General features: G+C 42.4%; 8 protein-coding genes and 1 pseudogene across 8 annotated transcripts in view; all 9 read right to left on the bottom strand.

The window, feature by feature from the left end:
* Nucleotides 1–1,484, bottom strand: part of LOC128302721 (proton-coupled amino acid transporter-like protein CG1139) — a 3,420-nt gene extending 1,936 nt beyond the window's left edge. The window contains exon 1 of the mRNA XM_053039582.1: nt 1,446–1,484. Within this exon, the coding sequence (XP_052895542.1) occupies nt 1,446–1,484 (39 nt within the window). The remainder of the gene's footprint in view (nt 1–1,445) is intronic.
* A 3,568-nt stretch (nt 1,485–5,052) lies between these two features.
* Nucleotides 5,053–8,473, bottom strand: LOC128302720 (proton-coupled amino acid transporter-like protein CG1139). Its single transcript, XM_053039580.1, has 7 exons — nt 8,435–8,473; nt 6,794–6,918; nt 6,153–6,315; nt 5,869–6,060; nt 5,618–5,802; nt 5,375–5,550; nt 5,053–5,306 (listed from the first exon to the last, which is right to left on the bottom strand). The coding sequence occupies exons 1-7, from the start codon at nt 8,471–8,473 to the stop codon at nt 5,053–5,055; spliced, it is 1,134 nt and encodes a 377-aa protein (XP_052895540.1).
* A 3,568-nt stretch (nt 8,474–12,041) lies between these two features.
* On the bottom strand, nt 12,042–15,461 carry LOC128302719 (proton-coupled amino acid transporter-like protein CG1139). The gene is made up of 7 exons (XM_053039579.1): nt 15,423–15,461; nt 13,783–13,907; nt 13,142–13,304; nt 12,858–13,049; nt 12,607–12,791; nt 12,364–12,539; nt 12,042–12,295 (listed from the first exon to the last, which is right to left on the bottom strand). Exons 1-7 carry the CDS (start codon nt 15,459–15,461, stop codon nt 12,042–12,044), a joined length of 1,134 nt encoding a protein of 377 aa, XP_052895539.1.
* A 3,568-nt stretch (nt 15,462–19,029) lies between these two features.
* On the bottom strand, nt 19,030–21,153 carry LOC128302718 (proton-coupled amino acid transporter-like protein CG1139). The gene is made up of 7 exons (XM_053039578.1): nt 21,013–21,153; nt 20,799–20,923; nt 20,158–20,320; nt 19,874–20,065; nt 19,623–19,807; nt 19,380–19,555; nt 19,030–19,283 (listed from the first exon to the last, which is right to left on the bottom strand). The coding sequence occupies exons 1-7, from the start codon at nt 21,151–21,153 to the stop codon at nt 19,030–19,032; spliced, it is 1,236 nt and encodes a 411-aa protein (XP_052895538.1).
* A 13,319-nt stretch (nt 21,154–34,472) lies between these two features.
* LOC128302716 (proton-coupled amino acid transporter-like protein CG1139) lies at nt 34,473–42,216 on the bottom strand. The gene is made up of 7 exons (XM_053039577.1): nt 42,004–42,216; nt 36,644–36,768; nt 36,003–36,165; nt 35,719–35,910; nt 35,468–35,652; nt 35,225–35,400; nt 34,473–35,156 (listed from the first exon to the last, which is right to left on the bottom strand). Exons 1-7 carry the CDS (start codon nt 42,214–42,216, stop codon nt 34,903–34,905), a joined length of 1,308 nt encoding a protein of 435 aa, XP_052895537.1. The 3' UTR covers nt 34,473–34,902.
* A 7,645-nt stretch (nt 42,217–49,861) lies between these two features.
* Nucleotides 49,862–52,700, bottom strand: LOC128302715 (proton-coupled amino acid transporter-like protein CG1139). Its single transcript, XM_053039576.1, has 7 exons — nt 52,560–52,700; nt 52,346–52,470; nt 51,705–51,867; nt 51,421–51,612; nt 51,170–51,354; nt 50,927–51,102; nt 49,862–50,858 (listed from the first exon to the last, which is right to left on the bottom strand). The coding sequence occupies exons 1-7, from the start codon at nt 52,698–52,700 to the stop codon at nt 50,605–50,607; spliced, it is 1,236 nt and encodes a 411-aa protein (XP_052895536.1). The 3' UTR covers nt 49,862–50,604.
* Nucleotides 52,701–57,104: 4,404 nt separating this feature from the next.
* LOC128303628 (uncharacterized protein K02A2.6-like) lies at nt 57,105–60,580 on the bottom strand. Its single transcript, XM_053040636.1, has one exon. It carries the CDS (start codon nt 60,507–60,509, stop codon nt 57,561–57,563), a length of 2,949 nt encoding a protein of 982 aa, XP_052896596.1. The 5' UTR covers nt 60,510–60,580; the 3' UTR covers nt 57,105–57,560.
* A 1,364-nt stretch (nt 60,581–61,944) lies between these two features.
* On the bottom strand, nt 61,945–64,747 carry LOC128302714 (proton-coupled amino acid transporter-like protein CG1139; annotated as a pseudogene).
* Nucleotides 64,748–69,459: 4,712 nt separating this feature from the next.
* LOC128303665 (uncharacterized protein K02A2.6-like) overlaps nt 69,460–70,474 on the bottom strand; it is a 3,169-nt gene continuing 2,154 nt past the window's right edge. Inside the window, exon 1 of the mRNA XM_053040705.1 lies at nt 69,460–70,474. This exon is cut by the window's right edge and continues 2,154 nt beyond it. Coding sequence (XP_052896665.1) covers nt 69,609–70,474 — 866 coding nt within the window. The 3' untranslated portion in view covers nt 69,460–69,608.

Here is a 70,474-nt window from a genome sequence, read left to right as displayed (position 1 = left end):
TGGTCGTTCGAGAACTGACTGACGGTGCTTGCTCGTTCATTCGGCGCGCTTCGGTCGGCTGCAAAAGGCAGGAGATGTCACGCACACTATTACTCAAGCTATCGCGGCGATTGTGGTTGTTAGAAAGCGGCTCGTAGTGTTGATAGCTTATATGGCACATTTTATAATACATCCACGGAGTCTTATCACTATTTTTCGGCAATACGGTAATGCAATAGAAAATAAGCAAAACATTGAGAACTGTCTACTACGATAATAGGTTTTGTTGGTATAAAATTTTAACCATTCTAGTGTTGATTTGAATTGATGCCCATTAGACATGTTCTCCGATTGCCTACACACAGCCGCAATCTTTTTTTTCAGAATGAAGTTTCAACCACATCTAATAAGTGAAATCACCGTTATTTAACGCTGAAAGACGTTTAAAAACTACAATAGTAATCGATATTTTTTTGAATTTTTTTCTTAAAAACAATTATTTGGAAATTATCACAAGTGGTTCAGCTAATAAATAATAAAAATAAATAAAATATTAAACATACGCACTTGTACACATACATTAAATTGCACGAAGGAAAAAATTGATTTTTTTTTATGTTATTGCTATTGGAAATTAATTTTTTTGCTTAAGAAGCGTTCGATTCGATTAATTAGGTCATGTTCAGAAGTCGAAATATTTTTAAGGATACACATGTAGTTTCAGTTTAGCTTTTTCATTATTTTCTTGGATCTTTCATTGCAAAACCCTATCCTTTTGGATACAGATTATAATTTTATCACAAGTTAAATCAAAATATAATCTGTTAAAATACACATTTTGGATTTTGAACAGATTGTCGTCTTCTTCATTTCGTTGATGGGCTGCAAAGAAGCGTGAAGGAATTTTTTTACGACGACTGAAACCTGTTAGGAAAGCAAATCCTGCACTATTTGACAGTTCTATTTGACAGTACTATTTGACAGGCAACATTGAAATATAAGCATTCAGAAATTTACAATCGAAGCAACCATACGTCGACTAGCTAATATAAACCTTTGACAACATCGAAATATAATCATTCCTATCAAAGCAACCATCTTACACCAGCTTACATGATGGAACGCTGTTTCTGCTGTTGTGAACGTTGCAACGCCTGTTTGAATTGGCTGTCAATCCAGTACTGCTGTCCAAAGTGTTGCAACAAAACCCAAAAGGAGGAACCTTTGGCAAAATTGGGGCCGGCACTAAATGGAAAAACATCTTTCTACGGTTTGGACACAATGGAAGCTTGTTTCCAATCGTGTCGATTGTGCCACATTTGCCGATTTCGTTGTATCGATTGCGCACACCAAATGAGCCAGAAGGAGGAGTCCACATCGACCAGCTCTTACAGCTATGTTCCTCGTCAGATTATATTTGCAACCGCTCCAACGACCAGACCTGTTACCCGTCGTCCGTGGCGTACCGGTCGTCCATCCCACGGTCCCAAACCCGCCTCCGTCATACTGGGTTCGACTAAAGAGAAAAGTACGAATGACATGAAACGGACGAATCTAAATGGAAATGACAACGACGAATCTACCAACCAGCCGACTTCCGATGGCAAAGATCGTGTCAGTGACAGTGCACCCGTTTCGCGGAAAAAAACGGTCGGCTTCCGTACAGATGATCCTGCAAAAGAACAACAACATGATCACAAGCAGAAAACAACGCTCCACCAACGGAAAGAAGCACAATCCAAAGCTCCCGGAGTACGTGGTGGAGTATCGAACCATGCGAAAGGTGACGCCACCTCCAGGGCAGCTACTGGACCGGGTTGGACAAATGTGACACAAAAAGGAGGACCATGGAAGAAGGCGGGTGCCGTTGGGCCGGAGACTACGAACACTGGACCGGGTTGGAAAAATGTGACACAAAAAGGAGGACCATGGAAGAAGGCAGGTGCCGGTGGGCCGGAGACTACGAACACTGGACCGGGTTGGAAAAATGTGACACAAAAAGGAGGACCATGGAAGAAGGCAGGTGCCGGTGGGCCGGAGACTACGAACACTGGACCGGGTTGGAAAAATGTGACACAAAAAGGAGGACCATGGAAGAAGGCGGGTGCCGTTGGGCCGGAGACTACGAACACTAGACCGGGTTGGAAAAATGTGACACAAAAAGGAGGACCATGGAAGAAGGCGGGTGCCGGTGGGCCGGAGACTACGAACACTGGACCGGGTTGGAAAAATGTGACACAAAAAGGAGGACCATGGAAGAAGGCAGGTGCCGTTGGGCCGGAGACTACGAACACTGGACCGGGTTGGAAAAATGTGACACAAAAAGGAGGACCATGGAAGAAGGCGGGTGCCGGTGGGCCGGTGGCTACGAACACTGGACCGGGTGGGAAAAATGTTACCCATAAAGGAGAACCCGGGAAGAAGGCGAGTGCCGGTGGGCCGGAGGCTACGAACACTAAAGTTCGCATATCGGTCACGAACGCTACAGGGTCTGGGCCTGCAGCGAAGGGAAGCAAACCTACTGGAAAGGGCAGCAAGAAGTAAATCACACCACAACAGTTAGTGTTTCGTTTCGAAGCCTCGATGCCGTCAGATGGCGATACTGTTCGGTTTGTTGCGTATTTCTCCAACATGTCCGGTTAATCGCAGCCATTCTTATACACCTCTATATTTCGTTATCTTGTATCGTACCTTTGGAACTAAAAATAGAAATTCGCGTATTCTCGGATAAAAAAATAAATATTTTACATCGAATTAGTGAAATGGCAAATATCACACATGTACTTTGTTACACCAGTCATGTAAATCTGAAATGTATTAATAAAGGATGAAATTAAAGATACTAAAAACAAACATGAATATGTTTTTTCATTAAATAACGTAATAGTTATTTTTCTGCATGGTTCTATTTTTAAGAAGCGTTTGTGCTACAGATTACAGCTACAGTTAAACAAACACGGCTTTAGATTCGGCACATTCAGCTGCCAGCAGTTTCAGCAGTAGTAAATGTGGAGGGGAAAGATAATTTCACGGATAGTGCATAATTTCGTAGTGGAAATTAACGTGAACCTCGTGACAATTCAACAGGGTACGGTGACACACATGTTTCCATTATGTCACCGCTTTGCACTCGTCAACAATTAAATGATGCAATAATGAGTTGGAGTGCACCCTTTAGTAATATGTTTTCATTTTCTTAAGAGAAGGTGAATTAGTATTGAAGTTGTCGAATAGTTGAAATTAATAAAAGTGTGTTTTAAAGCACGTCTGTTTCAACGAGAACATAAATCTTCACTGTACTATACCTATGATACTTAGCTAATTTGAACTGAAAATATTTGGTAATTATGCAAGTCAAGCGAAAACAGCTAAGGCTTTAATGAAGTTATAACATATTATCTTACCTAATTTTTTACATAAATTCCAATTTTAATGGTAATTTATTTACATTCTTAATATTTCTTTTTAAGTTTTGTTTTACATTCTGTTGTAACCTAACCTTAAAGTAACCTTTTTTATATTTATATTTACATTGCAAGTTGTTTTCTCTTCTTTTAGCTTCTTTTTATACTTTATGAGCTATTGTTTTGTTATTTGTGTAATGCTAAACTTTACAGTGATTTTTATTCTTTTGTTACATTGTTCCTCATCCGAAATGCTGTAGATTTTCTTTCTTGGTGAACTGAATTTACAAGTCCTATAATAAATTGTCTTTTACTACATCATAAAACACTAATCTAACCGTATTAATAGTCTGAACAACAATTTCGTCAAAAACAAGTGGCAAACATTTTCCGATGAAAAACTGAACAATTTACACTCTCGCTCACCAAGTTTCTTCGAAAGGAAGAGGAAAATTTTGCATATGGAAAGAGGAAAGTGGAAAGTTACTACTACACAAATTTTTTGCGACCGCCTACACCGCCTACCGTTTGATCCGCCGCTGACATAAACGGTCAAAATTGACCTACAAAGTGGAACTAGCACTAAAAGAACTCTTAAATTATCATCTGGTATCATTAAACCCGGATTTTGTTCAAATGCTCTAAAAATAAACAATAATTTGGAAAGCTTTCAGAATGTTTTAACACGTGAGGCGATAGCCTTTAGTCATTTCAACAGATGAAATTTAGGTGCGATAAAGCTAAAGGTCGAACGAAATATACCTCACGCTTTTGATTTAAAGCATACGTGTAAACTTGTTAAAATAGTGTATTTTTGCGTATCAAGTTGAATACGCTGTGATGTAATGGGTTAAGCTTCTTGGAGACCACCCGTAGCGGAATGTATGAAATGTATACGGTACTAACAGGCTTACTCCAACTACCAATAAATCAGCTAGGTTGTCTTATACGTTAAAAAAAAGTTTTATTAGGAGAGGTTGCCGGTCGGACTGCAATACATAAAGAGAACACATCGCTCCAGCATAGCTGTTTTCTTTAAAATACTAGTTTATTGCAACTTCACTTACGCTATGTACACAACTTTTCAATTTTCCGTTTGATCATTTCGCTTCGCTTAGCTAGTCTTACAAGATAGATATGTTCGTCCTGGTGGGCTTCATGCACATACACCACCGCTTCACAGTTGCGATCGTTGCGATCATAGGGAACATCGAATGAATGTGCAAGAACACCTTAAAATAAAAGCACATATGATAGAAATGATTGAACAGCTGACGGCAAATGGACCGGCAGACCGGTAAACCATCGCCTGTCACATCATGATCAGGAGATCAGGAGCAGCTCGGTAGTAGTTCGACAGCTACAGCTAACGCTTTGACTTCTCGACGCATTTAGCATAGGAATGGTTATGGCTCTAACAATTATCTTCTTTCTGTTCCAAATGTTCCACCCTGTCTCTTTCTCTGTCCCACACATTCACATAACACACCCCTCACAGTCCTGCCCTCAAAAGTGCACTTTCTCTCTGTCGCCAGGTGCGCTGTTTACGTGTCGAGTAATACTTATTTGTAATGATGGAGTGAAAAGATGGCGAATCAATACTTCATGTTGGTTGCGGATGTTGATTTTCGCTGCTTGTTTATTGCTAGCGCACACAGCCACACAATCCTCAATCGTCATGTCCGAGGGTGTGAATGATTTCGATCATGCTGGTCGAGGTACCGATCACCAGCCCCAGCATGGCTACCACGCCAATAACGCTGTTCTTCGCAACCATCCACACCTTTGCCATACCCTGCCGATGGTGCCCGTACGTGCAGGTTTGTATCAATGCAGGGAATGCAATGCCCAGGGCAGAAAGGCACAGTGCTCCGAACAGCGAAATGAAGAGTTCCAGATTGGGAATGGCCACTGCCAGCAAGACTGTAATGAGAGGAGAAGTGCATTAGATGAGCAAATCCGCGCTGGAATCCAAATAAACCTATACGTACATGTGATTAACACTAGCACCGTTCGTGCGATGTACTCATAAAAGGTGCTTCGTGGAGAATCACCCAAATTCTTCTTCAAGTAGTCGTTCCAGGTGATATCTATCGCTACGTAACACGCCAGCCCGTGGGTGATGTAGATGGCAAAGGCTAACATTCCCTTAACGCACTGGGCCAAGCTGAGGGAGGAGAAGAGCAAAGTAAATCATTTAATCATACGATCTCTGCTACAATGGCTGCTCAAACTGCTTACATTTTTCCTCAGGCAGATTCAACGTTATCGATCCCTTTATAGCTGAACCGTAGTTCAGATATCCGAAAAAGCCCATACCAATGTACAGTGTGACGATCAGGATCATTGCCTTGTTCAGCACACCAAAACTACCACCGAACTTATTCGGAGTTTTCATCTCATTCTCCAATGGCAGGATCTAAAAGCAATAAGACATGTGTAACCGCATTATCGAATATCGTAGCACAAACAACTGCTTACTCACCACACCGATTGCTTCCAAAGCGAATAGCACTGTGCCGAAGAAGAGCGCGAAACCGCTCATTGTGCCGACTTTGTCGCGATTCTCGAACGAGATGGGCTCGCGGAAGATGTAGTACAAGATGATGCCGAACGAGACGAGCGTGACAAAATTAGCTACCGTCGAGAATGGTGCCAATGATTTCAGATTCCTAACCTACACAATGGGAGATCCGGTAACAGTCAAACGACGAATTAGTACGTGGTTTAGTGCAACGGAAGAGGCAGCTCCTGCAAGTGGCTACAGACCCAGTTGATCAGGATGAGTGGCAGAAGAATGATCAGCATGTATAGCCGCACATCGGTATCGGTGTAGTAGTCAGCAATGGCCTTAATGTTAGACGACACAAACACAACGTACACGCAGCAAGTACCGAGCTGGTAGATGAGCAGAAACACGTTTACTCTATGACTGAAAAGGTAGATGAGGGAAGGAGAGCAAATTGTTAAATTAAGTAACGGACGTCTACTTCTATGAAATTACTTACATTATTACTTTAGATAAAGTGTTGTAGACAACGGTGAACGTATGATTCGTTTTTGTTTATGTCACCTGACGTAATGACGGTGACAGTTCGGTGACGGGTGACAGTGCCGTTACGGATCGCGTGTGCGCCATCGATTTTAGGGATTCACAGTCGAAACCCGCCAGCGAAAGGACGTGTAATTTTTTAACGCGCACCCAAGACAAGCCGCGCATCCCGAATTACACCTCTAGCGAAGCCGAACTACACCCGCGCCAAACCGAACCACAAAACCAAAACCGGTCTAAGAAAGTGCTCCGCGAAAGACGTTAAGTTTGAAGTAGGAAATAAAATTGGTTTAAGAAACTTGCAAAATTTGGTGTTAATAAACGCGTCCGCGGTGGTGAAAACGAAATTGAAAAGAACGTTGCGTTGCAACATAAAGGTTTAAGCGCTTCCGGTCCTTCCAGCAGTGCAGTCTGCGTAACGGCCGGATAGTTCAGGCTCGGCACTCGTTTCCGCTTGCACAGCTCGTGCTCTGCTTTAATATCCTTTCTCGGTCACCAACGTTTCGCTGTACAGCCGCAACAGAAAATGGTGACGTCGCTTGAAGCGGACGCCTGGTCGTTCGAGAACTGACTGACGGTGCTTGCTCGTTCATTCGGCGCGCTTCGGTCGGCTGCAAAAGGCAGGAGATGTCACGCACACTATTACTCAAGCTATCGCGGCGATTGTGGTTGTTAGAAAGCGGCTCGTAGTGTTGATAGCTTATATGGCACATTTTATAATACATCCACGGAGTCTTATCACTATTTTTCGGCAATACGGTAATGCAATAGAAAATAAGCAAAACATTGAGAACTGTCTACTACGATAATAGGTTTTGTTGGTATAAAATTTTAACCATTCTAGTGTTGATTTGAATTGATGCCCATTAGACATGTTCTCCGATTGCCTACACACAGCCGCAATCTTTTTTTTCAGAATGAAGTTTCAACCACATCTAATAAGTGAAATCACCGTTATTTAACGCTGAAAGACGTTTAAAAGCTACAATAGTAATCGATATTTTTATGAATTTTTTTCTTAAAAACTATTATTTGGAAATTATCACAAGTGGTTCAGCTAATAAATAATAAAAATAAATAAAATATTAAACATACGCACTTGTACACATACATTAAATTGCACGAAGGAAAAAATTGATTCTTTTTTTATTTTATTGCTATTGGAAATTAATTTTTTTGCTTAAGAAGCGTTCGATTCGATTAATTAGGTCATGTTCAGAAGTCGAAATATTTTTAAGGATACACATGTAGTTTCAGTTTAGCTTTTTCATTATTTTCTTGGATCTTTCATTGCAAAACCCTATCCTTTTGGATACAGATTATAATTTTATCACAAGTTAAATCAAAATATAATCTGTTAAAATACACATTTTGGATTTTGAACAGATTGTCGTCTTCTTCATTTCGTTGATGGGCTGCAAAGAAGCGTGAAGGAATTTTTTTACGACGACTGAAACCTGTTAGGAAAGCAAATCCTGCACTATTTGACAGTTCTATTTGACAGTACTATTTGACAGGCAACATTGAAATATAAGCATTCAGAAATTTACAATCGAAGCAACCATACGTCGACTAGCTAATATAAACCTTTGACAACATCGAAATATAATCATTCCTATCAAAGCAACCATCTTACACCAGCTTACATGATGGAACGCTGTTTCTGCTGTTGTGAACGTTGCAACGCCTGTTTGAATTGGCTGTCAATCCAGTACTGCTGTCCAAAGTGTTGCAACAAAACCCAAAAGGAGGAACCTTTGGCAAAATTGGGGCCGGCACTAAATGGAAAAACATCTTTCTACGGTTTGGACACAATGGAAGCTTGTTTCCAATCGTGTCGATTGTGCCACATTTGCCGATTTCGTTGTATCGATTGCGCACACCAAATGAGCCAGAAGGAGGAGTCCACATCGACCAGCTCTTACAGCTATGTTCCTCGTCAGATTATATTTGCAACCGCTCCAACGACCAGACCTGTTACCCGTCGTCCGTGGCGTACCGGTCGTCCATCCCACGGTCCCAAACCCGCCTCCGTCATACTGGGTTCGACTAAAGAGAAAAGTACGAATGACATGAAACGGACGAATCTAAATGGAAATGACAACGACGAATCTACCAACCAGCCGACTTCCGATGGCAAAGATCGTGTCAGTGACAGTGCACCCGTTTCGCGGAAAAAAACGGTCGGCTTCCGTACAGATGATCCTGCAAAAGAACAACAACATGATCACAAGCAGAAAACAACGCTCCACCAACGGAAAGAAGCACAATCCAAAGCTCCCGGAGTACGTGGTGGAGTATCGAACCATGCGAAAGGTGACGCCACCTCCAGGGCAGCTACTGGACCGGGTTGGACAAATGTGACACGAAAAGGAGGACCATGGAAGAAGGCGGGTGCCGGTGGGCCGGAGACTACGAACACTGGACCGGGTTGGAAAAATGTGACACAAAAAGGAGGACCATGGAAGAAGGCGGGTGCCGTTGGGCCGGAGACTACGAACACTAGACCGGGTTGGAAAAATGTGACACAAAAAGGAGGACCATGGAAGAAGGCAGGTGCCGGTGGGCCGGAGACTACGAACACTGGACCGGGTTGGAAAAATGTGACACAAAAAGGAGGACCATGGAAGAAGGCGGGTGCCGTTGGGCCGGAGACTACGAACACTAGACCGGGTTGGAAAAATGTGACACAAAAAGGAGGACCATGGAAGAAGGCGGGTGCCGGTGGGCCGGAGACTACGAACACTGGACCGGGTTGGAAAAATGTGACACAAAAAGGAGGACCATGGAAGAAGGCAGGTGCCGTTGGGCCGGAGACTACGAACACTGGACCGGGTTGGAAAAATGTGACACAAAAAGGAGGACCATGGAAGAAGGCGGGTGCCGGTGGGCCGGAGGCTACGAACACTGGACCGGGTTGGAAAAATGTTACCCATAAAGGAGAACCCGGGAAGAAGGCGAGTGCCGGTGGGCCGGAGGCTACGAACACTAAAGTTCGCATATCGGTCACGAACGCTACAGGGTCTGGGCCTGCAGCGAAGGGAAGCAAACCTACTGGAAAGGGCAGCAAGAAGTAAATCACACCACAACAGTTAGTGTTTCGTTTCGAAGCCTCGATGCCGTCAGATGGCGATACTGTTCGGTTTGTTGCGTATTTCTCCAACATGTCCGGTTAATCGCAGCCATTCTTATACACCTCTATATTTCGTTATCTTGTATCGTACCTTTGGAACTAAAAATAGAAATTCGCGTATTCTCGGATAAAAAAATAAATATTTTACATCGAATTAGTGAAATGGCAAATATCACACATGTACTTTGTTACACCAGTCATGTAAATCTGAAATGTATTAATAAAGGATGAAATTAAAGATACTAAAAACAAACATGAATATGTTTTTTCATTAAATAACGTAATAGTTATTTTTCTGCATGGTTCTATTTTTAAGAAGCGTTTGTGCTACAGATTACAGCTACAGTTAAACAAACACGGCTTTAGATTCGGCACATTCAGCTGCCAGCAGTTTCAGCAGTAGTAAATGTGGAGGGGAAAGATAATTTCACGGATAGTGCATAATTTCGTAGTGGAAATTAACGTGAACCTCGTGACAATTCAACAGGGTACGGTGACACACATGTTTCCATTATGTCACCGCTTTGCACTCGTCAACAATTAAATGATGCAATAATGAGTTGGAGTGCACCCTTTAGTAATATGTTTTCATTTTCTTAAGAGAAGGTGAATTAGTATTGAAGTTGTCGAATAGTTGAAATTAATAAAAGTGTGTTTTAAAGCACGTCTGTTTCAACGAGAACATAAATCTTCACTGTACTATACCTATGATACTTAGCTAATTTGAACTGAAAATATTTGGTAATTATGCAAGTCAAGCGAAAACAGCTAAGGCTTTAATGAAGTTATAACATATTATCTTACCTAATTTTTTACATAAATTCCAATTTTAATGGTAATTTATTTACATTCTTAATATTTCTTTTTAAGTTTTGTTTTACATTCTGTTGTAACCTAACCTTAAAGTAACCTTTTTTATATTTATATTTACATTGCAAGTTGTTTTCTCTTCTTTTAGCTTCTTTTTATACTTTATGAGCTATTGTTTTGTTATTTGTGTAATGCTAAACTTTACAGTGATTTTTATTCTTTTGTTACATTGTTCCTCATCCGAAATGCTGTAGATTTTCTTTCTTGGTGAACTGAATTTACAAGTCCTATAATAAATTGTCTTTTACTACATCATAAAACACTAATCTAACCGTATTAATAGTCTGAACAACAATTTCGTCAAAAACAAGTGGCAAACATTTTCCGATGAAAAACTGAACAATTTACACTCTCGCTCACCAAGTTTCTTCGAAAGGAAGAGGAAAATTTTGCATATGGAAAGAGGAAAGTGGAAAGTTACTACTACACAAATTTTTTGCGACCGCCTACACCGCCTACCGTTTGATCCGCCGCTGACATAAACGGTCAAAATTGACCTACAAAGTGGAACTAGCACTAAAAGAACTCTTAAATTATCATCTGGTATCATTAAACCCGGATTTTGTTCAAATGCTCTAAAAATAAACAATAATTTGGAAAGCTTTCAGAATGTTTTAACACGTGAGGCGATAGCCTTTAGTCATTTCAACAGATGAAATTTAGGTGCGATAAAGCTAAAGGTCGAACGAAATATACCTCACGCTTTTGATTTAAAGCATACGTGTAAACTTGTTAAAATAGTGTATTTTTGCGTATCAAGTTGAATACGCTGTGATGTAATGGGTTAAGCTTCTTGGAGACCACCCGTAGCGGAATGTATGAAATGTATACGGTACTAACAGGCTTACTCCAACTACCAATAAATCAGCTAGGTTGTCTTATACGTTAAAAAAAAGTTTTATTAGGAGAGGTTGCCGGTCGGACTGCAATACATAAAGAGAACACATCGCTCCAGCATAGCTGTTTTCTTTAAAATACTAGTTTATTGCAACTTCACTTACGCTATGTACACAACTTTTCAATTTTCCGTTTGATCATTTCGCTTCGCTTAGCTAGTCTTACAAGATAGATATGTTCGTCCTGGTGGGCTTCATGCACATACACCACCGCTTCACAGTTGCGATCGTTGCGATCATAGGGAACATCGAATGAATGTGCAAGAACACCTTAAAATAAAAGCACATATGATAGAAATGATTGAACAGCTGACGGCAAATGGACCGGCAGACCGGTAAACCATCGCCTGTCACATCATGATCAGGAGATCAGGAGCAGCTCGGTAGTAGTTCGACAGCTACAGCTAACGCTTTGACTTCTCGACGCATTTAGCATAGGAATGGTTATGGCTCTAACAATTATCTTCTTTCTGTTCCAAATGTTCCACCCTGTCTCTTTCTCTGTCCCACACATTCACATAACACACCCCTCACAGTCCTGCCCTCAAAAGTGCACTTTCTCTCTGTCGCCAGGTGCGCTGTTTACGTGTCGAGTAATACTTATTTGTAATGATGGAGTGAAAAGATGGCGAATCAATACTTCATGTTGGTTGCGGATGTTGATTTTCGCTGCTTGTTTATTGCTAGCGCACACAGCCACACAATCCTCAATCGTCATGTCCGAGGGTGTGAATGATTTCGATCATGCTGGTCGAGGTACCGATCACCAGCCCCAGCATGGCTACCACGCCAATAACGCTGTTCTTCGCAACCATCCACACCTTTGCCATACCCTGCCGATGGTGCCCGTACGTGCAGGTTTGTATCAATGCAGGGAATGCAATGCCCAGGGCAGAAAGGCACAGTGCTCCGAACAGCGAAATGAAGAGTTCCAGATTGGGAATGGCCACTGCCAGCAAGACTGTAATGAGAGGAGAAGTGCATTAGATGAGCAAATCCGCGCTGGAATCCAAATAAACCTATACGTACATGTGATTAACACTAGCACCGTTCGTGCGATGTACTCATAAAAGGTGCTTCGTGGAGAATCACCCAAATTCTTCTTCAAGTAGTCGTTCCAGGTGATATCTATCGCTACGTAACACGCCAGCCCGTGGGTGATGTAGATGGCAAAGGCTAACATTCCCTTAACGCACTGGGCCAAGCTGAGGGAGGAGAAGAGCAAAGTAAATCATTTAATCATACGATCTCTGCTACAATGGCTGCTCAAACTGCTTACATTTTTCCTCAGGCAGATTCAACGTTATCGATCCCTTTATAGCTGAACCGTAGTTCAGATATCCGAAAAAGCCCATACCAATGTACAGTGTGACGATCAGGATCATTGCCTTGTTCAGCACACCAAAACTACCACCGAACTTATTCGGAGTTTTCATCTCATTCTCCAATGGCAGGATCTAAAAGCAATAAGACATGTGTAACCGCATTATCGAATATCGTAGCACAAACAACTGCTTACTCACCACACCGATTGCTTCCAAAGCGAATAGCACTGTGCCGAAGAAGAGCGCGAAACCGCTCATTGTGCCGACTTTGTCGCGATTCTCGAACGAGATGGGCTCGCGGAAGATGTAGTACAAGATGATGCCGAACGAGACGAGCGTGACAAAATTAGCTACCGTCGAGAATGGTGCCAATGATTTCAGATTCCTAACCTACACAATGGGAGATCCGGTAACAGTCAAACGACGAATTAGTACGTGGTTTAGTGCAACGGAAGAGGCAGCTCCTGCAAGTGGCTACAGACCCAGTTGATCAGGATGAGTGGCAGAAGAATGATCAGCATGTATAGCCGCACATCGGTATCGGTGTAGTAGTCAGCAATGGCCTTAATGTTAGACGACACAAACACAACGTACACGCAGCAAGTACCGAGCTGGTAGATGAGCAGAAACACGTTTACTCTATGACTGAAAAGGTAGATGAGGGAAGGAGAGCAAATTGTTAAATTAAGTAACGGACGTCTACTTCTATGAAATTACTTACATTATTACTTTAGATAAAGTGTTGTAGACAACGGTGAACGTATGATTCGTTTTTGTTTATGTCACCTGACGTAATGACGGTGACAGTTCGGTGACGGGTGACAGTGCCGTTACGGATCGCGTGTGCGCCATCGATTTTAGGGATTCACAGTCGAAACCCGCCAGCGAAAGGACGTGTAATTTTTTAACGCGCACCCAAGACAAGCCGCGCATCCCGAATTACACCTCTAGCGAAGCCGAACTACACCCGCGCCAAACCGAACCACAAAACCAAAACCGGTCTAAGAAAGTGCTCCGCGAAAGACGTTAAGTTTGAAGTAGGAAATAAAATTGGTTTAAGAAACTTGCAAAATTTGGTGTTAATAAACGCGTCCGCGGTGGTGAAAACGAAATTGAAAAGAACGTTGCGTTGCAACATAAAGGTTTAAGCGCTTCCGGTCCTTCCAGCAGTGCAGTCTGCGTAACGGCCGGATAGTTCAGGCTCGGCACTCGTTTCCGCTTGCACAGCTCGTGCTCTGCTTTAATATCCTTTCTCGGTCACCAACGTTTCGCTGTACAGCCGCAACAGAAAATGGTGACGTCGCTTGAAGCGGACGCCTGGTCGTTCGAGAACTGACTGACGGTGCTTGCTCGTTCATTCGGCGCGCTTCGGTCGGCTGCAAAAGGCAGGAGATGTCACGCACACTATTACTCAAGCTATCGCGGCGATTGTGGTTGTTAGAAAGCGGCTCGTAGTGTTGATAGCTTATATGGCACATTTTATAATACATCCACGGAGTCTTATCACTATTTTTCGGCAATACGGTAATGCAATAGAAAATAAGCAAAACATTGAGAACTGTCTACTACGATAATAGGTTTTGTTGGTATAAAATTTTAACCATTCTAGTGTTGATTTGAATTGATGCCCATTAGACATGTTCTCCGATTGCCTACACACAGCCGCAATCTTTTTTTTCAGAATGAAGTTTCAACCACATCTAATAAGTGAAATCACCGTTATTTAACGCTGAAAGACGTTTAAAAACTACAATAGTAATCGATATTTTTTTGAATTTTTTTCTTAAAAACAATTATTTGGAAATTATCACAAGTGGTTCAGCTAATAAATAATAAAAATAAATAAAATATTAAACATACGCACTTGTACACATACATTAAATTGCACGAAGGAAAAAATTGATTTTTTTTTATGTTATTGCTATTGGAAATTAATTTTTTTGCTTAAGAAGCGTTCGATTCGATTAATTAGGTCATGTTCAGAAGTCGAAATATTTTTAAGGATACACATGTAGTTTCAGTTTAGCTTTTTCATTATTTTCTTGGATCTTTCATTGCAAAACCCTATCCTTTTGGATACAGATTATAATTTTATCACAAGTTAAATCAAAATATAATCTGTTAAAATACACATTTTGGATTTTGAACAGATTGTCGTCTTCTTCATTTCGTTGATGGGCTGCAAAGAAGCGTGAAGGAATTTTTTTACGACGACTGAAACCTGTTAGGAAAGCAAATCCTGCACTATTTGACAGTTCTATTTGACAGTACTATTTGACAGGCAACATTGAAATATAAGCATTCAGAAATTTACAATCGAAGCAACCATACGTCGACTAGCTAATATAAACCTTTGACAACATCGAAATATAATCATTCCTATCAAAGCAACCATTTTACACCAGCTTACATGATGGAACGCTGTTTCTGCTGTTGTGAACGTTGCAACGCCTGTTTGAATTGGCTGTCAATCCAGTACTGCTGTCCAAAGTGTTGCAACAAAACCCAAAAGGAGGAACCTTTGGCAAAATTGGGGCCGGCACTAAATGGAAAAACATCTTTCTACGGTTTGGACACAATGGAAGCTTGTTTCCAATCGTGTCGATTGTGCCACATTTGCCGATTTCGTTGTATCGATTGCGCACACCAAATGAGCCAGAAGGAGGAGTCCACATCGACCAGCTCTTACAGCTATGTTCCTCGTCAGATTATATTTGCAACCGCTCCAACGACCAGACCTGTTACCCGTCGTCCGTGGCGTACCGGTCGTCCATCCCACGGTCCCAAACCCGCCTCCGTCATACTGGGTTCGACTAAAGAGAAAAGTACGAATGACATGAAACGGACGAATCTAAATGGAAATGACAACGACGAATCTACCAACCAGCCGACTTCCGATGGCAAAGATCGTGTCAGTGACAGTGCACCCGTTTCGCGGAAAAAAACGGTCGGCTTCCGTACAGATGATCCTGCAAAAGAACAACAACATGATCACAAGCAGAAAACAACGCTCCACCAACGGAAAGAAGCACAATCCAAAGCTCCCGGAGTACGTGGTGGAGTATCGAACCATGCGAAAGGTGACGCCACCTCCAGGGCAGCTACTGGACCGGGTTGGACAAATGTGACACGAAAAGGAGGACCATGGAAGAAGGCGGGTGCCGGTGGGCCGGAGACTACGAACACTGGACCGGGTTGGAAAAATGTGACACAAAAAGGAGGACCATGGAAGAAGGCGGGTGCCGTTGGGCCGGAGACTACGAACACTAGACCGGGTTGGAAAAATGTGACACAAAAAGGAGGACCATGGAAGAAGGCAGGTGCCGGTGGGCCGGAGACTACGAACACTGGACCGGGTTGGAAAAATGTGACACAAAAAGGAGGACCATGGAAGAAGGCGGGTGCCGTTGGGCCGGAGACTACGAACACTAGACCGGGTTGGAAAAATGTGACACAAAAAGGAGGACCATGGAAGAAGGCGGGTGCCGGTGGGCCGGAGACTACGAACACTGGACCGGGTTGGAAAAATGTGACACAAAAAGGAGGACCATGGAAGAAGGCAGGTGCCGTTGGGCCGGAGACTACGAACACTGGACCGGGTTGGAAAAATGTGACACAAAAAGGAGGACCATGGAAGAAGGCGGGTGCCGGTGGGCCGGAGGCTACGAACACTGGACCGGGTTGGAAAAATGTTACCCATAAAGGAGAACCCGGGAAGAAGGCGAGTGCCGGTGGGCCGGAGGCTACGAACACTAAAGTTCGCATATCGGTCACGAACGCTACAGGGTCTGGGCCTGCAGCGAAGGGAAGCAAACCTACTGGAAAGGGCAGCAAGAAGTAAATCACACCACAACAGTTAGTGTTTCGTTTCGAAGCCTCGATGCCGTCAGATGGCGATACTGTTCGGTTTGTTGCGTATTTCTCCAACATGTCCGGTTAATCGCAGCCATTCTTATACACCTCTATATTTCGTTATCTTGTATCGTACCTTTGGAACTAAAAATAGAAATTCGCGTATTCTCGGATAAAAAAATAAATATTTTACATCGAATTAGTGAAATGGCAAATATCACACATGTACTTTGTTACACCAGTCATGTAAATCTGAAATGTATTAATAAAGGATGAAATTAAAGATACTAAAAACAAACATGAATATGTTTTTTCATTAAATAACGTAATAGTTATTTTTCTGCATGGTTCTATTTTTAAGAAGCGTTTGTGCTACAGATTACAGCTACAGTTAAACAAACACGGCTTTAGATTCGGCACATTCAGCTGCCAGCAGTTTCAGCAGTAGTAAATGTGGAGGGGAAAGATAATTTCACGGATAGTGCATAATTTCGTAGTGGAAATTAACGTGAACCTCGTGACAATTCAACAGGGTACGGTGACACACATGTTTCCATTATGTCACCGCTTTGCACTCGTCAACAATTAAATGATGCAATAATGAGTTGGAGTGCACCCTTTAGTAATATGTTTTCATTTTCTTAAGAGAAGGTGAATTAGTATTGAAGTTGTCGAATAGTTGAAATTAATAAAAGTGTGTTTTAAAGCACGTCTGTTTCAACGAGAACATAAATCTTCACTGTACTATACCTATGATACTTAGCTAATTTGAACTGAAAATATTTGGTAATTATGCAAGTCAAGCGAAAACAGCTAAGGCTTTAATGAAGTTATAACATATTATCTTACCTAATTTTTTACATAAATTCCAATTTTAATGGTAATTTATTTACATTCTTAATATTTCTTTTTAAGTTTTGTTTTACATTCTGTTGTAACCTAACCTTAAAGTAACCTTTTTTATATTTATATTTACATTGCAAGTTGTTTTCTCTTCTTTTAGCTTCTTTTTATACTTTATGAGCTATTGTTTTGTTATTTGTGTAATGCTAAACTTTACAGTGATTTTTATTCTTTTGTTACATTGTTCCTCATCCGAAATGCTGTAGATTTTCTTTCTTGGTGAACTGAATTTACAAGTCCTATAATAAATTGTCTTTTACTACATCATAAAACACTAATCTAACCGTATTAATAGTTTGAACAACAATTTCGTCAAAAACAAGTGGCAAACATTTTCCGATGAAAAACTGAACAATTTACACTCTCGCTCACCAAGTTTCTTCGAAAGGAAGAGGAAAATTTTGCATATGGAAAGAGGAAAGTGGAAAGTTACTACTACACAAATTTTTTGCGACCGCCTACACCGCCTACCGTTTGATCCGCCGCTGACATAAACGGTCAAAATTGACCTACAAAGTGGAACTAGCACTAAAAGAACTCTTAAATTATCATCTGGTATCATTAAACACGGATTTTGTTCAAATGCTCTAAAAATAAACAATAATTTGGAAAGCTTTCAGAATGTTTTAACACGTGAGGCGATAGCCTTTAGTCATTTCAACAGATGAAATTTAGGTGCGATAAAGCTAAAGGTCGAACGAAATATACCTCACGCTTTTGATTTAAAGCATACGTGTAAACTTGTTAAAATAGTGTATTTTTGCGTATCAAGTTGAATACGCTGTGATGTAATGGGTTAAGCTTCTTGGAGACCACCCGTAGCGGAATGTATGAAATGTATACGGTACTAACAGGCTTACTCCAACTACCAATAAATCAGCTAGGTTGTCTTATACGTTAAAAAAAAGTTTTATTAGGAGAGGTTGCCGGTCGGACTGCAATACATAAAGAGAACACATCGCTCCAGCATAGCTGTTTTCTTTAAAATACTAGTTTATTGCAACTTCACTTACGCTATGTACACAACTTTTCAATTTTCCGTTTGATCATTTCGCTTCGCTTAGCTAGTCTTACAAGATAGATATGTTCGTCCTGGTGGGCTTCATGCACATACACCACCGCTTCACAGTTGCGATCGTTGCGATCATAGGGAACATCGAATGAATGTGCAAGAACACCTTAAAATAAAAGCACATATGATAGAAATGATTGAACAGCTGACGGCAAATGGACCGGCAGACCGGTAAACCATCGCCTGTCACATCATGATCAGGAGATCAGGAGCAGCTCGGTAGTAGTTCGACAGCTACAGCTAACGCTTTGACTTCTCGACGCATTTAGCATAGGAATGGTTATGGCTCTAACAATTATCTTCTTTCTGTTCCAAATGTTCCACCCTGTCTCTTTCTCTGTCCCACACATTCACATAACACACCCCTCACAGTCCTGCCCTCAAAAGTGCACTTTCTCTCTGTCGCCAGGTGCGCTGTTTACGTGTCGAGTAATACTTATTTGTAATGATGGAGTGAAAAGATGGCGAATCAATACTTCATGTTGGTTGCGGATGTTGATTTTCGCTGCTTGTTTATTGCTAGCGCACACAGCCACACAATCCTCAATCGTCATGTCCGAGGGTGTGAATGATTTCGATCATGCTGGTCGAGGTACCGATCACCAGCCCCAGCATGGCTACCACGCCAATAACGCTGTTCTTCGCAACCATCCACACCTTTGCCATACCCTGCCGATGGTGCCCGTACGTGCAGGTTTGTATCAATGCAGGGAATGCAATGCCCAGGGCAGAAAGGCACAGTGCTCCGAACAGCGAAATGAAGAGTTCCAGATTGGGAATGGCCACTGCCAGCAAGACTGTAATGAGAGGAGAAGTGCATTAGAATCTGTAACTGACTGTAATGAGAGGAGAAGTGCATTAGTGCACTGGAATCCAAATAAACCTATACGTACATGTGATTAACACTAGCACCGTTCGTGCGATGTACTCATAAAAGGTGCTTCGTGGAGAATCACCCAAATTCTTCTTCAAGTAGTCGTTCCAGGTGATATCTATCGCTACGTAACACGCCAGCCCGTGGGTGATGTAGATGGCAAAGGCTAACATTCCCTTAACGCACTGGGCCAAGCTGAGGGAGGAAAAGAGCAAAGTAAATCATTTAATCATACGATCTCTGCTACAATGGCTGCTCAAACTGCTTACATTTTTCCTCAGGCAGATTCAACGTTATCGATCCCTTTATAGCTGAACCGTAGTTCAGATATCCGAAAAAGCCCATACCAATGTACAGTGTGACGATCAGGATCATTGCCTTGTTCAGCACACCAAAACTACCACCGAACTTTTTCGGAGTTTTCATCTCATTCTCCAATGGCAGGATCTAAAAGCAATAAGACATGTGTAACCGCATTATCGAATATCGTAGCACAAACAACTGCTTACTCACCACACCGATTGCTTCCAAAGCGAATAGCACTGTGCCGAAGAAGAGCGCGAAACCGCTCATTGTGCCGACTTTGTCGCGATTCTCGAACGAGATGGGCTCGCGGAAGATGTAGTACAAGATGATGCCGAACGAGACGAGCGTGACAAAATTAGCTACCGTCGAGAATGGTGCCAATGATTTCAGATTCCTAACCTACACAATGGGAGATCCGGTAACAGTCAAACGACGAATTAGTACGTGGTTTAGTGCAACGGAAGAGGCAGCTCCTGCAAGTGGCTACAGACCCAGTTGATCAGGATGAGTGGCAGAAGAATGATCAGCATGTATAGCCGCACATCGGTATCGGTGTAGTAGTCAGCAATGGCCTTAATGTTAGACGACACAAACACAACGTACACGCAGCAAGTACCGAGCTGGTAGATGAGCAGAAACACGTTTACTCTATGACTGAAAAGGTAGATGAGGGAAGGAGAGCAAATTGTTAAATTAAGTAACGGACGTCTACTTCTATGAAATTACTTACATTATTACTTTAGATAAAGTGTTGTAGACAACGGTGAACGTATGATTCGTTTTTGTTTATGTCACCTGACGTAATGACGGTGACAGTTCGGTGACGGGTGACAGTGCCGTTACGGATCGCGTGTGCGCCATCGATTTTAGGGATTCACAGTCGAAACCCGCCAGCGAAAGGACGTGTAATTTTTTAACGCGCACCCAAGACAAGCCGCGCATCCCGAATTACACCTCTAGCGAAGCCGAACTACACCCGCGCCAAACCGAACCACAAAACCAAAACCGGTCTAAGAAAGTGCTCCGCGAAAGACGTTAAGTTTGAAGTAGGAAATAAAATTGGTTTAAGAAACTTGCAAAATTTGGTGTTAATAAACGCGTCCGCGGTGGTGAAAACGAAATTGAAAAGAACGTTGCGTTGCAACATAAAGGTTTAAGCGCTTCCGGTCCTTCCAGCAGTGCAGTCTGCGTAACGGCCGGATAGTTCAGGCTCGGCACTCGTTTCCGCTTGCACAGCTCGTGCTCTGCTTTAATATCCTTTCTCGGTCACCAACGTTTCGCTGTACAGCCGCAACAGAAAATGGTGACGTCGCTTGAAGCGGACGCCTGGTCGTTCGAGAACTGACTGACGGTGCTTGCTCGTTCATTCGGCGCGCTTCGGTCGGCTGCAAAAGGCAGGAGATGTCACGCACACTATTACTCAAGCTATCGCGGCGATTGTGGTTGTTAGAAAGCGGCTCGTAGTGTTGATAGCTTATATGGCACATTTTATAATACATCCACGGAGTCTTATCACTATTTTTCGGCAATACGGTAATGCAATAGAAAATAAGCAAAACATTGAGAACTGTCTACTACGATAATAGGTTTTGTTGGTATAAAATTTTAACCATTCTAGTGTTGATTTGAATTGATGCCCATTAGACATGTTCTCCGATTGCCTACACACAGCCGCAATCTTTTTTTTCAGAATGAAGTTTCAACCACATCTAATAAGTGAAATCACCGTTATTTAACGCTGAAAGACGTTTAAAAACTACAATAGTAATCGATATTTTTATAAATTTTTTTCTTAAAAACTATTATTTGGAAATTATCACAAGTGGTTCAGCTAATAAATAATAAAAATAAATAAAATATTAAACATACGCACTTGTACACATACATTAAATTGCACGAAGGAAAAAATTGATTTTTTGTTATGTTATTGCTATTGGAAATTAATTTTTTTGCTTAAGAAGCGTTCGATTCGATTAATTAGGTCATGTTCAGAAGTCGAAATATTTTTAAGGATACACATGTAGTTTCTGTGGAAAGGGAACACTGTTCTCCTCGTTGTATTTGACAGATGGGGACCAAAATGACAACTGAGTAGGATTGTTGTCATTTCCGGTAGAACACATGCGGTACAAAACGGATAAAGGACAGTCGCTGTACTCAGAGAGTGAAAATATATTTTGGAAGTAAAACGCTGAAACTAACTTAGTTGTTATTTCAACAGGTTATGGGCCCAGCATCGTTGATACAAAGGATTTTCGCTATCTGAAAGATTCGACCAGTTGGAGTCGGATTCTGTTATTATTTGCGAGGCAAATAGTTTTTCATCGGTGCATCGTCTGCGAGACGGGAACGAAAACAAAATGGCCGATATGAAGTTCAACATAGAGAAGCTTAATGGAAATAATTGGCAAACATGGAATGTACGCATAGAAATGCTCCTAGCTCGTGATGACCTGTGGGATGTGGTAAATAACAAAATCCCCGTAGAAAAGGATCGCACCGACGCTTGGAAGACCTCCAATCGAAAGGCTAAAGCCACAATCATATTGCTGCTAGAGGACAGTCAATTATCATTAGTGAGAAACTCGAAGTTTGCTCACGATGTCTACATCGCCCTTAAAAACTATCACCAGAAAACGACAAGATCAGTTCGAGTATCGCTACTGAAGAAGCTGTGTGCGATGAATCTTACAGTGTCTGGAAACATAGAAGATCATATTCGTAGCTTCGACGATTTATTCGATCGCCTTGACGCCGCGGGTACTAAACTGGACAAAGACACGAAGATTTGTATGGTTTTACGCAGTTTGCCGGCTTCATACGACGGTCTAGTTACGGCGCTTGACGTTTGTTCGGACGACGACATATCGCTTGAAGTGGTTAAATCCAAACTCATTGATGAATACAACCGTCAACAAGAAAGAAAAGGTAACGGACACGTCAAAGTAGAGAAAGCAATGCGATCTGCAGAAGGTAAGCCGGATCATGGTACGACCGGAGGATTGCGTACTTGCCATTACTGTAAGAAACCTGGCCATTACAAGCAAAACTGCAGAAAATTTCTTGCCAACAACAAAAAGGAAGAATCGTCAAGTAATTCGGTAAAAGCTAAAGCTGCACATAGTGAATCACAAAGTGTTGCTTTTACTGTATTGAAAAAGGAAAAATCGCGTAGCTGGGTGATCGATAGTGGTGCTAGTGCACACATGACAAACGATCAGTCATTTTTCGAATCATTGGAAAAATTTGACAGTGGATTCATTACCATGGCAGACGGCAAAAAGACACAAATCCGAGGTGAAGGAAATGGTGTACTGTATGGTATTAACGGTTCTGCCAAAGTCATGAAGATCGAAATGAACGATGTCAAATTCGTACCAGGGCTCTCCACAAACCTGATATCGGTCGGGAAGTTGGCAACGAAAAGACTGAAGGTGTTTTTCGATAATGATGGGTGTAAAATCGTCAACACAGATGGTGTAGTGGTTGCTACCGGAACCCGTCACAGCGGGTTGTATTATCTGAACGTAGTCGAAACTTCGATGGCGGCATTGCATGGCCAGCATAAAGTGAATTGCCAGCACCAGTGGCACAGACGATTTGGACATCGAGATTGGGCTGCTGCTGAACGTGTGCTGAAGGAAGAAATGGCTACAGGTTTGAAGGTAACTGATTGTGGACTACGATTGGTGTGCGATTGTTGTATGGAAGCAAAGTCGGCTCGTTTGCCGTTTCCTCCTGTTATCCAACGAAAGTCGTCGCAGGTTCTTGACATCATTCATACTGATATTTGTGGACCCATGCAGAACACCACACCTAGTGGAAACAAGTATTTTATGGTCATTATAGACGATTTCACTCGGTTTACAACAACTTATCTGTTGAAACAGAAATCAGAAGCTGCGGAAAAGCTGAAGGACTATGTGCGGTGGGTAGAAAATCTTTTCGGTCGCAAGCCACGGGTGGTGCGATCCGATGGAGGGGGAGAATTCAACAATAATGAACTTCTAAAGTTTTACAAGAAGCAAGGAATACAACCGCAATTCACTACCCCTTACTCCCCTCAGCAGAACGGCGTTGCCGAACGTAAAAATCGGTCACTGACGGAAATGGCCACTTGTATGTTGGTCGATGCCGGAATGGAGAAACGATTCTGGGGAGAGGCAATTTTGACAGCCACATACCTTCAGAATAGACTACCGTCCAGACCCATTCCCAAAACCCCATATGAGCTATGGTGGGGAAGAAAGCCTGATCTTAATCATATTCGAGTGTTCGGAAGTAAAGCCTATGTCCACGTACCAGAAAACAAAAGGAAGAAGCTGGACAGCAAAGCTCGGAAACTGACGTTTGTTGGCTATGCGATTGATCAGAAAGCATACCGTTTTGTGGATGTTGAAACGGATCAGATAACAGTGAGCCGCGATGCCCGATTCATTGAATTAGACAACGAAACAGTATTGGTGGAAGTACAAGCTCAAGTAGAGCAGGAGAAAATTGAAAACGGAATCAAAGAAAATACAGAAGATATCGAGCTAATACCCTTCACAGAAAAGAAGGAAGAAAGTTATGACGATTCCGCAGAAGAATACTACGATGTAGAAAATAACGAAGAAGATACCATCATGAACATACGTCGCTCAGGAAGAACAAATCAGGGAACACTGCCTACACATCTAAAGGATTTTAGCCTTGATTATGCTGTTGAATACGCAGCGTGTGCAGTTGAAGGCCCGATAGATCATCGTGATGCTCTAAAGGACAACGCGTGGCGCGAAGCCATGTTGGAAGAGCTGGCGTCTCATCAACGCAATAAGACTTGGACACTGGTATCGTTACCGGAAGGACAAAAGGCTATCGGTTCAAAGTGGGTATTCAAAGAGAAACGTAATGAGGAAAATCAAGTCATGAAATACAAAGCAAGACTGGTAGCACAAGGCTACGCGCAGAGATCTGGAGTCGACGTAGATGAAGTGTTTTCACCTGTAACAAGTCAAACGACTTTTCGTATCTTTCTTACGGTTGCGGCAAAGAATAATATGCATGTTCGACATCTAGATGTTAAGACGGCGTACCTTTACGGCAATCTGGAAGAGGAAGTGTACATGCGGCAGCCGCCGGGTTTCATCGTTCAGGGAAGAGAACATTTAGTGTGTCGTCTTCAACGCAGCATCTATGGATTGCGTCAGTCCGCTCGTTGCTGGAATCGACGATTAGATGAAGCCTTTGTTAAAAACGGTTTCAAAAGTGGAGTAGCAGACCCATGTTTGTATGTCAGAGGTAGTGAAGACACGAAAGTTTTGCTGGTAGTATATGTCGACGACCTGTTGATTGCATCAACTAATGACTCCGAATTAGAGAAGATTTGTGAAAGTCTGAAGGTTGAATTCGAAATTACATCTCTAGGAAACGTGCGACATTTCCTCGGAGTGGAAGTAAAACGTGAAAATAACGTCTACCAGATAAGTCTGCGTAACTACATAGACAAGCTACTCAAGGTATTCGGTATGGAGCAATGTAAGACTGCCAAATCACCAATGGATACAGGTTACATCAAAGTAGTAGAGGCTGGTGAGCCATTCGAAGATCCAAGTAAATACCGAAGTTTGGTAGGCGGATTGCTGTATCTGGCCATCGTTGCTCGACCCGATATTGCAGCAAGTGCATCTATACTCAGAAGAAGATTCAGTGCACCTCGAGACAGTGACTGGACAGCGGCGAAGCGAGTACTTCGCTATTTGAAAGCAACTAAGAACTACAAACTACAACTCGGCGGAAAACAACAGCAAGGTTTGATTGGTTTTTCAGACGCCGATTGGGCTGGTGATGCAGAGAGTCGTCGATCGACATCTGGCATCCTGTTTAAGTTCGAAGGTGGTTGCGTTATGTGGGCCAGTCGTCGTCAAACTTGTATCAGTCTATCGTCAATGGAGGCTGAATATGTAGCCCTCAGCGAAGCTTGCCAGGAAGCGCTGTGGCTCAGAAAGCTTCTTAATGATTTGTACGAAAATCAGAATCAACCGACGACCATAATGGAGGACAACCAGGGATGTTTGGCTTTTATTCGTTCGGAACGGATAAGCCGTAAATCTAAGCACATAGAAACAAAGGAACGTTTTATACAGGACCTGTGCGCTCGTGGGGAAGTACAACTGAATTATTGCCCTACAGACCAGATGCAGGCAGACATCTTTACCAAGCCATTGGGTCCTTGCAAACACTCGGATTTTTGCAAATTATTAGGTCTCTATGTGGGTTAATCTAGAGTACAGGATTCACAGTGAGGGGGAGTGTGGAAAGGGAACACTGTTCTCCTCGTTGTATTTGACAGATGGGGACCAAAATGACAACTGAGTAGGATTGTTGTCATTTCCGGTAGAACACATGCGGTACAAAACGGATAAAGGACAGTCGCTGTACTCAGAGAGTGAAAATATATTTTGGAAGTAAAACGCTGAAACTAACTTAGTTGTTATTTCAACAGTTTCAGTTTAGCTTTTTCATTATTTTCTTGGATCTTTCATTGCAAAACCCTATCCTTTTGGATACAGATTATAATTTTATCACAAGTTAAATCAAAATATAATCTGTTAAAATACACATTTTGGACTTTGAACAGATTGTCGTCTTCTTCATTTCGTTGATGGGCTGCAAAGAAGCGTGAAGGAATTTTTTTACGACGACTGAAACCTGTTAGGAAAGCAAATCCTGCACTATTTGACAGTTCTATTTGACAGTACTATTTGACAGGCAACATTGAAATATAAGCATTCAGAAATTTACAATCGAAGCAACCATACGTCGACCAGCTAATATAAACCTTTGACAACATCGAAATATAATCATTTCTATCAAAGCAACCATCTTACACCAGCTTACATGATGGAACGCTGTTTCTGCTGTTGTGAACGTTGCAACGCCTGTTTGAATTGGCTGTCAATCCAGTACTGCTGTCCAAAGTGTTGCAACAAAACCCAAAAGGAGGAACCTTTGGCAAAATTGGGGCCGGCACTAAATGGAAAAACATCTTTCTACGGTTTGGACACAATGGAAGCTTGTTTCCAATCGTGTCGATTGTGCCACATTTGCCGATTTCGTTGTATCGATTGCGCACACCAAATGAGCCAGAAGGAGGAGTCCACATCGACCAGCTCTTACAGCTATGTTCCTCGTCAGATTATATTTGCAACCGCTCCAACGACCAGACCTGTTACCCGTCGTCCGTGGCGTACCGGTCGTCCATCCCACGGTCCCAAACCCGCCTCCGTCATACTGGGTTCGACTAAAGAGAAAAGTACGAATGACATGAAACGGACGAATCTAAATGGAAATGACAACGACGAATCTACCAACCAGCCGACTTCCGATGGCAAAGATCGTGTCAGTGACAGTGCACCCGTTTCGCGGAAAAAAACGGTCGGCTTCCGTACAGATGATCCTGCAAAAGAACAACAACATGATCACAAGCAGAAAACAACGCTCCACCAACGGAAAGAAGCACAATCCAAAGCTCCCGGTGTACGTGGTGGAGTATCGAACCATGCGAAAGGTGACGCCACCTCCAGGGCAGCTACTGGACCGGGTTGGACAAATGTGACACAAAAAGGAGGACCATGGAAGAAGGCGGGTGCCGTTGGGCCGGAGACTACGAACACTGGACCGGGTTGGAAAAATGTGACACAAAAAGGAGGACCATGGAAGAAGGCAGGTGCCGGTGGGCCGGAGACTACGAACACTGGACCGGGTTGGAAAAATGTGACACAAAAAGGAGGACCATGGAAGAAGGCGGGTGCCGTTGGGCCGGAGACTACGAACACTGGACCGGGTTGGAAAAATGTGACACAAAAAGGAGGACCATGGAAGAAGGCGGGTGCCGGTGGGCCGGAGACTACGAACACTGGACCGGGTTGGAAAAATGTGACACAAAAAGGAGGACCATGGAAGAAGGCAGGTGCCGTTGGGCCGGAGACTACGAACACTGGACCGGGTTGGAAAAATGTGACACAAAAAGGAGGACCATGGAAGAAGGCGGGTGCCGGTGGGCCGGTGGCTACGAACACTGGACCGGGTGGGAAAAATGTTACCCATAAAGGAGAACCCGGGAAGAAGGCGAGTGCCGGTGGGCCGGAGGCTACGAACACTAAAGTTCGCATATCGGTCACGAACGCTACAGGGTCTGGGCCTGCAGCGAAGGGAAGCAAACCTACTGGAAAGGGCAGCAAGAAGTAAATCACACCACAACAGTTAGTGTTTCGTTTCGAAGCCTCGATGCCGTCAGATGGCGATACTGTTCGGTTTGTTGCGTATTTCTCCAACATGTCCGGTTAATCGCAGCCATTCTTATACACCAAAAAAATAAATATTTTACATCGAATTAGTGAAATGGCAAATATCACACATGTACTTTGTTACACCAGTCATGTAAATCTGAAATGTATTAATAAAGGATGAAATTAAAGATACTAAAAACAAACATGAACATGTTTTTTCATTAAATAATGTAATAGTTATTTTTCTGCATGGTTCTATTTTTAAGAAGCGTTTGTGCTACAGATTACAGCTACAGTTAAACAAACACGGCTTTAGATTCGGCACATTCTGCTGCCAGCAGTTTCAGCAGTAGTAAATGTGGAGGGGAAAGATAATTTCACGGATAGTGCATAATTTCGTAGTGGAAATTAACGTGAACCTCGTGACAATTCAACAGGGTACGGTGACACACATGTTTCCATTATGTCACCGCTTTGCACTCGTCAACAATTAAATGATGCAATAATGAGTTGGAGTGCACCCTTTAGTAATATGTTTTCATTTTCTTAAGAGAAGGTGAATTAGTATTGAAGTTGTCGAATAGTTGAAATTAATAAAAGTGTGTTTTAAAGCACGTCTGTTTCAACGAGAACATAAATCTTCACTGTACTATACCTATGATACTTAGCTAATTTGAACTGAAAATATTTGGTAATTATGCAAGTCAAGCGAAAACAGCAAAGGCTTTAATAAAGTTATAACAAATTATCTTACCTATTTTTTTACATAAATTCCAATTTTAATGGTAATTTATTTACATTCTTAATATTTCTTTTTAAGTTTTGTTTTACATTCTGTTGTAACCTAACCTTAAAGTAACCTTTTTTATATTTATATTTACATTGCAAGTTGTTTTCTCTTCTTTTAGCTTCTTTTTATACTTTATGAGCTATTGTTTTGTTATTTGTGTAATGCTAAACTTTACAGTGATTTTTATTCTTTTGTTACATTGTTCCTCATCCGAAATGCTGTAGATTTTCTTTCTTGGTGAACTGAATTTACAAGTCCTATAATAAATTGTCTTTTACTACATCATAAAACACTAATCTAACCGTATTAATAGTCTGAACAACAATTTCGTCAAAAACAAGTGGCAAACATTTTCCGATGAAAAACTGAACAATTTACACTCTCGCTCACCAAGTTTCTTCGAAAGGAAGAGGAAAATTTTGCATATGGAAAGTGGAAAGTGGAAAGTTACTACTACACAAATTTTTTGCGACCGCCTACACCGCCTACCGTTTGATCCGCCGCTGATATAAACGGTCAAAATTGAACTACAAAGTGGAACTAGCACTAAAAGAACTCTTAAATTATCATCTGGTATCATTAAACACGGTTTTTGTTCAAATGCTCTAAAAATAAACAATAATTTGGAAAGCTTTCAGAATGTTTTAACACGTGAGGCGATAGCCTTTAGTCATTTCAACAGATGAAATTTAGGTGCGATAAAGCTAAAGGTGTTATGATATGCAATGTCATAGAACTGAAATGATGCAGCCTGACGAAATGTCAAATAAAAGGAAGGTGTGCGCAGCCAGTTAATTAGCGTTAAGCTAGTTTGTAAGTTAGTCTTGTACCATCGCTAGAAGAAGTAACACGCAAATAAAGTTCTCTACACAAAATACTTCTGTTAGTGGGTATTCCACCAGTAATCGAATATCACATTAGGTTATGGGCCCAGTACCCCCAGTATTATCAGAGTGTTGAGTACGTACAATCCAAGTGGCATAGTGCAAAAAATGGATCGTGAAAATGAACTGGTGCGTGTTCCTCTGTTGAACAACGTCAATTATTCGCAGTGGAAGTTTCGGATGCTAACTCTTTTAGAAGAGCACGAGTTACGTGGGTGCATTGAACTTGGTGCGGAAGACGATATTGACGAACCGGTGGAGGATGCAAACTCAACAGTGTCGAAGAAAACGAAATTGAAAGGGCGTGCGAAAAAGGATCGACGCTGCAAATCGTTGCTGGTTTCGAGAATCAGTGATGACCTGTTGGAGTACATCCAGGATAAGGAGACTCCCAGAGAAATCTGGACGACGTTGGAAAGTATTTTCGAACGGAAAAGTGTTGCGAACCGACTTCAAAAGCAAAAGCAATTGTTGTGGATGAACTATACTAGTGGTGACTTAAAAGGACATTTCCTTGCATTTGAGCGTTGTATGCGTGAATATAAAACCACCGGGGTTAAATTGGAAGAAATTGATGTAGTGGGTTATTTATTGCTAACGTTTGCAAATAACAAAAAGTATGCAACTGTAGTTACAGCAATAGAAACAATGTCTGCAGACAATTTAACCATGGAGTTTGTAAAATGCAGATTGCTAGACGAGGAAATTAAAATAAGCACTAGTGGAAGCGTGATATCGCGCGAATCAAAAATGGACGACGTTGCTTTTTCGGGAAATAGTGCAAAGAAGCAACAAAAGAATTTTAAGAAGAGAAACACAAAGTGGAAGTGTTTCGGTTGCCATCGTGAAGGGCATAAAATAACAGATTGTCCGGAAAAGGACAAACGAAGAATAGACAAAGGCAGTGCAAACATGTTAAGAAACAATGTGTGTTTTCTTGGAAAGAAGGATATTGAACATTGCAAATCGAGTTGGATTGTTGACTCAGGGTCATCCGAACATATGACAAACGATCGTTCGCTGTTCAAAAGGCTGCTTCCTATGAAAAGGCCTATGGTCATTTCTGTAGCTAAGGAAGGCGAGTCGATTATTGCGAAAGAGTTTGGTGATGTGACATTGTTGTTCATTTCGGAAAACGAGGGGTCGACTTCAATCACGCTGAAAGACGTTCTATATATTCCTGAAGCGCGTGTCAATCTATTGTCTGTTAGAAAAATCGAGAAGGCTGGATTCCGAGTTTTGTTTGCAAATGGTGCTGTAACAATAGAAAATGATTCGGAAATTATTGCAAAAGGTAAACTTCTTAGTAAACTGTATGAACTGAAGTTTGATCGTGAGATTTGTAATAATGCGGGTTTTTACTCGTGTGGACGAGTGCCCAACGAATTGATGTTGTGGCATCGACGTTACGGGCATCTAAGTGCGAAAAACTTGAAGGTTTTGATTAGCAAAAATATAGTTGATGGGATGAACATCAGTGTTAAGAACCCAGAATGTGAAACTATTTGCGAATCGTGTCACGCAGGCAAACAAATGAGAAAACCGTTCTCTACAAGTGAAGCCAGAAAATCGAATCGTGTTATTGAGTTAATACACTCAGACGTGTGTGGACCTTTTTCGCAAGTTGGATTATACGGTGAACGATATTATGTTACTTTTATAGATGATTATAGTCGTTTCACAATGGTTTTTCCGTTAAATTCAAAAGATGAAGTGTTAAACAAATTCACCGAATATGAAGCATTGGTGCGTTCAAAGTTTGGTCAATGTATTTCGCGACTTCGTTGTGATAACGGAGGTGAATATGTTGGACGCGAATTTAAAATGTTTTGTAAGAAAAAGGGAATTAAAGTCGAATTAACCGTTCCATACTCACCTGAACAAAATGGTGTGAGTGAACGTATGAACCGCACTTTGGTTGAAAAGACGCGGTCCATGATAGACAATTGCGGTATTCGAAAAGAGTTTTGGCCTCTAGCGATTCAGACAGCAGCGTACTTGGTGAATCGCAGTCCAGCTAGTGCATTTGGCAATCTTAAGACACCATTTGAAATATGGGAGAATCGCAAACCAAATGTTCGTAATCTACGTGTGTTCGGTAGTACCGTGTATGTACATATACCGAAAGAACAACGAAAGAAACTTGATGCGAAATCATGGAAAGGTGTTTTCATCGGATACGATTCGTGTGGTTATCGTATATGGCATCATAAGTTAAAGAAAATTGTTGTTGCTAGAGATGTAGATTTCGTGGAGAATGAAAAAGTGAACAAATCGGAAACATTCTCGAAAACGGACATTGAGTCTGATGTCTTTCGTATGCGTGTGTCAAGTAATATATCTGATGACGAAAGTGATACTGAAGCAGAGGTCGTTCCCATACAATCAAAGGGTAATGATACAGTATCGTATGAACAATCGGTTGAATCGGCTGACAACAGTTTTGGTAGCTGTTTAGAAGAAGTAAGTGTTTCTTCTGACGAAGAAGAAGAAATATCTTCAAGAAGTCACAGTGGACGGAACCGGAAGCCTCCTGCATGGCAAAAGGATTATGAAATGAACTACGCAGGATTTGCATTTCATGCAATGAGCTACGTGGATCAGTTGCCAACTTCGTTTGCAGAAGCGAAAGCGTCATCAGAATGGAAGAAGTGGCAAGCCGCAATTAAGGAAGAGATGGATTCACTGATAAGGAATCAAACGTGGACGCTGGTCAAGCTGCCTGAAGGACGAGTACCGATATCGTGCAAATGGTTGTTTAAGGTAAAGTATGGAGAATCACGCAATGAGGACCGTTACAAAGCACGGTTAGTAGCACGTGGATTTAGCCAAAAACCAGGTTTTGATTACGCCGAGACGTATTCCCCTGTTGCGCGATTAGATACAGTACGTGTTGTTCTTGCCGTAGCAAATGAACAACAGATGGAAGTACATCAAATGGACGTCAAGACAGCTTTCCTAAATGGTCTATTGAACGAAGAAATATATATGACAACACCGGAAGGATTCGAGAATGATAGGAATCTTGTATGTCGTTTAAACAGGTCGCTTTATGGGCTGAAGCAAGCTTCGAGAGCTTGGAATGAGAGATTCCATAATTTTGTTGAAAAATTAGGCTTTCTACGCAGTCTAAGCGATAAGTGTCTGTACATTAAGGGAACTGGTAATGACAAAGTGTTCTTAGTTCTTTATGTTGACGATTTGCTTGTGGTAGGGCATAAACTGAAAGCAGTGAAATCTGTGAAGCAATGTCTTTCGAGCGAATTCGAGATGTCAGATATCGGTGAAGTAAAGACGTTTCTAGGTATGAAGATAGAACGAAATCTGGAAGATAAAAATCTCCGAATTACACAGCGTAATTTTTTAGAAAATTTGCTTATCCGTTTTAACATGCAAGAGTGTAATGCAGTAGCAACGCCTATGGAAAGCAATTTGCGCTTGAAGAAGGGAGAGGAAGATGAACGTTCAGATAAACCTTACAGACAGTTGATAGGATGTCTCATGTATGTGACTTTAACGTCTAGACCAGATCTTTGTGCTGCTGTAAACTATCTAAGCCAATTCCAGAATTGCCCTAATGAGATACATTGGAAACATGCAAAAAGAGTTTTGCGATATATAAAAGGTACATTAGACCTTGGGTTAGTTTTCGAAGCAAAGAAGATTTCGCCGGTAATAGAAGCATTTGCTGACGCTGACTGGGCAAATGATACAAATGATAGGCATTCGTTGACAGGGTATGTATTTCGTGTATTTGGATCAACAGTAAGTTGGCTGACTAAAAAGCAGTCGACGATAGCGTTGTCGTCAACGGAAGCAGAATTAGTGGCGCTAAGTGTAGCTGTATGCCACGGTAAATGGCTTGTACGGTTGTTGCAGGACTTAGATGTAGAAATCAAGTTACCAGTTGAATATCATGAAGACAATCAATCCACGATTAGAGTAGTCGAAGACGAACGAGATAACGGGCGTTTGAAACACGTGGATGTGAAACATCGTTTTGTACATGAAGAGATTCAACGAGGATATATAAAAGTAAGTTATATCCATACTGGTAAACAGATCGCTGACATAATGACAAAAGGCTTGCCAGTAATTGCATTTCAAAAACATAGAGCTGGTTTAGGGTTGATGAGTTCTAAACATTGAGCGGCGGTGTTATGATATGCAATGTCATAGAACTGAAATGATGCAGCCTGACGAAATGTCAAATAAAAGGAAGGTGTGCGCAGCCAGTTAATTAGCGTTAAGCTAGTTTGTAAGTTAGTCTTGTACCATCGCTAGAAGAAGTAACACGCAAATAAAGTTCTCTACACAAAATACTTCTGTTAGTGGGTATTCCACCAGTAATCGAATATCACATTAAAAGGTCGAACGAAATATACCTCCCGCTTTTGATTTAAAGCATACGTGTAAACTTGTTAAAATAGTGTATTTTTGCGTATCAAGTTGAATACGCTGTGATGTAATGGGTTAAGCTTCTTGGAGACCACCCGTAGCGGAATGTATGAAATGTATACGGTACTAACAGGCTTACTCCAACTACCAATAAATCAGCTAGGTTGTCTTATACGTTAAAAAAAAGTTTTATTAGGAGAGGTTGCCGGTCGGACTGCAATACATAAAGAGAACACATCGCTCCAGCATAGCTGTTTTCTTTAAAATACTAGTTTATTGCAACTTCACTTACGCTATGTACACAACTTTTCAATTTTCCGTTTGATCATTTCGCTTCGCTTAGCTAGTCTTACAAGATAGATATGTTCGTCCTGGTGGGCTTCATGTGTATACACCACCGCTTCACAGTTGCGATCGTTGCGATCATAGGGAACAACGAATGAATGTGCAAGAACACCTTAAAATAAAAGCACATATGATAGAAATGATTGAACAGCTGACGGCAAATGGACCGGCAGACCGGTAAACCATCGCCTGTCACATCATGATCAGGAGATCAGGAGCAGCTCGGTAGTAGTTCGACAGCTACAGCTAACGCTTTGACTTCTCGACGCATTTAGCATAGGAATGGTTATGGCTCTAACAATTATCTTCTTTCTGTTCCAAATGTTCCACCCTGTCTCTTTCTCTGTCCCACACATTCACATAACACACCCCTCACAGTCCTGCCCTCAAAAGTGCACTTTCTCTCTGTCGCCAGGTGCGCTGTTTACGTGTCGAGTAATACTTATTTGTAATGATGGAGTGAAAAGATGGCGAATCAATACTTCATGTTGGTTGCGGATGTTGATTTTCGCTGCTTGTTTATTGCTAGCGCACACAGCCGCACAATCCTCAATCGTCATGTCCGAGGGTGTGAATGATTTCGATCATGCTGGTCGAGGTACCGATCACCAGCCCTAGCATGGCTACCACGCCAATAACGCTGTTCTTCGCAACCATCCACACCTTTGCCATACCCTGCCGATGGTGCCCGTACGTGCAGGTTTGTATCAATGCAGGGAATGCAATGCCCAGGGCAGAAAGGCACAGTGCTCCGAACAGCGAAATGAAGAGTTCCAGATTGGGAATGGCCACTGCCAGCAAGACTGTAATGAGAGGAGAAGTGCATTAGATGAGCAAATCCGCGCTGGAATCCAAATAAACCTATACGTACATGTGATTAACACTAGCACCGTTCGTGCGATGTACTCATAAAAGGTGCTTCGTGGAGAATCACCCAAATTCTTCTTCAAGTAGTCGTTCCAGGTGATATCTATCGCTACGTAACACGCCAGCCCGTGGGTGATGTAGATGGCAAAGGCTAACATTCCCTTAACGCACTGGGCCAAGCTGAGGGAGGAGAAGAGCAAAGTAAATCATTTAATCATACGATCTCGGCTACAATGGCTGCTCAAACTGCTTACATTTTTCCTCAGGCAGATTCAACGTTATCGATCCCTTTATAGCTGAACCGTAGTTCAGATATCCGAAAAAGCCCATACCAATGTACAGTGTGACGATCAGGATCATTGCCTTGTTCAGCACACCAAAACTACCACCGAACTTATTCGGAGTTTTCATCTCATTCTCCAATGGCAGGATCTAAAAGCAATAAGACATGTGTAACCGCATTATCGAATATCGTAGCACAAACAACTGCTTACTCACCACACCGATTGCTTCCAAAGCGAATAGCACTGTGCCGAAGAAGAGCGCGAAACCGCTCATTGTGCCGACTTTGTCGCGATTCTCGAACGAGATGGGCTCGCGGAAGATGTAGTACAAGATGATGCCGAACGAGACGAGCGTGACAAAATTAGCTACCGTCGAGAATGGTGCCAATGATTTCAGATTCCTAACCTACACAATGGGAGATCCGGTAACAGTCAAACGACGAATTAGTACGTGGTTTAGTGCAACGGAAGAGGCAGCTCCTGCAAGTGGCTACAGACCCAGTTGATCAGGATGAGTGGCAGAAGAATGATCAGCATGTATAGCCGCACATCGGTATCGGTGTAGTAGTCAGCAATGGCCTTAATGTTAGACGACACAAACACAACGTACACGCAGCAAGTACCGAGCTGGTAGATGAGCAGAAACACGTTTACTCTATGACTGAAAAGGTAGATGAGGGAAGGAGAGCAAATTGTTAAATTAAGTAACGGACGTCTACTTCTATGAAATTACTTACATTATTACTTTAGATAAAGTGTTGTAGACAACGGTGAACGTATGATTCGTTTTTGTTTATGTCACCTGACGTAATGACGGTGACAGTTCGGTGACGGGTGACAGTGCCGTTACGGATCGCGTGTGCGCCATCGATTTTAGGGATTCACAGTCGAAACCCGCCAGCGAAAGGACGTGTAATTTTTTAACGCGCACCCAAGACAAGCCGCGCATCCCGAATTACACCTCTAGCGAAGCCGAACTACACCCGCGCCAAACCGAACCACAAAACCAAAACCGGTCTAAGAAAGTGCTCCGCGAAAGACGTTAAGTTTGAAGTAGGAAATAAAATTGGTTTAAGAAACTTGCAAAATTTGGTGTTAATAAACGCGTCCGCGGTGGTGAAAACGAAATTGAAAAGAACGTTGCGTTGCAACATAAAGGTTTAAGCGCTTCCGGTCCTTCCAGCAGTGCAGTCTGCGTAACGGCCGGATAGTTCAGGCTCGGCACTCGTTTCCGCTTGCACAGCTCGTGCTCTGCTTTAATATCCTTTCTCGGTCACCAACGTTTCGCTGTACAGCCGCAACAGAAAATGGTGACGTCGCTTGAAGCGGACGCCTGGTCGTTCGAGAACTGACTGACGGTGCTTGCTCGTTCATTCGGCGCGCTTCGGTCGGCTGCAAAAGGCAGGAGATGTCACGCACACTATTACTCAAGCTATCGCGGCGATTGTGGTTGTTAGAAAGCGGCTCGTAGTGTTGATAGCTTATATGGCACATTTTATAATACATCCACGGAGTCTTATCACTATTTTTCGGCAATACGGTAATGCAATAGAAAATAAGCAAAACATTGAGAACTGTCTACTACGATAATAGGTTTTGTTGGTATAAAATTTTAACCATTCTAGTGTTGATTTGAATTGATGCCCATTAGACATGTTCTCCGATTGCCTACACACAGCCGCAATCTTTTTTTTCAGAATGAAGTTTCAACCACATCTAATAAGTGAAATCACCGTTATTTAACGCTGAAAGACGTTTAAAAACTACAATAGTAATCGATATTTTTATGAATTTTTTTCTTAAAAACTATTATTTGGAAATTATCACAAGTGGTTCATCTAATAAATAATAAAAATAAATAAAATATTAAACATACGCACTTGTACACATACATTAAATTGCACGAAGGAAAAAATTGATTCTTTTTTTATTTTATTGCTATTGGAAATTAATTTTTTTGCTTAAGAAGCGTTCGATTCGATTAACTAGGTCATGTTCAGAAGTCGAAATATTTTTAAGGATACACATGTAGTTTCAGTTTAGCTTTTTCATTATTTTCTTGGATCTTTCATTGCAAAACCCTATCCTTTTGGATACAGATTATAATTTTATCACAAGTTAAATCAAAATATAATCTGTTAAAATACACATTTTGGACTTTGAACAGATTGTCGTCTTCTTCATTTCGTTGATGGGCTGCAAAGAAGCGTGAAGGAATTTTTTTACGACGACTGAAACCTGTTAGGAAAGCAAATCCTGCACTATTTGACAGTTCTATTTGACAGTACTATTTGACAGGCAACATTGAAATATAAGCATTCAGAAATTTACAATCGAAGCAACCATACGTCGACTAGCTAATATAAACCTTTGACAACATCGAAATATAATCATTCCTATCAAAGCAACCATCTTACACCAGCTTACATGATGGAACGCTGTTTCTGCTGTTGTGAACGTTGCAACGCCTGTTTGAATTGGCTGTCAATCCAGTACTGCTGTCCAAAGTGTTGCAACAAAACCCAAAAGGAGGAACCTTTGGCAAAATTGGGGCCGGCACTAAATGGAAAAACATCTTTCTACGGTTTGGACACAATGGAAGCTTGTTTCCAATCGTGTCGATTGTGCCACATTTGCCGATTTCGTTGTATCGATTGCGCACACCAAATGAGCCAGAAGGAGGAGTCCACATCGACCAGCTCTTACAGCTATGTTCCTCGTCAGATTATATTTGCAACCGCTCCAACGACCAGACCTGTTACCCGTCGTCCGTGGCGTACCGGTCGTCCATCCCACGGTCCCAAACCCGCCTCCGTCATACTGGGTTCGACTAAAGAGAAAAGTACGAATGACATGAAACGGACGAATCTAAATGGAAATGACAACGACGAATCTACCAACCAGCCGACTTCCGATGGCAAAGATCGTGTCAGTGACAGTGCACCCGTTTCGCGGAAAAAAACGGTCGGCTTCCGTACAGATGATCCTGCAAAAGAACAACAACATGATCACAAGCAGAAAACAACGCTCCACCAACGGAAAGAAGCACAATCCAAAGCTCCCGGTGTACGTGGTGGAGTATCGAACCATGCGAAAGGTGACGCCACCTCCAGGGCAGCTACTGGACCGGGTTGGACAAATGTGACACAAAAAGGAGGACCATGGAAGAAGGCGGGTGCCGGTGGGCCGGAGACTACGAACACTGGACCGGGTTGGAAAAATGTGACACAAAAAGGAGGACCATGGAAGAAGGCGGGTGCCGTTGGGCCGGAGACTACGAACACTAGACCGGGTTGGAAAAATGTGACACAAAAAGGAGGACCATGGAAGAAGGCGGGTGCCGGTGGGCCGGTGGCTACGAACACTGGACCGGGTGGGAAAAATGTTACCCATAAAGGAGAACCCGGGAAGAAGGCGAGTGCCGGTGGGCCGGAGGCTACGAACACTAAAGTTCGCATATCGGTCACGAACGCTACAGGGTCTGGGCCTGCAGCGAAGGGAAGCAAACCTACTGGAAAGGGCAGCAAGAAGTAAATCACACCACAACAGTTAGTGTTTCGTTTCGAAGCCTCGATGCCGTCAGATGGCGATACTGTTCGGTTTGTTGCGTATTTCTCCAACATGTCCGGTTAATCGCAGCCATTCTTATACACCAAAAAAATAAATATTTTACATCGAATTAGTGAAATGGCAAATATCACACATGTACTTTGTTACACCAGTCATGTAAATCTGAAATGTATTAATAAAGGATGAAATTAAAGATACTAAAAACAAACATGAACATGTTTTTTCATTAAATAATGTAATAGTTATTTTTCTGCATGGTTCTAATTTTAAGAAGCGTTTGTGCTACAGATTACAGCTACAGTTAAACAAACACGGCTTTAGATTCGGCACATTCTGCTGCCAGCAGTTTCAGCAGTAGTAAATGTGGAGGGGAAAGATAATTTCACGGATAGTGCATAATTTCGTAGTGGAAATTAACGTGAACCTCGTGACAATTCAACAGGGTACGGTGACACACATGTTTCCATTATGTCACCGCTTTGCACTCGTCAACAATTAAATGATGCAATAATGAGTTGGAGTGCACCCTTTAGTAATATGTTTTCATTTTCTTAAGAGAAGGTGAATTAGTATTGAAGTTGTCGAATAGTTGAAATTAATAAAAGTGTGTTTTAAAGCACGTCTGTTTCAACGAGAACATAAATCTTCACTGTACTATACCTATGATACTTAGCTAATTTGAACTGAAAATATTTGGTAATTATGCAAGTCAAGCGAAAACAGCAAAGGCTTTAATAAAGTTATAACAAATTATCTTACCTATTTTTTTACATAAATTCCAATTTTAATGGTAATTTATTTACATTCTTAATATTTCTTTTTAAGTTTTGTTTTACATTCTGTTGTAACCTAACCTTAAAGTAACCTTTTTTATATTTATATTTACATTGCAAGTTGTTTTCTCTTCTTTTAGCTTCTTTTTATACTTTATGAGCTATTGTTTTGTTATTTGTGTAATGCTAAACTTTACAGTGATTTTTATTCTTTTGTTACATTGTTCCTCATCCGAAATGCTGTAGATTTTCTTTCTTGGTGAACTGAATTTACAAGTCCTATAATAAATTGTCTTTTACTACATCATAAAACACTAATCTAACCGTATTAATAGTCTAAACTGTTAGAATTAAAGGAAGACACCAGCATTTGCTTCTATGGCTTGCCTTTTACGACTGCACAATTTCAGCGTGCCAGCCTTGCTTTTATTTGACATAAGCTTATTGATCGATGATTGAGGTTTACATATACAAGGTGGTGAATTGTCAAATTTCAAACACTCCTCCTCAATTTACACCTTGAGATATCTTTTGTGAACATCTTATCAGTTAATATTAAAGTTCAACGAAATAGCCATTACTCTATGCTTTGTTATTCCTAACGGCTTTGTTAATATATCCGCTTTCATGTTGTTGGTTGGACAATAGTTCAAAATAATCTCCTTGTTTATACATAAGTCTCGGATATAATTTTCTCTTGTATCTATGTGTTTTGAGCGTTTTGTCCTTTTACCTGTTTCCGAAAAATTAATGCAACTTTGATTGTCTTCATATACATGTGCTATTGTTTCTTTTTCATCGAGATCTTTTAGAAGACTTTTAAGCCATTTAATTTCCTGACATGTTTCGCTTAACGCAACGTATTCTGCTTCCATGGAAGAAAGAGTTACACAATGTTGCTGACGACTTATCCAATTGATGGCTCCTCCTGAATAGAATATTATTAAACCAGTTACAGATTTTCTGGTGTTTCTATCTTCAGCCCAATCAGCGTCTGAATATGCCTCTATTCCCTTCTTAGGTTCACCGCCTAATTTTAACTTAAATTCAATGGTACCTTTCAAATATCGTACTATTCTTTTTGTCGCTATCCATTCTTTCTGTGTAGGTGCATTGAATTTTCTTGCAAGAATAGCTACGCTTGCTGCAATATCCGGTCTTGCTGTATTCGCTATATACATTAATGTTCCTATTGCGCTTCTATACATTGTGATATTTTCAAATATCTCAGTTTCAGTTGCATCTTTCATAAAGCCTTGATCCATAGGGCTTTTGGTCACGTTAGCTTGTTCAAGTCCTAACTTTGTTATTAAATTCTGAATATGCCCTTTGACGCTCATGTTATAGATTCCAGATGTATCCCTTTGTATTTCAATTCCTAAGAAATATTTTACATCTCCTAACCAATTTATAACAAAATGTCTTTTGAGTTCATCGTATACTTTTCTTATGTCTGTTTCCTTAGCGCCTGCAATCAATATATCATCTACATAGATAACTAGGTAGATTTTAGTTGCATGCGTATTTTTTATGAATAAGCATTCATCCGTACTACTTTTCCTGAAGCCAAGAGTTTTCAATACATTGGTTAATTTCAAATTCCAGCATCTTGCGGATTGCTTTAATCCATATATGCTTCTTTGCAAATGGCAAACTTTTCCTTCTTTTCCTGGAACTTCGTATCCTTTTGGTTGAGCCATGTAAATTTCTTCATCAATTTCACTATTTAAATACGCAGTTTTAACATCGAGATGTTTCAAAAACAAATTATCTCTCCCTGCTATTGTCATGAGTGTTCTAATGGTTGCATATCTAGTGACAGGAGCATATGTTTCATCAAAATCTATACCGGGTATTTGAGCATAACCCTGAGCAACTATACGTGCTTTGTATCTCTTGATTTCTCCAGTTTCGTCCTGCTTAACTTTAAACACCCACTTACATCCTATTGCTCGTTTACCAGCTGGTAAATACACAAGCTTCCATGTACCGATATCAATGTGAGCTTTAATTTCTTCGTCCATAGCCGCTCTCCATGATTCGCATTCCGGGGATTCAATAGCTTCTTGCATTGATGTAGGCTCATTTGCCACCATTACCGACGTGCCTAAAAAATAATCCAAAAATCGTTGTGGTTTAGTTTTATTTGATCTCACCGGTCTGGCACTAGTTTCTGGAGTAGTTGGAGTAGTTTCTTGGGGTTCATCTTCTAATTCTGATTCATCGTCCATCTCATGTGATGAACTGCTTTCCGAAGATTTTTCGTTGTTCATTTCAGTCTCTGAACTATGTTCCACTATTTCGTCTGATGTTTGTTCATTGCACGTTTCATCGTTCATATCATGTACCAAATAGTGTTTCTTGTACATTTCCCCTTTCTCGAGAAGCTTTATAGGTTGTGCACATTCTTTATCCTCAGTTTCATAGAATATGACGTCACGTGCAATCATCACTTTTATTCCATTCCAAACACGATATCCGTTTGTGGCATAACCGATGAATACATTTTCCACTGAAACTCTGTCCAACTTTTGCCTTTGTTGATGTGGTACTCTTACAAAACACTTTGCACCAAAAACTCGTAAATTGTTTACGTTTGGCTTTTTGCCAGTCCACATTTCTATTGGTGTTTTATTTCCTTGTATTGCTACGGTTGGACTTCTATTCAGCAAGTATGCCGCCGTTTCAATCGCTTCCCCCCATAGTTTCTTTGGAACCGATTTTCCAAGAAGCATCGCTCTTGTCTTGTCCATTAGCGTTCTATTTAGGCGTTCGCTCACGCCGTTCTGTTGAGGCGTATATGCTACCGTGTATTCGATTTGAATACCCTTTTTGGCACAGAATTCACTGAATTTTTTGTTCTTATATTCTCCGCCATTATCACACCTAATTCTCGATATGGGTTTTTCAAAATGTGCCGTTGCCATCGCTTCGTATTGTTGAAAAAAACTTGTAACCTCCGATTTATTACGCATTAAATAAATTTTTGTGACATGTGTAAAATCATCCGTAAAGGAGACAAAATATTTCATTCCGTTCCACGTTTCCGGTGAAATTGGTCCGCACACGTCAGAATGCACAAGTTCTAGTGGTCTGGACGATCTCATTTTCTTCACTTTGTCGAAAGGCTTACGTGTATGTTTGGCACTAACACATGTTTCACACAATTTGTCCATATGGTGTTTCACGTTAACCGATTCCATACCTTGAACCATATTGTTTTTAATCAATGTTTCTAGATATTCACTTCCAATGTGCCCGTATCGTTGATGCCAAAGATTTATGTCGTTCGATACATTAGCATACACCATGTTACTTGCAACCTGTAGATCTAGCCTGTAAAGCGCCCCGCACTTTCTGCCTGTTGCGATAACATTTCCAGAACACTCGCGGATCACAACCTTGTCATTTTTGAACAAAATTTCTTTTCCTGTGCTCATTATTTTTGATACGGATAACAGATTGATCAACAAATCTTCTACGAATAACACATCTGTTATTTCAACGCTTTTATTTTTCCAAAACGTTTTTATTGTTCCTATTTCGGTCGCAGTTAAGGAAATTCCGTTTTTCGCCGTATGTATTTTCCTCGGTTCTTCTAAAAGTTTTAGCGTCGTAAATAAAGCTTTGTTGTTCGCTAAATGTTCAGTTGCACCGCTGTCCAGATAAAAATCACAGCTATTATGTGTCGTTCCTGCGAACGTCAATAATGTAGCATTATTGTATGTCGATTTTTTGAGAAAACGGCACTCGGGCTTTTTGTGTCCTATTTTTCCACAATGGAAACACTTCACTTGCTTAAATTTCTTCTGCGACTTTCCAACAAACACGGCACTTTCTTTTACATCTTCATTAGAGGATTTTTGTTTTAATTCTTCGTCGAGCAACCGGCCTTTAACGAAAGTCATTGTTAGATGTTCTTCTGGTAAGGATTCCAAAGTAGTCACTATTGTTGCATACTGCGGTCCGATACTCAACAATAAACCATTTACCACGTCGATTTGTGCCAATTGTGCCCCTAATTGTTTGTACTCAAACACTAATTTATCATATTTGATAAAAAAATCGTGAAGGTTTTCTTTTTCTTGCTTGAGTGATTTCAGCTCTCTAGCCACATGCAAACGTTTTGCCACACTTTTTCTGTCGTACACTGATGCGAGTGTCGACCATATTTCATATGCCGTCTTGCAAAATTGCGTATTCTCAACTTGCTCGTCGGACATACTTTTAAGCAACAACGTTTTGCACTTTTTGTCCTTCTTCACTCTTGCCACTTTTAATTTGTCACCAGACTTCAGCACTGATTCTTCGGGACTGGTTTCCTCTTCATTTGGAGATTCTTCCGTGATGCACTCTATGAGATCTTGCTCATCCAAGATCGCCAACACACGAATCTTCCACGCAGCGTAATTTGTGCCATCAAACACCGGCACCAAAAAATTATTTTTTAATAGTTCTGCCATTTTGTGGATTTGAAAATAACCACTGCTCTAGCTGGGTACTGGGCCCATAACCTGTTAGAATTAAAGGAAGACACCAGCATTTGCTTCTATGGCTTGCCTTTTACGACTGCACAATTTCAGCGTGCCAGCCTTGCTTTTATTTGACATAAGCTTATTGATCGATGATTGAGGTTTACATATACAAGGTGGTGAATTGTCAAATTTCAAACATAAACAACAATTTTGGTCAAAAATAAGTGGCAAACATTTTCCGATGAAAAACTGAACAATTTACACTCTCGCTCACCAAGTTTCTTCGAAAGGAAGAGGAAAATTTTGCATATGGAAAGTGGAAAGTGGAAAGTTACTACTACACAAATTTTTTGCGACCGCCTACACCGCCTACCGTTTGATCCGCCGCTGATATAAACGGTCAAAATTGAACTACAAAGTGGAACTAGCACTAAAAGAACTCTTAAATTATCATCTGGTATCATTAAACCCGGATTTTGTTCAAATGCTCTAAAAATAAACAATAATTTGGAAAGCTTTCAGAATGTTTTAACACGTGAGGCGATAGCCTTTAGTCATTTCTGTGGAAAGGGAACACTGTTCACTTCGTTGTATTTGACAGATGGGGACCAAAAATGACAACTGAGTAGGATTGTTGTCATTTCCGGTAGAACACATGCGGTACAAAACGGATAAAGGACAGTCGCTGTACTCAGAGAGTGAAAATATATTTTGGAAGTAAAACGCTGAAACTAACTTAGTTGTTATTTCAACAGGTTATGGGCCCAGCATCGTTGATACAAAGGATTTTCGCTATCTGAAAGATTCGACCAGTTGGAGTCGGATTCTGTTATTATTTGCGAGGCAAATAGTTTTTCATCGGTGCATCGTCTGCGAGACGGGAACGAAAACAAAATGGCCGATATGAAGTTCAACATAGAGAAGCTTAATGGAAATAATTGGCAAACATGGAATGTACGCATAGAAATGCTCCTAGCTCGTGATGACCTGTGGGATGTGGTGAATAACAAAATCCCCGTAGAAAAGGATCGCACCGACGCTTGGAAGACCTCCAATCGAAAGGCTAAAGCCACAATCATATTGTTGCTAGAGGACAGTCAATTATCATTAGTGAGAAACTCGAAGTTTGCTCACGATGTCTACATCGCCCTTAAAAACTATCACCAGAAAACGACAAGATCGGTTCGAGTATCGCTACTGAAGAAGCTGTGTGCGATGAATCTTACAGTGTCTGGAAACATAGAAGATCATATTCGTAGCTTCGACGATTTATTCGATCGCCTTGACGCCGCGGGTACTAAACTGGACAAAGACACGAAGATTTGTATGGTTTTACGCAGTTTGCCGGCTTCATACGACGGTCTAGTTACGGCGCTTGACGTTTGTTCGGACGACGACATATCGCTTGAAGTGGTTAAATCCAAACTCATTGATGAATACAACCGTCAACAAGAAAGAAAAGGTAACGGACACGTCAAAGTAGAGAAAGCAATGCGATCTGCAGAAGGTAAGCCGGATCATGGTACGACCGGAGGATTGCGTACTTGCCATTACTGTAAGAAACCTGGCCATTACAAGCAAAACTGCAGAAAATTTCTTGCCAACAACAAAAAGGAAGAATCGTCAAGTAATTCGGTAAAAGCTAAAGCTGCACATAGTGAATCACAAAGTGTTGCTTTTACTGTATTGAAAAAGGAAAAATCGCGTAGCTGGGTGATCGATAGTGGTGCTAGTGCACACATGACAAACGATCAGTCATTTTTCGAATCATTGGAAAAATTTGACAGTGGATTCATTACCATGGCAGACGGCAAAAAGACACAAATCCGAGGTGAAGGAAATGGTGTACTGTATGGTATTAACGGTTCTGCCAAAGTCATGAAGATCGAAATGAACGATGTCAAATTCGTACCAGGGCTCTCCACAAACCTGATATCGGTCGGGAAGTTGGCAACGAAAAGACTGAAGGTGTTTTTCGATAATGATGGGTGTAAAATCGTCAACACAGATGGTGTAGTGGTTGCTACCGGAACCCGTCACAGCGGGTTGTATTATCTCAACGTAGTCGAAACTTCGATGGCTGCATTGCATGGCCAGCATAAAGTAAATTGCCAGCACCAGTGGCACAGACGATTTGGACATCGAGATTGGGCTGCTGCTGAACGTGTGCTGAAGGAAGAAATGGCTACAGGTTTGAAGGTAACTGATTGTGGACTACGATTGGTGTGCGATTGTTGTATGGAAGCAAAGTCGGCTCGTTTGCCGTTTCCTCCTGTTATCCAACGAAAGTCGTCGCAGGTTCTTGACATCATTCATACTGATATTTGTGGACCCATGCAGAACACCACACCTAGTGGAAACAAGTATTTTATGGTCATTATAGACGATTTCACTCGGTTTACAACAACTTATCTGTTGAAACAGAAATCAGAAGCTGCGGAAAAGCTGAAGGACTATGTGCGGTGGGTAGAAAATCTTTTCGGTCGCAAGCCACGGGTGGTGAGATCCGATGGAGGGGGAGAATTCAACAATAATGAACTTCTAAAGTTTTACAAGAAGCAAGGAATACAACCGCAATTCACTACCCCTTACTCCCCTCAGCAGAACGGCGTTGCCGAACGTAAAAATCGGTCACTGACGGAAATGGCCACTTGTATGTTGGTCGATGCCGGAATGGAGAAACGATTCTGGGGAGAGGCAATTTTGACAGCCACATACCTTCAGAATAGACTACCGTCCAGACCCATTCCCAAAACCCCATATGAGCTATGGTGGGGAAGAAAGCCTGATCTTAATCATATTCGAGTGTTCGGAAGTAAAGCCTATGTCCACGTACCAGAAAACAAAAGGAAGAAGCTGGACAGCAAAGCTCGGAAACTGACGTTTGTTGGCTATGCGATTGATCAGAAAGCATACCGTTTTGTGGATGTTGAAACGGATCAGATAACAGTGAGCCGCGATGCCCGATTCATTGAATTAGACAACGAAACAGTATTGGTGGAAGTACAAGCTCAAGTACAGCAGGAGAAAACTGAAAACGGAATCAAAGAGAATACAGAAGATATCGAGCTAATACCCTTCACAGAAAAGAAGGAAGAAAGTTATGACGATTCCGCAGAAGAATACTACGATGTAGAAAATAACGAAGAAGATACCATCATGAACATACGTCGCTCAGGAAGAACAAATCAAGGAACACTGCCTACACATCTAAAGGATTTTAGCCTTGATTATGCTGTTGAATACGCAGCGTGTGCAGTTGAAGGCCCGATAGATCATCGAGATGCTCTAAAGGACAACGCGTGGCGCGAAGCCATGTTGGAAGAGCTGGCGTCTCATCAACGCAATAAGACTTGGACACTGGTATCGTTACCGGAAGGACAAAAGGCTATCGGTTCAAAGTGGGTATTTAAAGAGAAACGTAATGAGGAAAATGAAGTAATGAAATACAAAGCAAGACTGGTAGCACAAGGCTACGCGCAGAGATCTGGAGTCGACGTAGATGAAGTGTTTTCACCTGTAACAAGTCAAACGACTTTTCGAATCTTTCTTACGGTTGCGGCAAAGAATAATATGCATGTTCGACATCTAGATGTTAAGACGGCGTACCTTTACGGCAATCTGGAAGAGGAAGTGTACATGCGGCAGCCGCCGGGATTCATCGTTCAGGGAAGAGAACATTTGGTGTGTCGTCTTCAACGCAGCATCTATGGATTGCGTCAGTCCGCTCGTTGCTGGAATCGACGATTAGATGAAGCCTTGGTTAAAAACGGTTTCAAAAGTGGAGTAGCAGACCCATGTTTGTATGTCAGAGGTAGTGAAGACACGAAAGTTTTGCTGGTAGTATATGTCGACGACCTGTTGATTGCATCAACTAATGACTCCGAATTAGAGAAGATTTGTGAAAGTCTGAAGGTTGAATTCGAAATTACATCTCTAGGAAACGTGCGACATTTCCTCGGAGTGGAAGTAAAACGTGAAAATAACGTCTACCAGATAAGTCTGCGTAACTACATAGACAAGCTACTCAAGGTATTCGGTATGGAGCAATGTAAGACTGCCAAATCACCAATGGATACAGGTTACATCAAAGTAGTAGAGGCTGGTGAGCCATTCGAAGATCCAAGTAAATACCGAAGTTTGGTAGGCGGATTGCTGTATCTGGCCATCGTTGCTCGACCCGATATTGCAGCAAGTGCATCTATACTCGGAAGAAGATTCAGTGCACCTCGAGACAGTGACTGGACAGCGGCGAAGCGAGTACTTCGCTATTTGAAAGCAACTAAGAACTACAAACTACAACTCGGCGGAAAACAACAGCAAGGTTTGATTGGTTTTTCAGACGCCGATTGGGCTGGTGATGCAGAGAGTCGTCGATCGACATCTGGCATACTGTTTAAGTTCGAAGGTGGTTGCGTTATGTGGGCCAGTCGTCGTCAAACTTGTATCAGTCTATCGTCAATGGAGGCTGAATATGTAGCCCTCAGCGAAGCTTGCCAGGAAGCGCTGTGGCTCAGAAAGCTTCTTAATGATTTGTACGAAAATCAGAATCAACCGACGACCATAATGGAGGACAACCAGGGATGTTTGGCTTTTATTCGTTCGGAACGGATAAGCCGTAAATCTAAGCACATTGAAACAAAGGAACGTTTTATACAGGACCTGTGCGCTCGTGGGGAAGTACAACTGAATTATTGCCCTACAGACCAGATGCAGGCAGACATCTTTACCAAGCCATTGGGCCCTTGCAAACACTCGGATTTTTGCAAATTATTAGGTCTCTATGTGGGTTAATCTAGAGTATAGGATTCACAGTGAGGGGGAGTGTGGAAAGGGAACACTGTTCACCTCGTTGTATTTGACAGATGGGGACCAAAAATGACAACTGAGTAGGATTGTTGTCATTTCCGGTAGAACACATGCGGTACAAAACGGATAAAGGACAGTCGCTGTACTCAGAGAGTGAAAATATATTTTGGAAGTAAAACGCTGAAACTAACTTAGTTGTTATTTCAACAATTTCAACAGATGAAATTTAGGTGCGATAAAGCTAAAGGTCGAACGAAATATACCTCCCGCTTTTGATTTAAAGCATACGTGTAAACTTGTTAAAATAGTGTATTTTTGCGTATCAAGTTGAATACGCTGTGATGTAATGGGTTAAGCTTCTTGGAGACCACCCGTAGCGGAATGTATGAAATGTATACGGTACTAACAGGCTTACTCCAACTACCAATAAATCAGCTAGGTTGTCTTATACGTTAAAAAAAAGTTTTATTAGGAGAGGTTGCCGGTCGGACTGCAATACATAAAGAGAACACATCGCTCCAGCATAGCTGTTTTCTTTAAAATACTAGTTTATTGCAACTTCACTTACGCTATGTACACAACTTTTCAATTTTCCGTTTGATCATTTCGCTTCGCTTAGCTAGTCTTACAAGATAGATATGTTCGTCCTGGTGGGCTTCATGTGTATACACCACCGCTTCACAGTTGCGATCGTTGCGATCATAGGGAACAACGAATGAATGTGCAAGAACACCTTAAAATAAAAGCACATATGATAGAAATGATTGAACAGCTGACGGCAAATGGACCGGCAGACCGGTAAACCATCGCCTGTCACATCATGATCAGGAGATCAGGAGCAGCTCGGTAGTAGTTCGACAGCTACAGCTAACGCTTTGACTTCTCGACGCATTTAGCATAGGAATGGTTATTTTTGTGTTTCTTTTCTTTCGCGTATGTTACTTGAACATTTAGACGATTAGGTACTTTAACATAACACTATATTCACACGTTTCACGAACATTACAAACATACATTTCGAGCCGGCTTGCTCTTCCGTTACGCGCGCTTGCTGGTCCGCTCACTTGCCCTTCTAGTATCGGAGTGTCGAGAGCGAGCGCGTACGCTGACCCTTCGGTAGATTGCACTCACACATCAACCGCTGACCGTCGCTTGTCAACGGTGAGTTACCGTGACAGATCTACCGATGGATCAGGGTGGACCATATCAGTTATGGCTCTAACAATTATCTTCTTTCTGTTCCAAATGTTCCACCCTGTCTCTTTCTCTGTCCCACACATTCACATAACACACCCCTCACAGTCCTGCCCTCAAAAGTGCACTTTCTCTCTGTCGCCAGGTGCGCTGTTTACGTGTCGAGTAATACTTATTTGTAATGATGGAGTGAAAAGATGGCGAATCAATACTTCATGTTGGTTGCGGATGTTGATTTTCGCTGCTTGTTTATTGCTAGCGCACACAGCCGCACAATCCTCAATCGTCATGTCCGAGGGTGTGAATGATTTCGATCATGCTGGTCGAGGTACCGATCACCAGCCCTAGCATGGCTACCACGCCAATAACGCTGTTCTTCGCAACCATCCACACCTTTGCCATACCCTGCCGATGGTGCCCGTACGTGCAGGTTTGTATCAATGCAGGGAATGCAATGCCCAGGGCAGAAAGGCACAGTGCTCCGAACAGCGAAATGAAGAGTTCCAGATTGGGAATGGCCACTGCCAGCAAGACTGTAATGAGAGGAGAAGTGCATTAGATGAGCAAATCCGCGCTGGAATCCAAATAAACCTATACGTACATGTGATTAACACTAGCACCGTTCGTGCGATGTACTCATAAAAGGTGCTTCGTGGAGAATCACCCAAATTCTTCTTCAAGTAGTCGTTCCAGGTGATATCTATCGCTACGTAACACGCCAGCCCGTGGGTGATGTAGATGGCAAAGGCTAACATTCCCTTAACGCACTGGGCCAAGCTGAGGGAGGAAAAGAGCAAAGTAAATCATTTAATCATACGATCTCTGCTACAATGGCTGCTCAAACTGCTTACATTTTTCCTCAGGCAGATTCAACGTTATCGATCCCTTTATAGCTGAACCGTAGTTCAGATATCCGAAAAAGCCCATACCAATGTACAGTGTGACGATCAGGATCATTGCCTTGTTCAGCACACCAAAACTACCACCGAACTTTTTCGGAGTTTTCATCTCATTCTCCAATGGCAGGATCTAAAAGCAATAAGACATTTGTAACCGCATTATCGAATATCGTAGCACAAACAACTGCTTACTCACCACACCGATTGCTTCCAAAGCGAATAGCACTGTGCCGAAGAAGAGCGCGAAACCGCTCATTGTGCCGACTTTGTCGCGATTCTCGAACGAGATGGGCTCGCGGAAGATGTAGTACAAGATGATGCCGAACGAGACGAGCGTGACAAAATTAGCTACCGTCGAGAATGGTGCCAATGATTTCAGATTCCTAACCTACACAATGGGAGATCCGGTAACAGTCAAACGACGAATTAGTACGTGGTTTAGTGCAACGGAAGAGGCAGCTCCTGCAAGTGGCTACAGACCCAGTTGATCAGGATGAGTGGCAGAAGAATGATCAGCATGTATAGCCGCACATCGGTATCGGTGTAGTAGTCAGCAATGGCCTTAATGTTAGACGACACAAACACAACGTACACGCAGCAAGTACCGAGCTGGTAGATGAGCAGAAACACGTTTACTCTATGACTGAAAAGGTAGATGAGGGAAGGAGAGCAAATTGTTAAATTAAGTAACGGACGTCTACTTCTATGAAATTACTTACATTATTACTTTAGATAAAGTGTTGTAGACAACGGTGAACGTATGATTCGTTTTTGTTTATGTCACCTGACGTAATGACGGTGACAGTTCGGTGACGGGTGACAGTGCCGTTACGGATCGCGTGTGCGCCATCGATTTTAGGGATTCACAGTCGAAACCCGCCAGCGAAAGGACGTGTAATTTTTTAACGCGCACCCAAGACAAGCCGCGCATCCCGAATTACACCTCTAGCGAAGCCGAACTACACCCGCGCCAAACCGAACCACAAAACCAAAACCGGTCTAAGAAAGTGCTCCGCGAAAGACGTTAAGTTTGAAGTAGGAAATAAAATTGGTTTAAGAAACTTGCAAAATTTGGTGTTAATAAACGCGTCCGCGGTGGTGAAAACGAAATTGAAAAGAACGTTGCGTTGCAACATAAAGGTTTAAGCGCTTCCGGTCCTTCCAGCAGTGCAGTCTGCGTAACGGCCGGATAGTTCAGGCTCGGCACTCGTTTCCGCTTGCACAGCTCGTGCTCTGCTTTAATATCCTTTCTCGGTCACCAACGTTTCGCTGTACAGCCGCAACAGAAAATGGTGACGTCGCTTGAAGCGGACGCCTGGTCGTTCGAGAACTGACTGACGGTGCTTGCTCGTTCATTCGGCGCGCTTCGGTCGGCTGCAAAAGGCAGGAGATGTCACGCACACTATTACTCAAGCTATCGCGGCGATTGTGGTTGTTAGAAAGCGGCTCGTAGTGTTGATAGCTTATATGGCACATTTTATAATACATCCACGGAGTCTTATCACTATTTTTCGGCAATACGGTAATGCAATAGAAAATAAACAAAACATTGAGAACTGTCTACTACGATAATAGGTTTTGTTGGTATAAAATTTTAACCATTCTAGTGTTGATTTGAATTGATGCCCATTAGACATGTTCTCCGATTGCCTACACACAGCCGCAATCTTTTTTTTCAGAATGAAGTTTCAACCACATCTAATAAGTGAAATCACCGTTATTTAACGCTGAAAGACGTTTAAAAACTACAATAGTAATCGATATTTTTATGAATTTTTTTCTTAAAAACTATTATTTGGAAATTATCACAAGTGGTTCATCTAATAAATAATAAAAATAAATAAAATATTAAACATACGCACTTGTACACATACATTAAATTGCACGAAGGAAAAAATTGATTCTTTTTTATTTTATTGCTATTGGAAATTAATTTTTTTGCTTAAGAAGCGTTCGATTCGATTAATTAGGTCATGTTCAGAAGTCGAAATATTTTTAAGGATACACATGTAGTTTCAGTTTAGCTTTTTCATTATTTTCTTGGATCTTTCATTGCAAAACCCTATCCTTTTGGATACAGATTATAATTTTATCACAAGTTAAATCAAAATATAATCTGTTAAAATACACATTTTGGACTTTGAACAGATTGTCGTCTTCTTCATTTCGTTGATGGGCTGCAAAGAAGCGTGAAGGAATTTTTTTACGACGACTGAAACCTGTTAGGAAAGCAAATCCTGCACTATTTGACAGTTCTATTTGACAGTACTATTTGACAGGCAACATTGAAATATAAGCATTCAGAAATTTACAATCGAAGCAACCATACGTCGACTAGCTAATATAAACCTTTGACAACATCGAAATATAATCATTCCTATCAAAGCAACCATCTTACACCAGCTTACATGATGGAACGCTGTTTCTGCTGTTGTGAACGTTGCAACGCCTGTTTGAATTGGCTGTCAATCCAGTACTGCTGTCCAAAGTGTTGCAACAAAACCCAAAAGGAGGAACCTTTGGCAAAATTGGGGCCGGCACTAAATGGAAAAACATCTTTCTACGGTTTGGACACAATGGAAGCTTGTTTCCAATCGTGTCGATTGTGCCACATTTGCCGATTTCGTTGTATCGATTGCGCACACCAAATGAGCCAGAAGGAGGAGTCCACATCGACCAGCTCTTACAGCTATGTTCCTCGTCAGATTATATTTGCAACCGCTCCAACGACCAGACCTGTTACCCGTCGTCCGTGGCGTACCGGTCGTCCATCCCACGGTCCCAAACCCGCCTCCGTCATACTGGGTTCGACTAAAGAGAAAAGTACGAATGACATGAAACGGACGAATCTAAATGGAAATGACAACGACGAATCTACCAACCAGCCGACTTCCGATGGCAAAGATCGTGTCAGTGACAGTGCACCCGTTTCGCGGAAAAAAACGGTCGGCTTCCGTACAGATGATCCTGCAAAAGAACAACAACATGATCACAAGCAGAAAACAACGCTCCACCAACGGAAAGAAGCACAATCCAAAGCTCCCGGTGTACGTGGTGGAGTATCGAACCATGCGAAAGGTGACGCCACCTCCAGGGCAGCTACTGGACCGGGTTGGACAAATGTGACACAAAAAGGAGGACCATGGAAGAAGGCGGGTGCCGGTGGGCCGGAGACTACGAACACTGGACCGGGTTGGAAAAATGTGACACAAAAAGGAGGACCATGGAAGAAGGCGGGTGCCGTTGGGCCGGAGACTACGAACACTAGACCGGGTTGGAAAAATGTGACACAAAAAGGAGGACCATGGAAGAAGGCAGGTGCCGGTGGGCCGGAGACTACGAACACTGGACCGGGTTGGAAAAATGTGACACAAAAAGGAGGACCATGGAAGAAGGCGGGTGCCGTTGGGCCGGAGACTACGAACACTAGACCGGGTTGGAAAAATGTGACACAAAAAGGAGGACCATGGAAGAAGGCGGGTGCCGGTGGGCCGGAGACTACGAACACTGGACCGGGTTGGAAAAATGTGACACAAAAAGGAGGACCATGGAAGAAGGCGGGTGCCGTTGGGCCAGAGACTACGAACACTGGACCGGGTTGGAAAAATGTGACACAAAAAGGAGGACCATGGAAGAAGGCGGGTGCCGGTGGGCCGGTGGCTACGAACACTGGACCGGGTGGGAAAAATGTTACCCATAAAGGAGAACCCGGGAAGAAGGCGAGTGCCGGTGGGCCGGAGGCTACGAACACTAAAGTTCGCATATCGGTCACGAACGCTACAGGGTCTGGGCCTGCAGCGAAGGGAAGCAAACCTACTGGAAAGGGCAGCAAGAAGTAAATCACACCACAACAGTTAGTGTTTCGTTTCGAAGCCTCGATGCCGTCAGATGGCGATACTGTTCGGTTTGTTGCGTATTTCTCCAACATGTCCGGTTAATCGCAGCCATTCTTATACACCAAAAAAATAAATATTTTACATCGAATTAGTGAAATGGCAAATATCACACATGTACTTTGTTACACCAGTCATGTAAATCTGAAATGTATTAATAAAGGATGAAATTAAAGATACTAAAAACAAACATGAACATGTTTTTTCATTAAATAATGTAATAGTTATTTATCTGCATGGTTCTAATTTTAAGAAGCGTTTGTGCTACAGATTACAGCTACAGTTAAACAAACACGGCTTTAGATTCGGCACATTCTGCTGCCAGCAGTTTCAGCAGTAGTAAATGTGGAGGGGAAAGATAATTTCACGGATAGTGCATAATTTCGTAGTGGAAATTAACGTGAACCTCGTGACAATTCAACAGGGTACGGTGACACACATGTTTCCATTATGTCACCGCTTTGCACTCGTCAACAATTAAATGATGCAATAATGAGTTGGAGTGCACCCTTTAGTAATATGTTTTCATTTTCTTAAGAGAAGGTGAATTAGTATTGAAGTTGTCGAATAGTTGAAATTAATAAAAGTGTGTTTTAAAGCACGTCTGTTTCAACGAGAACATAAATCTTCACTGTACTATACCTATGATACTTAGCTAATTTGAACTGAAAATATTTGGTAATTATGCAAGTCAAGCGAAAACAGCTAAGGCTTTAATGAAGTTATAACAAATTATCTTACCTGTTTTTTTACATAAATTCCAATTTTAATGGTAATTTATTTACATTCTTAATATTTCTTTTTAAGTTTTGTTTTAAATTCTGTGGTAACCTAACCTTAAAGTAACCTTTTTTATATTTATATTTACATTGCAAGTTGTTTTCTCTTCTTTTAGCTTCTTTTTATACTTTATGAGCTATTGTTTTGTTATTTATGTAATGCTAAACGTTACAGTGATTTTTATTCTTTTCTTACATCGTTCCTTATCCGAAATGCTGTAGATTTTCTTTCTTGGTGAACTGAATTTACAAGTCCTATAATAAATTGTCTTTTTCTACATCTTAAAACACTAATCTAACCGTATTAATAGTCTAAACAACAATTTTGGTCAAAAATAAGTGGCAAACATTTTCCGATGAAAAACTGAACAATTTACACTCTCGCTCACCAAGTTTCTTCGAAAGGAAGAGGAAAATTTTGCATATGGAAAGTGGAAAGTTACTACTACACAAATTTTTTGCGACCGCCTACACCGCCTACCGTTTGATCCGCCGCTGATATAAACGGTCAAAATTGACCTACAAAGTGGAACTAGCACTAAAAGAACTCTTAAATTATCATCTGGTATCATTAAACCCGGATTTTGTTCAAATGCTCTAAAAATAAACAATAATTTGGAAAGCTTTCAGAATGTTTTAACACGTGAGGCGATAGCCTTTAGTCATTTCAACAGATGAAATTTAGGTGCGATAAAGCTAAAGGTCGAACGAAATATACCTCCCGCTTTTGATTTAAAGCATACGTGTAAACTTGTTAAAATAGTGTATTTTTGCGTATCAAGTTGAATAGGATGAAGTGATGTAATGGGTTAAGCTTCTTGGAGACCACCCGTAGCGGAATGTATGAAATGTATACGGTACTAACAGGCTTACTCCAACTACCAATAAATCAGCTAGGTTGTCTTATACGTTAAAAAAAAGTTTTATTAGGAGAGGTTGCCGGTCGGACTGCAATACATAAAGAGAACACATCGCTCCAGCATAGCTGTTTTCTTTAAAATACTAGTTTATTGCAACTTCACTTACGCTATGTACACAACTTTTCAATTTTCCGTTTGATCATTTCGCTTCGCTTAGCTAGTCTTACAAGATAGATATGTTCGTCCTGGTGGGCTTCATGCACATACACCACCGCTTCACAGTTGCGATCGTTGCGATCATAGGGAACAACGAATGAATGTGCAAGAACACCTTAAAATAAAAGCACATATGATAGAAATGATTGAACAGCTGACGGCAAATGGACCGGCAGACCGGTAAACCATCGCCTGTCACATCATGATCAGGAGATCAGGAGCAGCTCGGTAGTAGTTCGACAGCTACAGCTAACGCTTTGACTTCTCGACGCATTTAGCATAGGAATGGTTATTTTTGTGTTTCTTTTCTTTCGCGTATGTTACTTGAACATTTAGACGATTAGGTACTTTAACATAACACTATATTCACACGTTTCACGAACATTACAAACATACATTTCGAGCCGGCTTGCTCTTCCGTTACGCGCGCTTGCTGGTCCGCTCACTTGCCCTTCTAGTATCGGAGTGTCGAGAGCGAGCGCGTACGCTGACCCTTCGGTAGATTGCACTCACACATCAACCGCTGACCGTCGCTTGTCAACGGTGAGTTACCGTGACAGATCTACCGATGGATCAGGGTGGACCATATCATCTCCCCCTTTTATTTTGCAGCCTATATCCTTCAAACCTACGCGGAGGTCTTCTAATCCTAGAAGACCGGCGTGGCGATCCTCTCGGCTGTTGACGTCGGCTAGGTATAAAAGGTACCGGTCTGGGGAATGCCTCTATCGGCGATGATGCATTTATGGCGCTTCCAGCAGACACTGCCCGTTCGTCGCTGGATGTACCTTCCATTAAAAGGTCGATCGGTAGTTGGTGGCGAGCTGCTGGCGAGGACGACTGGTGCGAGCTGGTTGTAACCCTTTTGCGTAGCTGGTTTACATGGCGGCGGTGTACACGGTGATCATCCGTTTCGATCTCGTACATCACGTTACCTAATGCGCGAACGATCTTTGCTGGAATCCATTTCCATGAATTTTGGGCGTACCATTTGGCAAATACAAGATCGCCGCGCTGGAAGGAACAGGCTCGTCCTGCTGGCTCTGCTTCCGGCGTTGAAGGTGGTATAAGCAGCTCCATTGCTGTTCGTATTTTTCTCCCGAACATTACCTCCGCTGGCGACCGATGCTTCTCTAACACTGGATTGGGGGTCGCTCGGTATGTTTGCAGAAAAATGTCAAGCGCTTCTGCATGGGATGCTCCACCTTCCATGATTTTCTTCACAGACCGCTTGAAGGTGTCGACGAAACGTTCAGCCTGTCCGTTAGACTGAGGATGGAATGGCGGGCTGGTGATGTGTTGAATCCCGCGGTTTGCGCAAAACTCCGAAAATGTAGCGCTAGAAAATTGCGGTCCGTTATCGCTTACAAGCGTCACAGGAAAACCAAACCTTGCGAAAAGGCTCCTCAGTATCGCTATCGTTGCCGGTGAAGTTGTACTGTTCGTCTTGATGATCTCTGGCCATTTCGTGTAGGCGTCAACTACGATCAAAAAATATTCGCCGTCGATCGGTCCCGCGTAGTCGACATGAATGCGTTCCCAAGGGCGTTTACTGGATGGCCAGGATACCGGCTTAGTGTGAGGGGTCGATTTTGCGGCAATCGCACAAGCATGACACGCTCTAACATGGTTCACTATGTCATCATCCATACCCGGCCAATACACGTAACTCCGGGCTAGCGCTTTCATACGCTGCATTCCTGGATGACCCTCATGCAATTGCTTAATACATTTGTGGCGTAATCTGGTAGGTAATACTACCCTCTCCCCGAACAAAATACATCCTCGTACCATGGAGAGAGATTCGCTTCTATTGAAGAAGCGCGCCAACTCTTGACCGTATGCGTTGTTTTTAGGCCAACCTTGCATGATGTAGTGGTGAACTTTGCGCAGTACCGGATCAGCCCGTGTAGCGTTCGCAACGTCTCTAAAATTAAGAGGAAATGCATTTAACGATTGAATGGCTACAAAACTTACATCATCCTCGAGTTCAGTGCTGGCTATGACGTATTCGGGATCCGGTTTCGCATGCTCGCTTATCAGCCTGGATAATAAATCAGCGTTTCCGAATTTCGCAGAGGGTATATACTCGATGCTGAAATCATATAACTGTAAAGAGAGTGCGAAACGTTGCAGTCTGTTAGCCGTGTAAACTGGAATCCCTTTCTTTGACCCGAATATTCTTAACAAGGGACGATGGTCTGTTTGCAGACGGAAATGCCGACCGTAGAGCATCTTGTGGAACTTCTTAACCGCAAAAATGATGGCAAGACCCTCGCGGTCGATTTGGCTGTACTTTTCTTCAGCTTTCGTGAGCGCCCTTGATGCGTGCTGAACAACCTTTACTGAGCCATCCGCAAATTTGTGGCTAATAGTTGCGCCAAGTCCCACCGATGATGCGTCTGCAGATACTACTATTTCGGCGTTTGGGTTATAATGCGTTAGTAGCAAATCCGATGACAGTATATCTTTAAACTGTGTGAAAGCGCGTTCGCATTCGCGAGTCCAGATGAATTTGCTTTCGTTCTGTAAGAGCACATCTAGAGGATACCTTAGGTCGCGCATTTTCGGAACAAATTTACCATAATAATTTACTGCGCCTAAGTATGATCTGACTTCGCTAACGTTTGTTGGTGCCGGCAGCTTGAGGATAGCGTCGATCTTTGCTGGGTTTGGCCTGAGGCCACGACGATCAACGATGAAACCCAGATACTCAATTTGCTGCATTTTTAGCGCACACTTTTCCGCACGGATTGTGAAACCGTACTCCTGGATTCTGCGAAAAAGGTTCAGGAGATTTTCGTCGTGCTCGCGTTCCGTTTTACCGCCAACGATTACGTCATCCATATAGCCGGATGTGCCTTTCAATCCCGCGAGCATTGCATCGATTAGTTGTTGAAACGCGGCCGGAGCTATCTTTACGCCCGGTGGTAATCGATTGTAGTGGTATAGGCCACGGTGCGTATTTATGGTGAGCAGGGGACGGTATTTCGCATCGATTTCGACCTGCAAAAACGCATCGGACAGGTCAATTTTACTAAAGAATCTGCACTGCGCTAACTTCGCGAAAATATCGTCAGGGAGCGGTAAAGGGTATTCGTAAGACTGGAGCGCAGAATTAAGTCCCGTCGAATAATCTCCGCAGATTCTAATGCTGCCGTTTCCTTTTCTAACGACGACGATCGGCGCAGCCCACTCTGAATAGTCGACTGGCGTGATTACGTTTAGCGATTCCAACCGATTAAGCTCCTTTTCGACGGTTGCTTGCATCGCGTAAGCAACCGGGCGCTTCGGACAAAAAGTAGGACGTACGTTTTCTTTCACTTGCAGATGTATTTTCGCCTTGGTGCATAAACCGGTGCCGTTGAAAACAGCAGGGAATCTGCTCTCCCATTTAGCAGATTCGCCCTCGATTCTGTTACAGAATGCATCCATCGGTATCGTTCCTAGAGAGAAATTATGCACCAAGTCTGCTCCTAACAGTTCTAGATCCGATGGAAAAACACGGATCGTTACGAATTTGGTCGTTCCGTTCATCGTTACGTTAGCCTCAAACTCGCCGTCTAGCTGCAAGCGTGTGCCGGATGCCGTTCGCGCATGTACTTTTGCTGGCGTTAGAGTTGGCATGCCGAGCCGTTTCCACGTGTTCCGTCCGATGATAGTGATATCGGATCCCGTATCGAGCTGCAGTTTCACTGGCTTATTCTCTATCTGTATACTAACGTACTTACGCTTGTGTATGCTACGCACATCTACTACGACTACTCGTATTGCTGCCGGAGAGCGTTTGCGGTATCTCGTAAATTTCTGTTTTCGAGCCGAAGTGCTGCAATGTCCTTCGCGATGCCCATATCTCCCGCAATCTTGGCATTTGTGAGAGCTAAACGAACATTCTCTCACCCAGTGGAGTTCACCGCACAACCAGCACGGTCTCGATGGCTTCGACGTTGAAGAATTTTTCTCTACACTGTTTCGGTGAGAATCCCGCAGGTTGTTATTGCTTCGGCGGTTTCTCTGCGTAGGCGGATGTTTTCTCTCGCGGTGCATCGCTAAAACTTTCTCGTCCTTTCCGGTGGCGAACATAGCGCTGGTCTCCTTCAGGCCCATAATGCGCTGCCCTTCGGCAGATAATTGCTCCAATGTGAGATCTGCTCGATCCTCTACGCATGCTAGGAGCCGTACTCGGATATCGTTATCGACTTCCTCTCTCAAACCACAAATGAATATCAAACATTTAAACTGGTCTTCGGTCATTGAAGAGAATTGAAAGTCATTACAAGCACGATTAATCCGACAAGCGAACGGGAGAAGATCCTCATTTCGCTCTTTGACCATTTGGAGACACTTGTACCGTTTGCTGCTTAGCGATTCGACGCTTCCGAAAAGGGTCTTCAGCTTGCCTATCGTCTCTTCAAAGGTGTGGTCGCGGGGCAAGGAGGGCAAAATGAAATTAGTGTACCTCGCGTGTTCCGTTGTACCCAATTTACGGATTAGCAGCCTGAGTTTTGAGGAATCCTCGAGACGGGAAGCATCGTGCACGAACAGATCCTCGAAGCGCGAGTACCACGCCTGGAATGTGGAACCGGATTCTGCGTCGTAGCGAAATTCACTTATACTTCCCGCCAGCGCGTCCATGATCAGTTCGGGATCCCTAGGCGCTGTGGGCTGTTGCTGTACGGAGGGCGAGGGCGTCGTGTGGTGTTGCTGCTGCATCAGTTGAGCCATCATCTGCTGCTGTTGAGCCGCCTGTTGCTGCTACTGCTGCATTTGTTGCTGCATTAGTTGCAGCATTTGATACAGCATCCCAAAATCAGGACCTTGTGACGACGGTCCTGCTTGTAGTGACGCCAAGCCGGGATGCTGCGATGGCGGCTGCGTTGGCTGCGTCGATGGATGCAGGCGTTGATTAAAACCAGTGTTTAAAGCACTCGCGCCGTTTTGCGACAAACGACGCTGATCGTCCATCCCGGTATTGTCGTCAGGACTGAACATTGCGCTACGGCGTTTGCGAAACTGTCTTTACCGTAAGACACACGCGAAGAACAAAGAAATATTTTCACTTTAACACCGATATTTTTTTTTTTTTTTTAAGTTCCTATTTTTTTTCGTTTTTCCTCGTCGCCACTTTTGTGTTTCTTTTCTTTCGCGTATGTTACTTGAACATTTAGACGATTAGGTACTTTAACATAACACTATATTCACACGTTTCACGAACATTACAAACATACATTTCGAGCCGGCTTGCTCTTCCGTTACGCGCGCTTGCTGGTCCGCTCACTTGCCCTTCTAGTATCGGAGTGTCGAGAGCGAGCGCGTACGCTGACCCTTCGGTAGATTGCACTCACACATCAACCGCTGACCGTCGCTTGTCAACGGTGAGTTACCGTGACAGATCTACCGATGGATCAGGGTGGACCATATCAGTTATGGCTCTAACAATTATCTTCTTTCTGTTCCAAATGTTCCACCCTGTCTCTTTCTCTGTCCCACACATTCACATAACACACCCCTCACAGTCCTGCCCTCAAAAGTGCACTTTCTCTCTGTCGCCAGGTGCGCTGTTTACGTGTCGAGTAATACTTATTTGTAATGATGGAGTGAAAAGATGGCGAATCAATACTTCATGTTGGTTGCGGATGTTGATTTTCGCTGCTTGTTTATTGCTAGCGCACACAGCCGCACAATCCTCAATCGTCATGTCCGAGGGTGTGAATGATTTCGATCATGCTGGTCGAGGTACCGATCACCAGCCCTAGCATGGCTACCACGCCAATAACGCTGTTCTTCGCAACCATCCACACCTTTGCCATACCCTGCCGATGGTGCCCGTACGTGCAGGTTTGTATCAATGCAGGGAATGCAATGCCCAGGGCAGAAAGGCACAGTGCTCCGAACAGCGAAATGAAGAGTTCCAGATTGGGAATGGCCACTGCCAGCAAGACTGTAATGAGAGGAGAAGTGCATTAGATGAGCAAATCCGCGCTGGAATCCAAATAAACCTATACGTACATGTGATTAACACTAGCACCGTTCGTGCGATGTACTCATAAAAGGTGCTTCGTGGAGAATCACCCAAATTCTTCTTCAAGTAGTCGTTCCAGGTGATATCTATCGCTACGTAACACGCCAGCCCGTGGGTGATGTAGATGGCAAAGGCTAACATTCCCTTAACGCACTGGGCCAAGCTGAGGGAGGAAAAGAGCAAAGTAAATCATTTAATCATACGATCTCTGCTACAATGGCTGCTCAAACTGCTTACATTTTTCCTCAGGCAGATTCAACGTTATCGATCCCTTTATAGCTGAACCGTAGTTCAGATATCCGAAAAAGCCCATACCAATGTACAGTGTGACGATCAGGATCATTGCCTTGTTCAGCACACCAAAACTACCACCGAACTTTTTCGGAGTTTTCATCTCATTCTCCAATGGCAGGATCTAAAAGCAATAAGACATTTGTAACCGCATTATCGAATATCGTAGCACAAACAACTGCTTACTCACCACACCGATTGCTTCCAAAGCGAATAGCACTGTGCCGAAGAAGAGCGCGAAACCGCTCATTGTGCCGACTTTGTCGCGATTCTCGAACGAGATGGGCTCGCGGAAGATGTAGTACAAGATGATGCCGAACGAGACGAGCGTGACAAAATTAGCTACCGTCGAGAATGGTGCCAATGATTTCAGATTCCTAACCTACACAATGGGAGATCCGGTAACAGTCAAACGACGAATTAGTACGTGGTTTAGTGCAACGGAAGAGGCAGCTCCTGCAAGTGGCTACAGACCCAGTTGATCAGGATGAGTGGCAGAAGAATGATCAGCATGTACATCGGTATCGGTGTAGTAGTCAGCAATGGCCTTAATGTTAGACGACACAAACACAACGTACACGCAGCAAGTACCGAGCTGGTAGATGAGCAGAAACACGTTTACTCTATGACTGAAAAGGTAGATGAGGGAAGGAGAGCAAATTGTTAAATTAAGTAACGGACGTCTACTTCTATGAAATTACTTACATTATTACTTTAGATAAAGTGTTGTAGACAACGGTGAACGTATGATTCGTTTTTGTTTATGTCACCTGACGTAATGACGGTGACAGTTCGGTGACGGGTGACAGTGCCGTTACGGATCGCGTGTGCGCCATCGATTTTAGGGATTCACAGTCGAAACCCGCCAGCGAAAGGACGTGTAATTTTTTAACGCGCACCCAAGACAAGCCGCGCATCCCGAATTACACCTCTAGCGAAGCCGAACTACACCCGCGCCAAACCGAACCACAAAACCAAAACCGGTCTAAGAAAGTGCTCCGCGAAAGACGTTAAGTTTGAAGTAGGAAATAAAATTGGTTTAAGAAACTTGCAAAATTTGGTGTTAATAAACGCGTCCGCGGTGGTGAAAACGAAATTGAAAAGAACGTTGCGTTGCAACATAAAGGTTTAAGCGCTTCCGGTCCTTCCAGCAGTGCAGTCTGCGTAACGGCCGGATAGTTCAGGCTCGGCACTCGTTTCCGCTTGCACAGCTCGTGCTCTGCTTTAATATCCTTTCTCGGTCACCAACGTTTCGCTGTACAGCCGCAACAGAAAATGGTGACGTCGCTTGAAGCGGACGCCTGGTCGTTCGAGAACTGACTGACGGTGCTTGCTCGTTCATTCGGCGCGCTTCGGTCGGCTGCAAAAGGCAGGAGATGTCACGCACACTATTACTCAAGCTATCGCGGCGATTGTGGTTGTTAGAAAGCGGCTCGTAGTGTTGATAGCTTATATGGCACATTTTATAATACATCCACGGAGTCTTATCACTATTTTTCGGCAATACGGTAATGCAATAGAAAATAAACAAAACATTGAGAACTGTCTACTACGATAATAGGTTTTGTTGGTATAAAATTTTAACCATTCTAGTGTTGATTTGAATTGATGCCCATTAGACATGTTCTCCGATTGCCTACACACAGCCGCAATCTTTTTTTTCAGAATGAAGTTTCAACCACATCTAATAAGTGAAATCACCGTTATTTAACGCTGAAAGACGTTTAAAAACTACAATAGTAATCGATATTTTTATGAATTTTTTTCTTAAAAACTATTATTTGGAAATTATCACAAGTGGTTCATCTAATAAATAATAAAAATAAATAAAATATTAAACATACGCACTTGTACACATACATTAAATTGCACGAAGGAAAAAATTGATTCTTTTTTTATTTTATTGCTATTGGAAATTAATTTTTTTGCTTAAGAAGCGTTCGATTCGATTAATTAGGTCATGTTCAGAAGTCGAAATATTTTTAAGGATACACATGTAGTTTCAGTTTAGCTTTTTCATTATTTTCTTGGATCTTTCATTGCAAAACCCTATCCTTTTGGATACAGATTATAATTTTATCACAAGTTAAATCAAAATATAATCTGTTAAAATACACATTTTGGACTTTGAACAGATTGTCGTCTTCTTCATTTCGTTGATGGGCTGCAAAGAAGCGTGAAGGAATTTTTTTACGACGACTGAAACCTGTTAGGAAAGCAAATCCTGCACTATTTGACAGTTCTATTTGACAGTACTATTTGACAGGCAACATTGAAATATAAGCATTCAGAAATTTACAATCGAAGCAACCATACGTCGACTAGCTAATATAAACCTTTGACAACATCGAAATATAATCATTCCTATCAAAGCAACCATCTTACACCAGCTTACATGATGGAACGCTGTTTCTGCTGTTGTGAACGTTGCAACGCCTGTTTGAATTGGCTGTCAATCCAGTACTGCTGTCCAAAGTGTTGCAACAAAACCCAAAAGGAGGAACCTTTGGCAAAATTGGGGCCGGCACTAAATGGAAAAACATCTTTCTACGGTTTGGACACAATGGAAGCTTGTTTCCAATCGTGTCGATTGTGCCACATTTGCCGATTTCGTTGTATCGATTGCGCACACCAAATGAGCCAGAAGGAGGAGTCCACATCGACCAGCTCTTACAGCTATGTTCCTCGTCAGATTATATTTGCAACCGCTCCAACGACCAGACCTGTTACCCGTCGTCCGTGGCGTACCGGTCGTCCATCCCACGGTCCCAAACCCGCCTCCGTCATACTGGGTTCGACTAAAGAGAAAAGTACGAATGACATGAAACGGACGAATCTAAATGGAAATGACAACGACGAATCTACCAACCAGCCGACTTCCGATGGCAAAGATCGTGTCAGTGACAGTGCACCCGTTTCGCGGAAAAAAACGGTCGGCTTCCGTACAGATGATCCTGCAAAAGAACAACAACATGATCACAAGCAGAAAACAACGCTCCACCAACGGAAAGAAGCACAATCAAAAGCTCCCGGTGTACGTGGTGGAGTATCGAACCATGCGAAAGGTGACGCCACCTCCAGGGCAGCTACTGGACCGGGTTGGACAAATGTGACACAAAAAGGAGGACCATGGAAGAAGGCGGGTGCCGGTGGGCCGGAGACTACGAACACTGGACCGGGTTGGAAAAATGTGACACAAAAAGGAGGACCATGGAAGAAGGCGGGTGCCGTTGGGCCGGAGACTACGAACACTAGACCGGGTTGGAAAAATGTGACACAAAAAGGAGGACCATGGAAGAAGGCAGGTGCCGGTGGGCCGGAGACTACGAACACTGGACCGGGTTGGAAAAATGTGACACAAAAAGGAGGACCATGGAAGAAGGCGGGTGCCGTTGGGCCGGAGACTACGAACACTAGACCGGGTTGGAAAAATGTGACACAAAAAGGAGGACCATGGAAGAAGGCGGGTGCCGGTGGGCCGGAGACTACGAACACTGGACCGGGTTGGAAAAATGTGACACAAAAAGGAGGACCATGGAAGAAGGCAGGTGCCGTTGGGCCGGAGACTACGAACACTGGACCGGGTTGGAAAAATGTGACACAAAAAGGAGGACCATGGAAGAAGGCGGGTGCCGGTGGGCCGGTGGCTACGAACACTGGACCGGGTGGGAAAAATGTTACCCATAAAGGAGAACCCGGGAAGAAGGCGAGTGCCGGTGGGCCGGAGGCTACGAACACTAAAGTACGCATATCGGTCACGAACGCTACAGGGTCTGGGCCTGCAGCGAAGGGAAGCAAACCTACTGGAAAGGGCAGCAAGAAGTAAATCACACCACAACAGTTAGTGTTTCGTTTCGAAGCCTCGATGCCGTCAGATGGCGATACTGTTCGGTTTGTTGCGTATTTCTCCAACATGTCCGGTTAATCGCAGCCATTCTTATACACCAAAAAAATAAATATTTTACATCGAATTAGTGAAATGGCAAATATCACACATGTACTTTGTTACACCAGTCATGTAAATCTGAAATGTATTAATAAAGGATGAAATTAAAGATACTAAAAACAAACATGAATATGTTTTTTCATTAAATAACGTAATAGTTATTTTTCTGCATGGTTCTATTTTTAAGAAGCGTTTGTGCTACAGATTACAGCTACAGTTAAACAAACACGGCTTTAGATTCGGCACATTCAGCTGCCAGCAGTTTCAGCAGTAGTAAATGTGGAGGGGAAAGATAATTTCACGGATAGTGCATAATTTCGTAGTGGAAATTAACGTGAACCTCGTGACAATTCAACAGGGTACGGTGACACACATGTTTCCATTATGTCACCGCTTTGCACTCGTCAACAATTAAATGATGCAATAATGAGTTGGAGTGCACCCTTTAGTAATATGTTTTCATTTTCTTAAGAGAAGGTGAATTAGTATTGAAGTTGTCGAATAGTTGAAATTAATAAAAGTGTGTTTTAAAGCACGTCTGTTTCAACGAGAACATAAATCTTCACTGTACTATACCTATGATACTTAGCTAATTTGAACTGAAAATATTTGGTAATTATGCAAGTCAAGCGAAAACAGCTAAGGCTTTAATGAAGTTATAACAAATTATCTTACCTGTTTTTTTACATAAATTCCAATTTTAATGGTAATTTATTTACATTCTTAATATTTCTTTTTAAGTTTTGTTTTAAATTCTGTGGTAACCTAACCTTAAAGTAACCTTTTTTATATTTATATTTATATTGCAAGTTGTTTTCTCTTCTTTTAGCTTCTTTTTATACTTTATGAGCTATTGTTTTGTTATTTATGTAATGCTAAACGTTACAGTGATTTTTATTCTTTTCTTACATCGTTCCTTATCCGAAATGCTGTAGATTTTCTTTCTTGGTGAACTGAATTTACAAGTCCTATAATAAATTGTCTTTTTCTACATCTTAAAACACTAATCTAACCGTATTAATAGTCTAAACAACAATTTTGGTCAAAAATAAGTGGCAAACATTTTCCGATGAAAAACTGAACAATTTACACTCTCGCTCACCAAGTTTCTTCGAAAGGAAGAGGAAAATTTTGCATATGGAAAGTGGAAAGTTACTACTACACAAATTTTTTGCGACCGCCTACACCGCCTACCGTTTGATCCGCCGCTGATATAAACGGTCAAAATTGACCTACAAAGTGGAACTAGCACTAAAAGAACTCTTAAATTATCATCTGGTATCATTAAACCCGGATTTTGTTCAAATGCTCTAAAAATAAACAATAATTTGGAAAGCTTTCAGAATGTTTTAACACGTGAGGCGATAGCCTTTAGTCATTTCAACAGATGAAATTTAGGTGCGATAAAGCTAAAGGTCGAACGAAATATACCTCCCGCTTTTGATTTAAAGCATACGTGTAAACTTGTTAAAATAGTGTATTTTTGCGTATCAAGTTGAATACGATGAAGTGATGTAATGGGTTAAGCTTCTTGGAGACCACCCGTAGCGGAATGTATGAAATGTATACGGTACTAACAGGCTTACTCCAACTACCAATAAATCAGCTAGGTTGTCTTATACGTTAAAAAAAAGTTTTATTAGGAGAGGTTGCCGGTCGGACTGCAATACATAAAGAGAACACATCGCTCCAGCATAGCTGTTTTCTTTAAAATACTAGTTTATTGCAACTTCACTTACGCTATGTACACAACTTTTCAATTTTCCGTTTGATCATTTCGCTTCGCTTAGCTAGTCTTACAAGATAGATATGTTCGTCCTGGTGGGCTTCATGTGTATACACCACCGCTTCACAGTTGCGATCGTTGCGATCATAGGGAACATCGAATGAATGTGCAAGAACACCTTAAAATAAAAGCACATATGATAGAAATGATTGAACAGCTGACGGCAAATGGACCGGCAGACCGGTAAACCATCGCCTGTCACATCATGATCAGGAGATCAGGAGCAGCTCGGTAGTAGTTCGACAGCTACAGCTAACGCTTTGACTTCTCGACGCATTTAGCATAGGAATGGTTATTTTTGTGTTTCTTTTCTTTCGCGTATGTTACTTGAACATTTAGACGATTAGGTACTTTAACATAACACTATATTCACACGTTTCACGAACATTACAAACATACATTTCGAGCCGGCTTGCTCTTCCGTTACACGCGCTTGCTGGTCCGCTCACTTGCCCTTCTAGTATCGGAGTGTCGAGAGCGAGCGCGTACGCTGACCCTTCGGTAGATTGCACTCACACATCAACCGCTGACCGTCGCTTGTCAACGGTGAGTTACCGTGACAGATCTACCGATGGATCAGGGTGGACCATATCATCTCCCCCTTTTATTTTGCAGCCTATATCCTTCAAACCTACGCGGAGGTCTTCTAATCCTAGAAGACCGGCGTGGCGATCCTCTCGGCTGTTGACGTCGGCTAGGTATAAAAGGTACCGGTCTGGGGAATGCCTCTATCGGCGATGATGCATTTATGGCGCTTCCAGCAGACACTGCCCGTTCGTCGCTGGATGTACCTTCCATTAAAAGGTCGATCGGTAGTTGGTGGCGAGCTGCTGGCGAGGACGACTGGTGCGAGCTGGTTGTAACCCTTTTGCGTAGCTGGTTTACATGGCGGCGGTGTACACGGTGATCATCCGTTTCGATCTCGTACATCACGTTACCTAATGCGCGAACGATCTTTGCTGGAATCCATTTCCATGAATTTTGGGCGTACCATTTGGCAAATACAAGATCGCCGCGCTGGAAGGAACAGGCTCGTCCTGCTGGCTCTGCTTCCGGCGTTGAAGGTGGTATAAGCAGCTCCATTGCTGTTCGTATTTTTCTCCCGAACATTACCTCCGCTGGCGACCGATGCTTCTCTAACACTGGATTGGGGGTCGCTCGGTATGTTTGCAGAAAAATGTCAAGCGCTTCTGCATGGGATGCTCCACCTTCCATGATTTTCTTCACAGACCGCTTGAAGGTGTCGACGAAACGTTCAGCCTGTCCGTTAGACTGAGGATGGAATGGCGGGCTGGTGATGTGTTGAATCCCGCGGTTTGCGCAAAACTCCGAAAATGTAGCGCTAGAAAATTGCGGTCCGTTATCGCTTACAAGCGTCACAGGAAAACCAAACCTTGCGAAAAGGCTCCTCAGTATCGCTATCGTTGCCGGTGAAGTTGTACTGTTCGTCTTGATGA

Source organism: Anopheles moucheti, chromosome 3, assembly GCF_943734755.1.
Source record: "Anopheles moucheti chromosome 3, idAnoMoucSN_F20_07, whole genome shotgun sequence".
NCBI classification, from domain to species: domain Eukaryota; kingdom Metazoa; phylum Arthropoda; class Insecta; order Diptera; family Culicidae; genus Anopheles; species Anopheles moucheti.
Note: the sequence above shows the minus strand (reverse complement) of the source record. Positions and strands in the feature narration are given on the sequence as shown.

What these genes read in the sequence shown, in the direction of transcription:
- LOC128302720 (XM_053039580.1), bottom strand. Translation starts at nt 8,473, where the DNA reads ATGACGGAGGCGGGTTTGGGACCGTGGGATGGACGACCG. An exon ending in GACCGTGGGATGGACGACCG is followed by an intron (nt 6,919 to 8,434) that starts GTACGCCACGGA and finishes TGACCGAGAAAG; the next exon opens with GATATTAAAGCAGAGCACGA. An exon ending in CTTTGGAAGCAATCGGTGTG is followed by an intron (nt 5,803 to 5,868) that starts GTGAGTAAGCAG and finishes TATTGCTTTTAG; the next exon opens with ATCCTGCCATTGGAGAATGA.
- LOC128302719 (XM_053039579.1), bottom strand. Translation starts at nt 15,461, where the DNA reads ATGACGGAGGCGGGTTTGGGACCGTGGGATGGACGACCG. An exon ending in GACCGTGGGATGGACGACCG is followed by an intron (nt 13,908 to 15,422) that starts GTACGCCACGGA and finishes TGACCGAGAAAG; the next exon opens with GATATTAAAGCAGAGCACGA. An exon ending in CACTCATCCTGATCAACTGG is followed by an intron (nt 13,050 to 13,141) that starts GTCTGTAGCCAC and finishes CCCATTGTGTAG; the next exon opens with GTTAGGAATCTGAAATCATT.
- LOC128302718 (XM_053039578.1), bottom strand. Translation starts at nt 21,153, where the DNA reads ATGTGCCATATAAGCTATCAACACTACGAGCCGCTTTCTAACAACCAC. An exon ending in CCTTTATGTTGCAACGCAAC is followed by an intron (nt 20,321 to 20,798) that starts GTTCTTTTCAAT and finishes CTACCTTTTCAG; the next exon opens with TCATAGAGTAAACGTGTTTC. An exon ending in GGTGCTAGTGTTAATCACAT is followed by an intron (nt 19,284 to 19,379) that starts GTACGTATAGGT and finishes CTCTCATTACAG; the next exon opens with TCTTGCTGGCAGTGGCCATT.
- LOC128302716 (XM_053039577.1), bottom strand. Translation starts at nt 42,216, where the DNA reads ATGTACAAGAAACACTATTTGGTACATGATATGAACGATGAAACGTGC. An exon ending in CACTCATCCTGATCAACTGG is followed by an intron (nt 35,911 to 36,002) that starts GTCTGTAGCCAC and finishes CCCATTGTGTAG; the next exon opens with GTTAGGAATCTGAAATCATT. An exon ending in CCTGAGGAAAAATGTAAGCA is followed by an intron (nt 35,401 to 35,467) that starts GTTTGAGCAGCC and finishes CTCCTCCCTCAG; the next exon opens with CTTGGCCCAGTGCGTTAAGG.
- LOC128302715 (XM_053039576.1), bottom strand. Translation starts at nt 52,700, where the DNA reads ATGTGCCATATAAGCTATCAACACTACGAGCCGCTTTCTAACAACCAC. An exon ending in CTTTGGAAGCAATCGGTGTG is followed by an intron (nt 51,355 to 51,420) that starts GTGAGTAAGCAG and finishes TATTGCTTTTAG; the next exon opens with ATCCTGCCATTGGAGAATGA. An exon ending in GGTGCTAGTGTTAATCACAT is followed by an intron (nt 50,859 to 50,926) that starts GTACGTATAGGT and finishes CTCTCATTACAG; the next exon opens with TCTTGCTGGCAGTGGCCATT.
- LOC128303628 (XM_053040636.1), bottom strand. Translation starts at nt 60,509, where the DNA reads ATGAACGGAACGACCAAATTCGTAACGATCCGTGTTTTTCCATCGGAT.